This window comes from Nomascus leucogenys, unplaced genomic scaffold, assembly GCF_006542625.1.
Source record: "Nomascus leucogenys isolate Asia unplaced genomic scaffold, Asia_NLE_v1 000184F_51539_qpd_obj, whole genome shotgun sequence".
NCBI lineage: Eukaryota > Metazoa > Chordata > Mammalia > Primates > Hylobatidae > Nomascus > Nomascus leucogenys.
The window spans coordinates 1-51,572 of record NW_022097980.1 but is presented as its reverse complement, the minus strand read 5'-3'; the positions used below and the strand labels follow the sequence as shown (position 1 = coordinate 51,572).

Here is a 51,572-nt window from a genome sequence, read left to right as displayed (position 1 = left end):
TCTCTGATTTGACTTTTCCTAAGACATAATTATGCACTATCAGGATGCCAAGTCCAACCCAAAGTGAGGTACATGTGTTTTTGCTTAATGTGTTCATGAAAGGAAATAAGGCCCTGCGAATCCAAAAACTTATTTTGTGCTTCTAAAGAGATCCAGAAGCAGGACTTTATCTTTCAGGTAAATGTCTTCTTTTTTTTTTTTTTTTTTGAGACCAAGTCTCACTCTGTCACCCAGGCTGTTGCGCAATGGTGCAATCCCAACTCACTGCAACTTCCGCCTCCTGGGTTCAAGTGATTCTCCTGCCTCGGTGTCCCAAGTAGCTGGGATTACAGGTGTGTGCCACCACACCCAGCTAGTTTTTGTATTTTTAGTAAAGACGGGGTTTCACCACGTTGGCCAGGCTGGTCTGAACTCCTGACCTCAAGTGATCCGCCCACCTCAGCCTCCCAAAGTGCTGGGAATACATGCATGAGCCACCGCACCCAGCATGGTAAATGTCTTATAAGTAGAACTAATAGGGCCTTACTTGGATCCCACTGATTTATGATCCATGAGAATTCTAACAAGGACTGTATTAAAAGTTAACCAAAGGAAAGAGAGGGTTGCTGAGAACGTAATAATGCAATTAGAATAAGAGGTTGCATGGGGATGGGGTGTGTGTGTTTTCCTTACTTCAGGAACAAAAATATTTTCTAAAACTTTTGAAGCATGTCTGGATACAATGTGTAAAAAATAATTACCAAGTTTTGTTGTTGTTGTTGTTGTTTTGTTTTTTTTTTTTCTTTGCTAAGGCAGAATCTATATACAGCAACACTGCATTAAGCTAAATCCAATTGCCAAAAGTATTTGGAAATTATGAGGCTAGATTTTTATTTTTTAAGTTTTTACTGACCACTCTGATCTGTCTTCAGGTACTTGATAAATACCACGGAATAAATCGGGAAAGAAAAGCTTACCTTTTAAAAAATCAAGAAGTTTTAAGCTTCAAAGAAGGAAAATGTTATTTAATGCTTTCTTTAATTAGAATTCTGTATTGCTTCATTTTTGGTAGTGACCTGACATAAGCCCCCTGTCTAACTGGACAGTTTGTCTGAGAAGCCTCTTTGTGAGGTACTGATGTCCAGTGAATTTCTAGAATGTCCTAGAGAAGTTGAGGTGCGTGACCATTGGTACATTTTCTCCTTGATCCCAGACAGGTTTTGTTTTGTTTGACTTTTGATTGTTGTTATTTTGTCTTGTTTTTATTATAACACCATGGGATTGAGTTTAGACTGTCCTAGAGAAACCTGGGTAAAGGAGGATAGGGAAGGAGGTTGGATATCGATGGAAATCTCTCCTACTTTATGAAATAAAAATGCCAACGGAGAAATGACCCAAATCACCGGTAGAAAGTGAACCTCCCAAACACCGTCCATAGGAAAAACTATTGTGTCAATGTGGTCCAGGATGCTGTATTCTGTATTTTCAAACCAGATACATGTGGCTGCATTTAGCTCTTGATGACACTGCATGCGCACGTGCACACACACACACACGCACAAAGTGTCCTAATAAGTGAAAGCCCCAGTAATAGCTCCTTAGAGAGAAAAAAGAATTTAAACGTTCAGAACTAGACACTGAGACAGGGCATAGGGACTTTTCAGGGAGATTAAAAGAGGCTACAAGGAAGCAGAATGATCAGGGTTTCCTAAGCTGTGACACTGGGCTTTGCGAGTGTGGGTCGGGGAAGAGTTCAGTGTGGTTGCAGCTTCCTTGTGAATTACTAGGTCACTTTAAGCAGTTTTTTGGAAAAACACACTTCATACTGAGCATTGCCATACATTCCTAGACCAATTAAAACAATCAAACAAACCTTCAGCTTGGCAAGATGAAGAAGAGCATAGGTCAGGAAGATGTCTTTATGAAATGAGTCTACTTTTCAAACATTTCTATGGGAAGCCTTATTTTCTCCTTTCCACTAAAGTAAAGGGTTTGAATAGATTTATTCAATTTTAGCTATTACTTAATTTTTAATAAAAACTACTGGTGTGCAGGAGAATGGCGTGAACCCGGGAGGCGGCACTTGCAGTGAGCCGAGATCGCGCCACTGCACTCCAGCCCGGGCGACAAAGCAAGACTCCGTCTCAAAAAAAAAAAAAAAAAAAACAAAAAAAACCCCTCTCTTGCATGATGGAAACACCAAGGCTGTGGCGGCCCAGCTCTCTCTGACACAGTTCCGGAGGCCAGGAAGTCTAGAATCAAGGTGCTAGCAGATTCAGTGTCTGATGTGGACTGCTTTCTCCTTCCAAGATGATGCTTCTTGCTGCATCCTCATATGGTAGAAGGGTGAAAAAGGGATGAATGCTGTGCCTCACATGGCAGAAGAGAAGGAAGGGCAAAAAAAGTTATCAAGTGGGAATCCTGTATATGAAAAATACTATAGACAGGTTGATACAGGCAATACTGGAAGGATGTTGGCTTCTGATGCTGCTGCTCTTCTGAAAAAATCAGGGCTTCCAGACTTGATACTTGAGAAGATTTGGGATTTAGCCGACACAGATGGCAAAGGTATCCTGAACAAACAAGAATTCTTTGTTGCTTTGTGTCTTGTGGCATGTACCCAGAATGGACTGGAAGTTTCACTAAGTAGTTTGAACCTGGCTGTTCCTCCACCAAGATTTCATGATACCAGTAATCCTTTGCTAATCAGTGGAACCTCTGCAGCTGAGCTCCTATGGGCTGTAAAACCTGAAGATAAGGCCAAATATGATGCAATATTTGATAGTTTAAGCCCAGTGAATGGATTTCTATCTGGTGATAAAGTGAAACCAGTGTTGCTCAACTCTAAGTTACCTGTGGATATCCTTGGAAGAGTTTGGGAGTTGAGTGATATTGACCATGATGGAATGCTTGACAGAGATGAGTTTGCAGTTGCCATGTTTTTGGTATACTGTGCACTGGAGAAAGAACCTGTGCCAACGTCCTTGCCTCCATCCTTGGTGCCACCATCTAAGAGAAAAACGTGGGTTGTATCCCCTGCAGAAAAAGCTAAACATGATGAAATCTTCCTGAAAACTGATAAAGATATGGACGGATTTGTGTCTGGATTGGAGGTCCGTGAAATATTCTTGAAAACAGGTTTACCATCTACCTTACTAGCCCACATATGGTCATTATGCTACACAAAGGACGGTGGGAAGCTTTCAAAGGAACAGTTTGTCTTGGCTTTTCACTTAATCAGTCAGAAGTTAATCAAGGGCATTGATCCTCCTCACGTTCTTACTCCTGAAATGATTCCACCATCAGACAGGTCCAGTTTACAAAAGAACATCATAGGATCAAGTCCTGCTGCAGATTTCTCTGCTATTAAGGAACTAGATACTCTTAACAATGAAATAGTTGACCTACAGAGGGAAAAGAATAATGTGGAACAGGACCTTAAGGAGAACGAAGATACTATTAAACAGAGGACAAATGAGGTTCAGGATCTTCAAGATGAAGTTCAAAGGGAGAATACTAATCTGCAAAAACTACAGGCCCAGAAACAGCAGGTAAAGGAACTCCTTGATGAACTGGATGAGCAGAAAGCCCAGCTGGAGGAGCAACTCAAGGAAGTCAGAAAGAAATGTGCTGAGGAGGCCCAACTGATCTCTTCTCTGAAAGCTGAATTAACCAGTCAGGAATCACAGATCTCCACTTATGAAGAAGAATTGGCAAAAGCTAGAGAAGAGCTGAGCCATCTACAGCAAGAAACAGCAGAATTGGAGGAGAGTGTAGAGTCAGGGAAGGCTCAGTTGGAACCTCTTCAGCAGCACCTACAGGATTCACAACAGGAAATTAGTTCAATGCAAATGAAACTGATGGAAATGAAAATTTGGAAAATCATAATAATCAGTTAAATTGGTGCAGTAGCCCACACAGCATTCTTGTAAGTGGAGCTACAGATTATTGCAGCCTCAGCACCAGCAGCAGTGAAACAGCCAACCTTAATGAACATGCTGAAGGCCAGAGCAACCTAGAGTCTGAGCCCATACACCAGGAATCTCCAGCAAGAAGTAGTCCTGAACTACTGCCTTCTGGTGTGACTGATGCAAATGAGGTGATTACAGCTGTTGCTGAAAAAGTTTGTTCAGAACTCGACAATAATAGACATTCAAAGAGGAAGATCCATTTAATGTAGACTCAAGTTTGCTGACAGGTCCAGTTGCAGATACAAACTTGGATTTTTTCCAGTCTGATCTTTTCGTTGGCAGTGATCCTTTCAAGGATGATCGTTTTGGAAAAATCGATCCATTTTGTGGTGATCTTTTCAAAGGTTCAGATCCATTTGCATCAGACTGTTTCTTTAGGCAATCTACTGATCCTTTTGCCACTTCAAGCACTGACCCTTTCAGTGCAGCCAACAATAGCGGTATTACATCGGTAGAAACGTTGAAGCACAACGATCCTTTTGCTCCTGGTAGAACAGAACAGTTGTTGCAGCAAGCGATTCAGCCACAGACCCCTTTGCTTCTGTTTTTGGGAATGAATCATTTGGAGATGGATTTATCGACTTCAGCACATTGTCAAAGGTCAAAAATGAAGATCCTTTTAGTTCAGCCACATCGAGCTCTGTCAGCAACGTAGTGATTACAAAAAATGTATTTGAGGAAACATCGGTCAAAAGTGAAGATGAACCCCCAGCACTGCCACCAAAGATTGGAACTCCAACAAGACCCAGCCCTCCACCACCTGGGAAAAAATCCATCAACAAATTGGATTCTCCTGATCCCTTTAAACTGAATGATCCATTTCAGCCTTTCCCAGGCAACGATAGCCCCAAAGAAAAAGATCCTGAAATGTTTTGTGATCCATTCACTTCTGCTACTACCACTACCAATAAAGAGGCTGATCCAAGCAATTTTGCCAACTTCAGTGCTTATCCCTCTGAAGAAGATATGATCGAATGGGCCAAGAGGGAAAGTGAGAGAGAGGAAGAGCAGAGGCTTGCCCAACTAAATCAGCAAGAACAAGAAGACTTAGAACTGGCTATTGCACTCAGCAAATCTGAGATATCAGAAGCATGAAGAAATCTCTTGTTCTTTGGCAACAATATAGTACTCTTCTTCCTGAATACTGAAACTATTTACAATGTGTATCAAAACTACTTGTGAGCATGGGAATACAAAAGGTTTGAGATTTCTGTAAATGTGACAAAATTTTAGGATTTTTTTCTTCATTACAGATTCGTCTTTTTTCTTTTTTTCTTATAAAAGCTGTAAGCCAGTCAGACAAATTCACCTTCACTTAGGCCCCTGTTCTGGTGTACATTTACTGTGAGCTTTTGCCTGCCTGTGCTATTTTACTTGTAAGGCTAGAGCACCCAAGCTTCTGCCTTCTGGAATATAGAGAAATAGTTTCGCCCTGCACTACCCTGTTCTGTAGTTATTCTGATGATAGCCAGTGAGGTTCTTAAAGTTTGCAGTATTCTCCCCTGATCGGAATGGTTGAGTCAGGATAAGGGAAAGAATATCTTATTTCTTTTATGATTGGTGCAAATTGGCTAAAGTGCATTTTTAAATTTCCTCTACTTAAGTTGTTTTTTAGAGACAAGGAAAAATATTTTGCACAGATTTACTCCACTACGGAAAAGGGACGCTTTAGGTTGAACCATTACAGCCTCAGATTCGATCTTTTCCTAACTAAAAATATTAAAGCCTCATGTGTGAAATAAATTTTTAAAAAGATTTATCTGGATTTAGAGAATTTTGGATCAACAGATACCTCTCAGTGTGTTTGCTAATTAATAAAAATCAGTTGCTTACAAATAAAGTTTGTAAGAAAATGTTCATTTTAAGTGCTAGATAGTGGAGAAAATTTATCACCTAAAATATACCCATCAGTGTAACGCAAGCAAAAGTCTTAACATGGCAGCCATTCTGCCTTTGCCGTGGCCCTGTCCTGTTTAGTTCTTAGGGGGTTAATTTTTGTACTTTTGCAGAAGAAACTTCAGCAAGCTAGAACTGGAAGGTACTTTAATTTTTCATATATATATATATTTTTTAAAATGAAGGCTCATTTACTTGAAATGTAAAAACTTTCACTGAATACAAATAGAAAACGTGACGTGTTTTATATCATATTGCTTTTTGTCCACCTTTGTGGTTTAGTTTATTTACTCACTTCATGTTTTTCACCTATAAAATTGTCAAGCTAGCAAAAAAACTCTTGTTTTTTTAATTGGGAGAGAAGAGACCTGCCAGATTATCAAACCTCTTCATGTTAAAAGACCATCTTCTGTAAAAGTGACCTAGTGGACAAGCTGAATTTGAAATAGACTGTGAAGTAAGCTGTAACTTGTCATTTTAATTTTGTTTAACATGGTTACTTAATTAGATGATGTATTGAATACCAAGATAAAGAAAAATGCACCTAAAATCTAATTAGAATTCTCTGGGTCACCAAGTCAAGGTGGTATTGATCTGTGTTAATCTGAGTAACTTATTGCCTAGCCTATAAATAAATTCCAAAATATCCAATTCATTTCTTCTTGAAAAAAAAAAAAAAACTACTGGGCTGTGTGTGTGTGTGTGTGTGTGTGTGTGCATGCGCACTTTCAGATGAATGACTCTCGTGGTCGTTTCTCACTTCACAACACTTTTTCTGCTGTCAAGATGAAAGACAGAGAGTTGTTCCAAAGCTAAGTAAAAACTTGGTAACATAAAGCCACTTGTACAACTCTTGTGTCAGCTGAAGCTGATGGGAAAAATTAAATAATATCTTAGTTACGAGCTGAGGGAAATCAGTTCCAACTGAAGAAAATTTTGGATTTTTCTCATCTAAGATTCTTGAAGCTCTAAAATTATCAACAGATCCAACTGCACTCAATGAACGTTTGCTATGATACAATATCATAGACTGAGCTGCTGCTGATAGATGTCTCGGCTCCTTTGCCACAAGAACAGACATATTGCAGAGCTGAGTCCAGATATATGCTCTCACATCCATTTTAGAAAGGGAAATAGAAATACAATCTAGTTATATACAGTGGCCAATTTTATTCATTGTCAGAGGTTTGGTTGAGAACTGATTAGGTTTTTAATAGATAAAGTAAAGATTTTCAATCTATTCCCTGATATAAAGTGACTCAGCATGAGGTTTTGTGAAAACCCACCTCTACGAGACGTTATTCAGAGCTAGACACTTTTCTTCTATGAAAGCCAAACTTCATAGCACTGAGATGTGTTTGTTGCAGCCGTTTCACTTGGGGGAGTTAGGACAACTGGATTACTCGGTGTCACCGGGAAGCTCCTCTTTTAGGACTTTCCCTCCTATTGATGTGCACATGAACAGATGCAGTTTCATCTCATGGTTAGGAACCATCATATCCCCAACCTTGGCCGACTTTGTGGGGACACCAGAAAAGCACACACCACAGACTCCCTACCATAAAAACTGGAAAAAATCCCAGCATTTACATATGAACAGATCAGAATGGGTACCTGAGGAAGCCATACTTCAGCTTTTTAAAAAATAAGAATAAAATTAGAATGTCTTCCAAATGATCTTTTATAGCTCATCTCATGCTCAAACAACATTTTAGAGAAGCTTCTGTTGGTCATTCAATATTGAATTCTGTTTTTCTTCTATTTCTCCACCACTCAATTAGCACCTTACTTTAAATATCCCATTCTAATGTCCTGTAACATGTCAGCTGATACAGTTTGGCTGTGTCTCACCCAAATCTCATTTTGAATTCTCAGATGTTGTGAGAGGGACCCAGTGGGAGGTAATTGAATCTTGGGGCAGGTCTTTCCTGTGTTGTTCTCATACTAGTGAATAAGTTGCATGAGAGCTGATGGCTTTAAAAATGAGAGTTTCCCTGCACAAGCTCTCTTTCTGCCTGCTGCCATCCACATGAGATGTGGCTTGCTCCTCCTTGCCTTCCACCATGATTGTGAGGCATCCTCAGCCACGTGGAACTGTGAGTTCTCCATTAAACCTCTTCCTTTTGTAAATTGCCCAGTCTCAGATATGTCTTTATCAGCAGCATGAAAATGGATTAATATATCAGCACTATATATTTAGCAAGATAATAGAATACTGTATAACATCATGATGGCCAATATAGTGAGCTCTTTGAGGGATCACTGGTGCATGGAATCAAATATGCTTTTATGATCTGGTTCAGAGGTGGGTTTGGAGGAGAAACTCAACATTTCTGGATTTGATGTGTTGAGGTTGGCTTGCATTTTATATATTCAGCTATAAAGATGTCCCTTTCTGACAGTCAAATCATTGAGAAGTTTGTTAAATAAAGCCAGTCTGTTCATGATCAATCTTCTTGCATAATGCTTTTCCAGGTAAGCTATAAGGAATGAACATATTTCAGATTAGTTTAGTTTGTCTTTATTAGGAGCTACATCAGACCCTCTTTGAATTAGTTTTGCAAAGACGGAAAAAATAAACCCCAAATGGAGTTAGGTGTAAAGGAAACAGCCACAGAGAACAATCTCCCGGCTTCTTCCCACAAGAGCTGGGGAGTGGCCAAGTGGGACCTCTGGTAGTCACCCAAGTGCCCTTCTCCGCACAGAAAATCTGAACCCTGGGGCTCTGGGGTGTGAGAAATAAAAACAAATGTCCATGTCTGACCTTTTATGGCATTTTGGGACTTTATATTTCAAACATTTCAGACATGTATCACAACACGAGGGAATAACAGTTCCAGGGATATCTGTAGCTTAAATGAGTAGAGGAAAGTCCCTGAACACTTTCCAAATTGCTCTCTTGGAACTGAGTTTCTAACTCACTGTCCAAGCCCAGGGCTAGTCAGTAAGCACATTCACTTTGACTCGTGTTGATTTTCATTAGCCACATTTTGTGGTGGTCACCCTGGGTCTGCATGTCAGTGGGGGCTACTTCACCTTCAACAGCTCCCCTCCAATTAAAATAGCTTTATTCTCTGTTTTCTACCAGATGCCTACTGTGCTATTATGTAATGTTTCACCTGTAGAAGTCTTATTCCTCATCTAGAGACAGCTCAGTACTATGCAAAGAGCATGGGATTTGGAGGCAGATAGACTGTTTGAGTCAAGTTTGGAACTTTGAAGGGAACCACAACTTCTATAGCTCAGTTCCTTCATGTGTATGATAGTATCATAATTTTTGTGTGTGAAGATTAAATGCAGTAACACATGAACACATGGTAGGTGTCAATAAATAAATATTATCATTATCATTAGTAGGGTCTCACCCAAAGCCTATGAATTGTTATTATTTCATATCCATTCACATTCATTGACTGCTTAAGTGAATTAATAAATAGAAGTAAGAATGATTGCCTCTAGAATCTATTATAGTAGAGGGAAGCAGACTAGATAGAATAAAGCATCAGATTTGGTTTGTAACTGAGAGGTTTACTTTGTTCTAAGTAGCTGGCCTTGGGTTAACCAATACTTAGCCAGACACATCTATGATATTTCTGCTTTTGAAGTTTGAACATAAGGAGAGAGGTATCACCTATAATGCAGGCACCAAATACAGTCGATATGGTTTGGCTCTGTGTCGCCAACCAAATCTCATCTTGAATTGTGGTTTCCATAATCCCCACATGTCACAGAAGGGACCCAGTGGGAAGTAATTTAATCAAGAGGATGGTTACTCTCATGCTGTTCTCATGATTGTGAGTTCTCACGAGATTTGATGGTTTTATAAGGGGCTTTTCCCCCTTTTGCTTGGCATTTTTCCCTGCCATCATGTGAAGGACATGTTTGATTCCCCTTCTGCCATGATTGTAAGTTTCCTGAGGCCTCCCCAGCCCTGTGGAACTATGAGTCAATTAAACCTTTTTCCTTTGTAAATTACCCAGTCTCGGTTATGTCTTTATTAGCAGTGTGAGAACGGACTAACGAAACAGTCATCAGTGGCATCCGCAGGGGATTCATTCCAGGACCCCCATGGATACCAAAATCTGCAGAAACTCAAGTCCTTGATCTAAAATGGTGTAGCATTTGCACATAACCTATGAATATCCTCCTGTTTACTTTAAATCACCTCTGGATTACTTATAATACCTAAGATAATGCAAATGCTATGTGAGTAGTTATTATACTATATGGTTTTGTGTTTGTATCACTTTTTATTGTTGTATTGTTATTTTTATTTTTATTGTTTTTTTCTGAATATTTTTGATTCAAAGTTGGTTGAATTCTTGGATAGGGAACCCCAGATATGGAGTGCCAATTGTACATGTCTACATTTTAAATATGGCACAGTAATTATGAAAACCATTCCAGCAGATGAAAGGGATGATCGATTTTGCTCAAGTTCAGAGAGGCTGCTGTCTGCACAATGAGTGCTATGTACATCAGCAATGGAAGGCAATGGTTTTAGCAGGGCACAGAGCATCTAAACCCAATATAAGTTCCTTTAAATTGTGATATCTACTCCAATTTCCTCAAAACTTAAGTATGTCCATCTCTATAGTATAGCTTCCAGCTTGTACAGAGGACCAGTATGGAAGCTGCTCTTCTTTTTTATTTTTTTATTTTACTTTAAGTTCTAGGGTACATGTGCACAATGTGCAGGTTTGTTACATATGTACACATGTGCCATGTTGGTGTTCTGCACCTGTTAAATAACATTAGGAGATATACCTAATGGAAGCTGCTCTTCTTACCAGGCCTCTGGGAGCTGAATTGCAGGAGGCTGTCTGGGCACAGGTGGCATATGATAGGCACAGCAATGCAGGGCCCTGTGAGATTGTTCCTGTCCCTAAAACAGCATTACAGGAGTGAACAGCAAACATTCCCTATCTTGTATTAACATCTGAACAAAGAGGCTAGGAATTAAAGATTAGCTTTGACTGGGTGCTTTGGGGTGGGAGAGATAAGAATGTTCTAATCAACTGACGTTGTTAACTAGAACTATACAGGAATTTTAAAAAATCACTCTCTGGCTTATGACTTGCACACAGAGAGCTGGGAAGTAGGCAGTGGAGAATGCAAAGTCTGAGAGACAGAATATCAGGGTTGAAGAGAAAAGTAAAGGTCATCTAAATGGATGCATTATTTTATGGTCAAAAGATATTATCCAATGAACCTAACGAAAGGCCATGGGTCTGGAGAAGAGTCATTTAGAAAAGAAAATAATTCACAACCATCAGATCCTGGGACACAGAGTCTCTGCCTGGACAGTAGGCAGTCTGGTGTGCAGCCTGCAGCTGCTGAGCTGTTTGCAGAAGAGAGGTTATGACAAACAATGTCTAAAGGGTTGTGGCAACTTCAGTGACATGTGTTTGTGGTTTGCAGACCACTAGACTAAGAATTAGAAATTTCATATCTAAATAAACATCTATAAAATTCACATATTCATCCAATCCAGTGGAGACCATTTCCTAATGGCATGTCCACATCTATCAGGAATTTGCTTTCTTGCCAGAGTCCAGTGAGGCTGTAATATCCAACGAGAAACTGCACAAGCTGAAATAAGAGCAGCACCTTGGTTCCCACCAAACAAATAAATCCCACACTCATTTGGGAGTTGGTTGGATGATTTGTTTTTTCCAGCCCAGAGTGATGATATTTCTGAATCCCTAAGTGCTTACAAACGCAGGCGCTAGATGCTCACTTTGCTAGTTCATACAGTGTCAGGCTGCGTGCTGAAGAATGCCTTTCAAAGAGGGAAGGGGAAAAATGTCGTTCCCACCCACATGGGTCCAGTTCCCTGGGAGGTAATTCAAGCTAATTAAAGTCATGTAAGGGAAGGTTTCAGATAAGAGGGTTATCAGCATTTCACTGTGGGAAGGTGCAGGAAAATGAGTTCTCACTTCACTCTGTAAGGCTGTTAAAAGGATCAAATAAAATAATGTACATGAAAGAAGTCTTTGTCAACTATAAAACATCATCACATCAATGTCGGGTTTCACCATTGTTACTGTTCCTAGGGGCTTGCAACATTCAGTTATTCATTTGACACATTTATTAAGGTTCTGTTTGTGCTGGGTAATATCCTGGAGATGTTGAAAAAATAAGACCTAATTTATGCCCTGGAGGCATTTAGAAAGACATATAATATAACATCATGACTCAGGCAATTTAAAGATGCCACTAAAATGTCTAGACACACCAGCAGGATAGTGAGTCATACACTGTGTACCATGGTGCATACTTGAATCTTGTTCTGCTGCTTCTCCAATGCTTTCTTTGAAAAAATACCATTTTATTTGGCGACTGTGATAGCTCTCAGCTCTAACACCATGCCTTCAGAAATAGAACCAGCCAGGTGGAACCACACCTTAGTGGGACTTGTTTCAAAGTTGACTTGTCAGGCATTTTGGAGTAATTCTCTGTACTTTCCCCCACCTTTTGGCTCTACAGACCAACAGCCACATGTCTGGATGGTAGGATGGGGTAAGGAAGGGGGCAGGGTGGGGGGGTTGGGGTGGGTGGGGAGTGGTGAAGTCATTGCAGATAAAGGCTTTGGGTAAACCTTGTCAGCAGAGACATGGATATCTCTGGCAACTCAAAATTGCTCATCTTTATCTATCAATCTTTAACGTTGAGACTTTGTTCCGACATATATGTCTATATGATCATTACATTTTTAGCATCTTAGCTGGTGAATTGCATCTAAGGGAGCTTGAGAAGTCATTTCTAAAGTACGTGAGAGGAACGATACCTAGTATCTTTGGGGAAGCAGAAGTATCCTGGAACCAGTCTCCAGGTGACCACTGGAAACCTGGGGCATCATTAAAACAACGGTGGAACTGGAAACACAAAGACCTGTCTTTTTCAGGTCTCAGCATTCAAATAAACAGATAGGAAAAGCTTCAAGAAGCAATGCTCAGAGTGTTAACACAGATCCCAGAGATCCATGGAATATGGGAATTCCAGGAAGATTTAGATGCTTACCCCTTTCTCTCACACATACTTTCATCCACCCCTTATTTCTGCTGTTTGACAACTTTTCTTTCTTTTTTTTTTCTTATTTTTGAGTCAGAGTCTCACTCTGTCACCCAGGCTGGAGTGCAGTGGCGTGATCTCGGCTCACTGTGAGCTCCGCCTCCTGGGTTCACGCCATTCTCCTGCCTCAGCCTCCCGAGTAGCTGGGACTACAGGTGCCTGCCACCACGCCCGGCTAATTTTTTTTTTTTTTTTTGTATTTTTAGTAGAAAATGGCATTTCATCGTGTCAGCCAGGATGGTCTCGATCTCCTGACCTTGTGATCTGCCCACCTCGGCGTCCCAAAGTGCTGGGATTACAAGTGTGAGCCACCACGCCCGGCCTTGACAACTTTTCTAAAACCAGTGAGCCTTAGTTCCTTGCCTGCCTGATCACCCAAAGCCTTGAGGCCCAAGCCCACTCCCTGTTGTTGTTCTGTTTGGGCAGGGGCCAGCCAGCCATGATGGCATGGCCACAGACACAGCAGGCTCTCCCACTCATCTCTGCAGAGACCTCGGGCCTTGCCGTGATGAGGAATGTTGCTGCCTCAGCTTACTCCTCTCTGCCTGGGGAAGAATGAGTTAGTAAATCCAACAACAGACTGTCCAACTGGTCACATGTCTTGCTCCTCTGCATAACCAACCCCTCTCTCAAGTTCTGCTTCCTGCAATGACCTGACACCTGCCAGGTTGTTCCTGGGCAGAGTTTGCCTTTGAATGTCCTGTTAGTTGGTGAGGAGGCTGGGTCTCTCCTGCATCTGGGAGGGTGAAGGGGACTCTGCTTCAAGACAGGTCAGCTCTGTGTGATCATAGACAGTGGCAAGGCCAGAAATATATTACCTTATTTAATGCTCATAACAAAAAGTAGGCTGAAGTCATTCGTTCATCCAAACAAACGCTATGTGCCTGGCATTATTTATAGGGCTTGGCATATGCCAGCACAAAGATCTCTGCTTGTGTAGAGCTTATATTCTAGGCAGAAGTGGAGGGATGGGGGAGAGTACAGAAAATTTTATGTAAGAAAATTATATTTTCTGGGCCACTTCACATTATATACACCCTCCACAATTGTTAATGTGGGTATTTGTTCAACAGTTGTTAAGAAGTCACTATGTTCCAAGCACTATACTGGGCATTGAAAATACAAAGATCAGTGAGTGGCCCCATATCCTCCAGACACTGGCAGTCCAGGTAGAGAGGAGCAACTGTACACAGGTGGTAAAATGCAGAAAGTGCTGTGACAGAGGCATCTACAAAGGGCACAGAGACACAGCCACTGACATCCAGGCTCCAGCTGCCCCTAGGCTGTCCATGTTCCCCTTCCTCCCCACTGCAGCCCGTGCAGGGCTGCCTCCTCACCTCCTCACTCTTTCCCCTGCTCCTGAACCCACTCTTCTTAGCCACCCAGCATACCCCAGCCCTGATGTGTTCCTTTGGAGTCTGATTCAGGGAAAGTTATACTAATGTAGTAAGTAAATTCGCTGACTATTAGGTTTTGCTTGCTCTTTCAGGTAATTTACATACATTTTAACTAGCTTTTAATGCCTTGCAACAAAGGGAGGCTGGTTTCCTTGTGGGAAGTGCCATTCTGTTAATAGACCAGGAATGAGAGATTTGTGGAGGCCAAGCTCCTACCTATTCTCCCCTTTCATTGGGGCACACTCATCTTTGGAACCTCCTTCATCCTCTCAAAACAGTTCTGGCATCTGGATCATCTTTTGCAAAAGTGCCTTTGGAGTTAAGACATTTTTAGGGTTCAGCACAACCTGAAAGATCTTCTAGTCCTTGAAATTTCAACTTATGAGCCAGGGGTTCTTGGCAGTGTGTTCATGAATGGCCTTCAGGTAGTTTAAGGACTCCCGAAATTCTCTGCAAACTTTTGTATTAACATGCTAAGTGCATTTCCCCCACTGAAGACAAGGTCTGTAGTTTTCATCAGAGTCTTAAACATCTTGGAGACTCAAAAAAGGTGGTCATCATTTTAGGTGATGTGCTTGAGCCTGCAGAGTTATGAGAGGGAGGGGAGAAGGGGAAAGGGGAAAGAGGGGAGGGAAGCGAGGAGAGGCCAGCACAGAGACTGAAACTCAAGTTTCTTTTTGCCCAAACTAGTGATCCTTCTACCTCCTCCACTGCAAGAGATCTTTAGGTCTTTGGTTCAGGACCTAACCCAGTTGCATCATAATCCTTTGCCAGGCCTGTTCACCCGCTGTGGAGGAGTAAAAACTGCTTTATGGAAGCAGTTTTGAAGAACTAGAGGAGGTTTCTGCTCCATCATACAGGGACAGGTGACTTTGAGCTCTGAATTTACTATCGGTCCTTACTTTAAAAAGAAAAACGTTAAGCTTTTGGGGCTTTGTATCCCTAGAGATACTGTGTGCCACTGGGCATCTGTGGAGTAAGCTATCTGATTGCAAAGAGTAAGCATGACCTGTGAAGCTGTCCTTGCAAGCATCAAACTGTAGAGAGATCAATCACTTGAGGGAGCCAACCTTCACATGTTGACACTTGTGGATCCCCTTGCCCAAGGCAGAAATGCCTGGCTTGTTTTCAGATTAAAAAAACCTGCGCCAGTTGTGTTATCAACACCCAATGTAAGGCATCAGGGCAAATGACAATATACACATTCTCCTAGTCAGTCGGAAGGCTGGGTCAGGAGATATTCGGCATCAGCCCAGGGATAGGGAAAGAAACAAAATACCAGAGGCTGGAATTCCAAATGGATCCGGAAAACAGCACAATCTTTTTTTTTAATTTTTAATTTTTAATTATTTCTGTGTATAACTATGTACTAGACTATGACCCATGAGAGGTTTGGTTTCTCCCAGAGAGAGACTGCAGGAAACTAGGTTCCCAAATAGTCCCTGCAGCCTTGGATGTGATGAGAAGTTGCCAGAAGTTGGGGAGAAGGAGAACAGCACTGGGATGGGAGTCAGTAGGCTAAGCTTAAGACTTGGCATTCCCACAGAGTAGGTGGGTGACTTTGGGCCAGTCACTGCCGCCTCTATGGTTCTGTTTTCTTTGCTGCCAAAAGAAGGATGTGGGGGGTTGGATAACCCTAAAGATCCCTCTTGGCAGGAACAACCTCCTAAGTCATTCATTCATTCTTGTCTATATGCCAGCGCTGCCTTCCAGGCTTGTGTGTGACCCTCAAGTTTACCTGAAGCTAGAAACAGGGGCCAGAGCACTTCCTAGGTGCCTCTCCTACCCCAGCAGTCATGAGGGTTTGGTCGGCTGCCAGACTCACCAGCAGGAATACGGGCACCTCTTGCTGTAGCGACAACAGTAAAACTGCCACTCCCGATCCAGCACTGACTCGAAGTAGCGGCTCTGGAATCCTGCCACCAGCCCATTGTTGGAGCACGTCTGGTACCTAAAGAGAAGACAACCCCAGGAACCTAAGAACAGTGACACGTACACAGATCCCTCCCCAAGACCCCACTGCCACAGTTACACACTCTTTCTCTGACCTAGATTCCTAACAATTTATTCCATTTTATGCAAATAGTAGTCTTTATTATATTTGTAGAAATAATATAGCCCCACCATTAAAATTTAAGTGACTCAGAATTTTCTAACTGAACAAAATTTAGAGAACACTGCCCCGTCATACCTCTTTCAATATATATTGTTAGATGGAAGCCTGCATAAATGGGTGGATCTAGAATTTTACATTTAGAATTTTACAAATTTGAGATTGTATTATTCATGCCATTTAAAATAAAAGATATTATAATTCATTTTACTGGAATTTAAAATAAAAAGAAGACAAAGAGAAGCACAACGTATTGATGAATTTCAAATAAACATTTCTTCTGCCTAAGAGTAGAGCCCTGGAAATTGAGCACAAGGATGATCATTCGTTCTGCCCCTATGCAGCATGCAAAGCCCAGATGGGCATGGTGAATGTGCCCAGGGCAGCCCAGTAGGAAATCTGGGACCACAACCTGGGTTCTTGCTACTTACGCAGGAATCTTTCTACCACCCACAAGACCATAAGCTCTACAAAGCCAGGGCATGTTTTGCTCAGAATTCTATTCCCGGTGGCCACCAAGAATCCTGGTTGTGGAGGCAGTCCTTACAGAGTTGCAACAGGCCAATTGAATGCCTCAAACTCTCTCTAAAGATCCCTTTCCTGTCCTAGCTGCCTAGTCCTAATTCTTCAAATATATAACCACTCCACTCCCGTCCACAGACCAGAAATAATCCTTGCTCTTTCATTCTACCTGTGCTGCCGCTGGTCTTCACAGCACCTTTCGAACTAAACATTGGCTTAGAATAGTACAATCATTTCTTCCTTTGTTCCATCTCTAGTATGATTTTCTCCCATTCCTGGGCCCAATTCCTATGGTGTCTTCAGGCTTGCCGCTTTTTGCTGTGGGATGAGAACACTATTTTCTACCTGGCCACAGTGGATTTCCACAGTTCTTGCTACTTATCCAGGAATCTTTCTACCGCCCGCAAGACCATAAGCTCTATACAGTCAGGGCATTTCCACTGTTCTTGCTACTTATCCAGGATCTAGAATTTTACATGTAGAATTTTACAAATTCAAGATTGTATTATTCATGTCATTTAAAATAAAAGATACTATAATTCATTTTACTGGAATTTAAAATAAAAAGAAGACAAAGAGAAGCACAATGTATTGATGAATTTCAAATAAAACATTTCTTCTGCTTAACAGCAGAACCCTGGAAATTGAGCACAAGGATGATCATTTGTTCTGCCCCTACACAGCATGCAAAGCCCAGATGGGTATGGTGATCCATGGCCTTTGATGAAATCCAGTGGATTTCCACCTTATAGAATGAACTCTTTCACAAACCCTTCCAAAATAGTTCTTCAGCTACCTCTCTTTCTTTGCATTTCCCACCATCCCAGCCATTGGTCTGTCCCCTCTTATGAGTGGGCAGAGTCAGAGCAGGCAGTTGTCTATGTGCATGGCCAGACAGCTGCTGGATTGCAATCTTGTATTTCATGGGAAGATAAGTTTCTAGAAAATATAATGCATAAAATAAGTACCGTGTGCTGACTGGTGAGAGAGGCCTTGCTGACACACAAATTGTAACATTATCAACAACTAGATTTCATTTATTCTTTTCCATTGCTGAAAATAAACTTGCAGATCTAACAAAATTAGATATTAAATATATTACTTAGGTATGGTCTGGTGGAGCCAAGATGGCCGAATAGGAACAGCTCTGGTCTACAGCTCCCAGCCTGAGCGGCACAGAAGACGGGTGATTTCTGCATTTCTGTTTGAGGTACCAGGTTCATCTCACTAGGGAGTGCCAAACAGTGGGTGCAGGACAGTTGGTGCAGCGCACTGTGCATGAGCCAAAGCAGGGCGAGGCATTGCCTCACTCGGGAAGCGCAAGGGGTCAGGGAGTTCCCTTTCCTAGTCAAAGAAAGGGGTAACAGACAGCACTTGGAAAATCGGGTCAGTCCCAACCTAATACTGCGCTTTTCCAATGGGTCTGGAAAACGGCACACCAGGAGATTGTGTCCCGCACCTGGCTCGGAGGGTCCTATGCCCACAGAGTCTCGCTGATTGCTAGCACAGCAGTCTGAGATCAAACTGCAAGGCAGCAGTGAGGCTGGGGGAGGGGCGCCCGCCATTGCCCAGGCTTGCTTAGGTAAACAAAGCAGCCAGGAAGCTCGAACTGGGTGGAGCCCACCACAGCTCAAGGAGGCCTGCCTGCCTCTGTAGGCTCCACCTCTGGGGCAGGGCACAGACAAACAAAAATTCAGCAGGAACCTCGCAGACTTAAATGTCCCTGTCTGACTGACAGCTTTGAAGAGAGTAGTGGTTCTCCAGCACGCAGCTGGAGATCTGAGAATGGACAGACTGCCTCCTAAAGTGGGTCCCTGACCCCCAAGCAGCCTAACTGGGAGGCACCCCCCAGTAGGGACAGACTGACATCTCACTCAGCCGGGTACTCCTCTGAGACAAAACTTCCAGAGGAACTATCAGACAGCTGAATTTGTGGTCTCACAAAATTCCACTGTTCTGCAGCCACCGCTGCTGACACCCAGCCAAACAGGGTCTGGAGTGGACCTCTAGCAAACTCCAACAGACCTGCAGCTGAGGGTCCTGTCTGGTAGAAGGAAAACTAACAAACAGAAAGGACATCCACACCAAAAACCCATCTGTATATCACCATCATCAAAGACCAAAAGTAGATTAAACCACAAAGATGGGGAAAAAACAGAGCAGAAAAACTGGAAATCTAAAAAGCAGAGCACCTCTCCTCCTCCAAAGGAATGCAGTTCCTCACCAGCAACGGAACAAAGCTGGACGGAGAATGACTTTGACGAGTTGAGAGAAGAAGGCTTCAGATGATCAAACTACTCCGAGCTACGGGAGGAAATTCAAACAATAGCAAAGAAGTTAAAAACTTTGAAAAAAAAATTAGATGAATGGATAACTAGAATAATTAATGGAGAGAAGGGCTTAAAGGAGCTGATGGAGCTGAAAGCCAAGTATTGAGAACTATACGAAGATTGCAGAAGCCTCGGTAGCCGATGCGATCAACTGGAAGAAAGGGTATCCTGATGGAAGATGAAATGAATGAAATGAAGCAAGAAGGGAAGTTTAGAGAAAAAAGAATAAAAAGAAATGAACAAAGCCTCCAAGAAATTTGGGACTATGTGAAAAGACCAAACCTACGTCTGATTGGTGTACCTGAAAATGACAGGGAGAATGGAACCAACTTGGAAAACACTCTGCAAGATATTATCCAGGAGAACTTCCCCAATCTAGCAAGGCAGGCCAACATTCAGATTCAGGAAATACAGAGAATGCCCCAAAGATACTCCTCGAGAAGAGCAACCCCAAGACACATAATTGTCAGATTCACCAAAGTTGAAATGAAGGAAAAAATGTTAAGGGCAGCTAGAGAGAAAGGTTGGGTTACCCACAAAGGGAAGCCCATCAGACTAACAGCTGATCTCTTGGCAGAAACCCTACAAGCCAGAAGAGAGTGGGGACCGATATTCAACATTCTTAAAGAAAAGAATTTTCAACCCAGGATTTCATATCCAGCCAAACTAAGCTTCATAAGTGAAGGAGAAATAAAATACTTTACAGACAAGCAAACGCTGAGTGATTTTATCACCACCAGGCCTGCCCTAAAGAGCTCCTGAAGGAAGCACTAAACATGGAAAGGAACAACCGGTACCAGCCCCTGCAAAGACATGCCAAATTGTAAAGACATTGAGGCTAGGAAGAAACTGCATCGACTAACGAGAAAAATAACCAACTAACATCATAATGACAGGATCAGATTCACACATAACAATATTAACTTTAAATGTAAATGGGCTAAATGCTCCAATTAAAAGACACAGACTGGCAAACTGGATAAGGAGTCTGGACCCATCAGTGTGCTGTATTCAGGAAACCCATCTCACGTGCAGAGACACACATAGACTCAAAATAAAGGGATGGAGGAAGATCTATCAAGCAAATGGAAAACAAAAAAAGGCAGGGGTTGCAATCCTAGTCTCTGATAAAATAGACTTTAAACTAACGAAGATAAAAAGAGACAAAGAAGGCCATTACATAATGGTAAAGGGATCAATTCAACAAGAAGAGCTAACTAGCCTAAATATATATGCACCCAACACAGGAGCACCCAGATTCATAAAGCAAGTCCTGAGTGACCTACAAAGGGACTTAAACTCGCACACAATAATAATGGGAGATTTTAACACCCCACTGTCAACATTAGACAGATCGACGAGACAGAAAGTTAACAAGGATATCCAGGAATTGAACTCAGCTCTGCACAAAGTGGACCTAAGAGACATCTACAGAACTCTCCACCCCAAATCAACAGAATATACATTTTTTCAGCACCACACCACACCTATTCCAAAATTGACCACATAGTTGGAAGTAAAGCTCTCCTCAGCAAATGTAAAAGAACAGAAATTATAACAAACTGTCTCTCAGACCATAGTGCAATCAAACTAGAACTCAGGATTAAGAAACTCACTCAAACCGCTCAACTACATGGAAACTGAACAACCTGCTCCTGAATGACTATTGGGTACATAATGAAATGAAGGCAAAATAAAGATGTTCTTTGAAACCAATGAGAACAAAGACACAACATAGCAGAATCTCTGGGACACATTCAAAGCAGTGTGTAGAGGGAAATTTATAGCACTAAATGCCCACAAGAGAAAGCAGGAAAGATCCAAAATTGATACCCTAACATCACAATTAAAGGAACTAGAGAAGCAAGAGCAAACACATTCAAAAGCTAGCAGAAGGCTAGAAATAACTAAAATCAGAGCAGAACTGAAGGAAATAGAGACACAAAAAACCCTTCAAAAAATTAATGAATCCAGGAACTGGTTTTTTGAAAAGATCAACAAAATTGATAGACAGCTAGCAAGACTAATAAAGAAGAAAAGAGAGAAGAATCAAATAGATGCAATAAAAAATGAAAAAGGGGATATCACCACCGATCCCACAGAAATACAATCTACCATCAGAGAATACTACAAACACCTCTATGCAAATAAACTAGAAAATCTAGAAGAAATGGATAAATTCCTCGACAAATACGCCCTCCCAAGACTAAACCAGGAAGAAGTTGAATCTCTGAATAGACCAATAACAGGCTCTGAAATTGTGGCAATAATCAATAGCTTACCAACCAAAAAGAGTCCAGGACCTGATGGATTGACAGCCGAATTCTACCAGAGGTACAAGGAGGAACTGGTACCATTCCTTCTGAAACTATTCCAATCCATAGAAAAAGAGGGATTCCTCCCTAACACATTTTATGAGGCCAGCATCATCCTGATACCAAAGCCTGACAGAGACATAACCTAAAAAGAGAATATCAGACCAATATCCTTGATGAATATTGATGCAAAATCCTCAATAAAATACTGGCAAACCAAATCCAGCAGCACATCAAAAAGCTTATACACCATGATCAAGTGGGCTTCGTCCCTGGGATGCAAGGCTGGTTCAACATACGCAAATCAATAAATGTAATCCAGCATATAAACAGAAACAAAGACAAAAACCACATGATTATCTCAATAGATGCAGAAAAGGCCTTTGACAAAATTCAACAACCCTTCATGCTAAAAACTCTCAATAAATTAGGTATTGATGAGAAGTATCTCAAAATAATAAGAGCTATCTATGACAAACCCACAGCCAATATCATACTGAATGGGCAAAAACTGGAAGCATTCCCTTTCAAATCTGGCACAAGACAGGGATGCCCTCTCTCACCACTCCTATTCAACATAGTGCTGGAAGTTCTGGCCAGGGCAATCAGGCAGGAGAAGGAAATAAAGGGTATTCAATTAGGAAAAGAGGAAGTCAAATTGTCCCTGTTTGCAGATGACATGATTGTATATCTAGAAAGCCCCATCGTCTCAGCCCAAAATCTCCTTAAGCTGATTAGCAACTTCAGCAAAGTCTCAGGATACAAAATCAATATACAAAAATCACAAGCATTCTTGTACAACAATCACAGACAAACAGAGAGCCAAATCAGGAGTGAACTCCCATTCACAATTGCTTCAAAGAGAATAAAATACCTAGGAATCCAACTTACAAGGGATGTGAAGGACCTCTTCAAGGAGAACTACAAACACTGCTCAATGAAATAAAAGAGGATACAAACAAATGGAAGAACATTCCATGCTCATGGGTTGGAAGAATCAATATCGTGAAAATGGCCATACTGCCCAAGGTAATTTATAGATTCAATGCCATCCCCATCAAGCTACCAATGACTTTCTTCACAGAATTGGAAAAAACTACTTTGAAGTTCATATGGAACTAAAAAAGAGCCCACATCGCCAAGTCAATCCTAAGCCAAAAGAACAAAGCTGGAGGCATCACACTACCTGACTTCAAACTATACTACAAGGCTACAGCAACCAAAACAGCATGGTACTGGCACCACAACAGAGACATAGATCAATGGAACAGAAGAGAGCCCTCAGAAATGATGCCGCATATCTACAACTATCTGATCTTTGACAAACCTGACAAAAACCAGAAATGGGGAAAGGATTCCCTATTTAATAAATGGTGCTGGGAAAACTGGCTAGCCATATGTAGAAAGCTGAAACTGGATCCCTTCCTTACACCTTATACAAAAATTAATTCAAGATGGATTAAAGACTTACATGTTAGACCTAAAACCATTAAAATCCTACAAGAAAACCTAGGCAATACCATTCAGGACATAGGCGTGGGCAAGGACTTCATGTCTAAAACACCAAAAGCAATGGCAACAAAAGGCAAAATTGACAAATGGGATCTCATTAAACTAAAGAGCTTCTGCACAGCAAAAGAAACTACCATCAGAGTGAACAGGCAACCTACAGAATGGGAGAAAATTTTTGCAATCTACTCATCTGACAAAGGGCTAATATCCAGAATCTACAATGAACTCAAACAAATTTACAAGAAAAAAACAACCCCATCAAAAAGTGGGTGAAGGACATGAACAGACACTTCTCAAAAGAAGACATTTATGCAGCCCAAAAACACATGAAAAGATGCTCATCATCACTGGCCATCAGAGAAATGCAAATCAAAACCACAGTGAGATATCATCTCACACCAGTTAGAATGGCCATCATTAAAAAGTCAGGAAACAACAGGTGCTGGAGAGGCTGTGGAGAAATAGGAACAATTTTACACTGTTGGTGGGACTGTAAACTAGTTCAACCATCGTGGAAGTCAGTGTGGCGATTCCTCAGGGATCTAGAACTAGAAATACCATTTGACCCAGCCATCCCATTACTGGGTATATACCCAAAGGACTATAAATCATGCTGCTATAAAGACACATGCACACGTATGTTTATTGCGGCACTATTCACAATAGCAAAGACTTGGAACCAACCCAAATGTCCAACAACGATAGACTGGATTAAGAAAATGTGGCACATATACACCATGGAATACTATGCAGCCATAAAAAACGACGAGCTCATGTCCTTTGTAGGGACATGGATGAAACTGGAAAACATCATTCTCAGTAAACTATCGCAAGGACAAAAACCAAACACCGCATGTTCTCACTCATAGGTGGGAATTGAACAGTGAGAACTCATGGACACAGGAAGGGGAACATCATACTCCAGGGACTGTTGTGGGGTGGGGGGAGGGGGGAGGGACAGCATTAGGAGATATACCTAATGCTAAATGACAAGTTAATGGGTGTAGCAAACCAACATGGCACATGGATACATATCTAACAATCCTGCACATTGTGCACATGTACCCTAAAACCTAAAGTATAATTAAAAAAAATAAAAATAAATAAATAAATAAATAAATAAATACATTACTTGTCCGTCATCAGAAATCATGTCCTTTTAAATTTATTATTTATTACTTGTTATTCATTTATTCACCTAATATATATAATTCAAATATGCATTTATTCATTCATTCATTCATTAAACATCTCATACTCTACTACTGTTCTGTATCAATCACTTTGCTATTGTGTTGCGAGAAGAATCGAGAGATGGGCTCGGTATTCAGTCAACCATTTAAATTAGCTTGAATTCCCTGTTCCCAGCATTGTAAGAAGTTCTGGCAGACTAGAAAACTCAGCTATAGGGGCTCAATAATGCAGGTTAAGGTGTAAATTGAGACCTATGGCTCTTTGATGATCTAGCCTTTTTTTTTTTTTGGTATTTGTAACTGTGTAGTTTATTATACATGTATCTAGGTTTTAAAATTTTCTTTTATTTTACTTTAAGTTCCAGGATACAAGTGCAGAATGTACAGGTTTATTATATAGGTATATGTGTGCCATTGTAGTTTGCTGCACCTATCAACCTGTCATCTAGGTTTTAAGCCCCGCATGCATTAGCTATTTGTCCTAATGCTCTCCCCCTCCTCACACTCCACCCCCTGACTGGTGCCAGTGTGTGTTGTTCCCCTCCCTGTGTCAATGTGTTCTCATTGTTCAACTTCCACTTATGAGTGAGAACATTCACTGTTTGATTTTCTGTTCCTGTGTTAGTTTGCTGAGGATGATGGCTTCTAGCTTCATCCATGTCCCTGCAAAGGACATGATCTCATTCCTTTTTATGGCTGCATAGTATTCCATGGTGTATATGTACCACATTTGCTTTATCCAGTCTATCATGGATGGGCATTTAGGTTGGTTCCATGTCTTTGTTATTGCAAATAGTGCTGAAATAAACATACCTGTGCATGTGTCTTTACAGTAGAATAATTTATAGTCCTTTGGGTATATACCCAGTAATGGGATTATTGGGTCAAATGGTATTTCTGGTTCTAGATCCTTGAGGAATCACCACATTGTCTTCTACAATGGTTGAACTAACTTACATTCCCACCAACAGTGTAAAAGCATTCCTATTTCTCCACAGCCTTGCCAGCATCTGTTGGTTCTTGGCTTTTTAATAAACACCATTTTGACTGGCATGAGATGGTATCTTATTGTGGTTTTGATCAGCATTTCTCTAATGATCAGTGAGGTTGAGCTTTTTTTCATATGTTTGTTGGCCACATAAATGTCTTCTTTTGAGAAGTGTCTGGTCATACACTTTCCCTACTTTTTGATGGGATTGTTTCTTCTTTTCTTGTAAATTTGTTTAATGTCCTTGTAGATTCTGGATGTTAGACATTTGTCAGATGGGTAGTTTGCAAAAATATTCTCCCATTCAGTAGGTTGCCTGTTCACTCTGATGATAGTTTCTTTTGGTATGCAGGTGCTCTTTAGTTGAATTAGATCCCATTTGTCAATTTTAGCTTTTGTTGCAATTGCTTTTGGTGTTTTTTGTTATGAAGTCTTTGCCCATGCCTGTGTCCTCAATGGTATCGTCTAGGTTTTCTTCTGGGGTTTTTATGGTTTTGGGTTCTACATTTAAGTCTTTAATTCATCTTGAGTTAATTTTTGTATAAGGTGTAAGGAAGGGGTCCAGTTTCAATTTTCTGCATATGGCTGATGTAGCCTTCTTTACTCTACCATTGCTCGCATCTCATCAGGAGTATACTAATCACTTGTAAATGCCTGGCATATTTCAGCAAGCTCTATGAGTGGGATGGACTAGACTCATGATATGGTGGAAAGGTAGCTTTAGGGGCTGATCTACCAGGGTGGTCTATTCTATCCTAATTCTTAGTAAAGTAGGTGAGAGGTAATTTCAATATGAAGCTCTAAGAATCATAAGCAAAACTCATATGTGTCCAAAAAGAGAAGGTTGCCACAAGCTAGTGCTCTCTGTGACCTGTTCTCCTACCATCACTAAAATGCTGCCTTCCTCTAAAACGAAGCCCTTTCAGAACTGAGCTGGGCTGTGGTTTCCACGGAGCTGTTGTTCCATTGTTTTGGTTTGTCTTGTGTACTCAGACCCCTATAGGGGACAGAGCTCCCATGGGGGTAAGTTCCCCTAAGTAAAAATAAATGTAGGAAGATAAGCTGAACTGTTTCATGGAGTACCAGTTCTGAAGGCAATCCAAGTTCCACAAATTCCCCGCCAGCTGTTGGCCAGGCTGCTGGCCCCAGTGCCTGTACGGGAAGTGTGTGTCACTTTCTCACACACCACCTCAGATAACTCTGCCCTGTGAAGATTATTTGGACCCTACAGGCTCAGAGCCTAAGAACATATAGTGAAAGTTAGATAACCAAACATAACCCTCCTCCTCCAGCTTTGGTTTGATTGCCTTCACATTTTGGTAGAGTGAGCCTGTTCAGGAGTTTGGTATATGAAAGCATTCCTTCCAGAGCCGGATCTTTGTGGGGGTACCTTTTCACACTGTGGGGAGCAGATAGTAGAGTGGCTAAGAGCATTGGCTATGCAGCTGGATGGCTCCACTGTTCTTAGCTGTGTCATCTGGGCGGGCTTCATGCCCTCTAATAGCCTCAGTTTCCTCATCTGTAAAATGGGCGTAATAATAGCACATATGTATTAAAGTTATTGTGAAGATCAAATAAGACAATGCATGTAAAATTCCTGGGATTAATAAATTGCTTATTAGTGTCATTATATTTACATTTAGTCTACACAGTAATTATGAGCCTGCTTTGTAAAAGCTGTCCCTTGGCTCCCCTGTCTCTAATCAGTGAAACACTGGTGGATTCATAGGCCCTCCCTGAGCTGCTGTTTCCCTAAAACAAAGCTCAATGAGGTTGGATGCCTTAGCCACCCACTTTGGAGAACAGGTATTTTAGTATGCCTTACCACTCTCAGGAAGTAGTATTCCATGCAGTGTCTGACACTGTTGTCCAGCAAATGTTTAATAGAAGAATGAGGGACCGAATGAGTGACCCGACTATGTCCCATTATTGGAGGCAGAATTGACTTTTAAGAGCTCATCACTCAATTCCATTAAGGGCCCTGAAACTCCCTCCAAGTAGTTTACATGGATCTTGGGTGAGCAATCCCTTTTCTTGCTTCCATCTTCTCCCTACAGCTCCATGATGAGGGGGCAAAATACATATAGCTTTGGGCATTCCTCTCCTCCATTCCTATCATTTTCACTTTTAACAAAGCTCCTTATTTAACAAGACTCACCTAAACACTGGCCATAGCTGCAGGATTACAAACACAGAGCTAGGTGAGAAGAGAGGCAACTTTTAAATGGAACAGAACTGGGGGAACTGGCAGGGATTGCATTGCTAAAGTTACCCAAACTCAACATGCACATTGTGCACATGTATCCTAAAACTTAAAGTATATTAAAAAAAAAAACAACTGAAAAAGAAAAAAAAAAAAAGAGATGGGGTAGCGGTCAAATGACTAATGCTCTGACTCACTTCACAGCACCTGGTTGTTGCCCCTGAATGGCCTGGAGAACAGAGCAGTGGCTCAATGCTCTATTCTGCTTGGAGGGAAACTACTTGGAGGGAGTTTCAGGCCCCTTCATGGATGTGAGTGAGGAGTTCCTAAAAGTCGCCAATACAATGGCTAATATCCTGGTGAATTGTATGACATGACTGCAGCTCTAAGGAAATAAGACTATTTCCTTAGAGCAGGAGGGCACTTGTACCTTACTTAAAGACTCTCCTTCCCGTCTGAGAAGACATACTTTTTTTTTCTTACCACCTCTTTGAAGGCTGAGGTTCAATTTCAGTTTCAGAAACAGGAGCATTGTTAGCCCTGCTCCATCTGACACTGGAAACTTTCTAGAAGGAAAGTCACAAGGTAATTACTCCTCCTCTGAAAACACATTTGTGAACCTATTCTGAGAAAGGGACTTTCTTAAGATGATTTATCTCAGGGCCATCACCCTGAAAGCTAAAATGGAAGACTTCCTCCTATATCTGCAATAGTAAAACATAAAAGCAGTGGGGTGCAGGGGCAACAGCCCTTGTTGAGGAATCAGCAGACGTGAGTTCTAGTCCTAGGCCTGACCTTTACATGCTTTGTGGAGCCTCACCTAAGGCACTGTGTGGAGTCAGCAATAATGCTTACAAAACTCTCGGCCAAGATAGTAACTGGAAGAGCCAGGACCCAAACTCAGATTCATTTGAGGTCAAAGGTCATGTTCATGAGCTCTCAAGGAATACAATACATCTCTTCGTGATGGTCCCACAGCTCTGATTGGTATGCTGGACAGGACTTCTTGTTGGCTGCATTCTTTACCAAGTCCAAAGCCATTGGACAGGCAGAATTACAGAGCATTTGCAAGGTGTGTGAGTGTCTGGTTTTGTTGGTGAACCCCTCTGTACTATTTTAGAAGTTGGACTTGCTAAGAAGTTTGGACTTTAGGTGGTGTAGGGTTGAGTCAAGTGAGGAACAAGGTAAAAGGAAGCAGCACCATCTTGGTCAAGAACTCTCAAAATTCCATTAGATAATAGATGGGCTGGTTGTGCTGGTCTTTTTCTTCCCAGCTTCACAGACACACACGTGTTTCAAGGGCTGTTAGCCAGTTTCCAACCCCACTGCAGAGATGGACTATGAGAAGTTTTGCCTATGATCTAGACCAGTGGCTCACTCCCTGTGGCACAGCATCCTTAACACTCCCAAATTTCTTCCCCGCCCCAAAGGTGGATGAGGTCTTAAATAATACCAAAAGAGTTTCTTTCTTTTAAAGTAAAGCTTTGATTTTTGCTAATTCTATTTTCCCCAGAATAATTCTTTGAGTTGCTATCAGGCATTTATAAAAAGGCCCACAGAATTTTAGAATGTTCATTAAGTCTTTTGACAAATATTCATTAGAACTTACTCTATACCTGATGCTGCACTTGGTCTGAAATCTCTTCAGAATACTGGTACTGATAAGTAAACACTATGACATTGGACAGGCAGAATTACCAGACACTGGTACTGATAAGTAGACACTATGATAATACAGATACTGGAAATAAGTAGACTGGTACCAAAGACAGAGGAGCAGAGAAATAGGAGAGTGGGTGGGGACGGTGGAGCAGTGAAGTGGCAAGGGACAGAGACAAATCCAGTTGGGGGCAAGTTTGCCCAGTAAAAGAAGCCTTTAAAGTTCTGGATTTCTCTGCTAATTCCAAACAGAATTGTTCCGCGACCCATCTCTCCCCTTCTGCTGATATTTATACCTACTTCTGTAAAACTAGGATGACAGTTCTTAACCTGACAGTATTACATGAAAAGTAAAGAGATGCTATATGTCAAGTGTAGCATAGAACCTGGCACAACGTATATAATTGAAAGGCAGGAGAAGTCATAGTTATTACTACTATGATGATAAAAATACCTTTAATTTAATAGAAAGACAGGCTACATCCTAGGCACGAAACATCACTTTCAGTAAATATCAGAGCCTACATTAGAAATTGTCAGGATTGAACTTCTCCAATTGGACACTGAGAGGAGCCTCAGAAAGCACATATCAGAGCACAAAAGACAACACCAAGCCTCTCCTCCTTCAAAGAGTCTTCCTTTCTTGACAATTCCAAATCATACTAACTTTCCTTCCTTGTGACATGTTGATATCACCATCACACATTTCACCTAACACATACTGTCACTGAGTAGCCTCATGGGGCTACAATGCAAAGTTTTTGAACACTGCACCATTTACTGCTCATCCTCCTGCCACCATGGTGGGGATATGAACAGTCTCTTTAAATACTGTTAAGTTGCACACATTCTGCTCTCTTCCTGCCTGCATCTGGGTAAGAGTTCTGCCGTCTTTTCCATGTCCAGGTTTTAAGTCTACTAGTCTGTCTACAAGGTTTTAACACAGTGAAGCAGAAATGACCTGCAGAACAGCATCTCTGGATAGAAAGACCTAGCACAGGACAGAGCGAGAATGCCTCCCAAAACACAAATTCCTCAGTTTTTTTTTTGGAAAAATACAGGCAGGACAGGCTTCCCCTAAGGCCTCTGAGAAGATCTAGATTATCTTGTGAGATGCATTTATGTCCTGAGAGCAATTCCAGGTCACGCAGGGATTGCATGAGTTACGTTAGCATCACAGTAAATTTGATGTGAATTTATGAATATCAATTATAATATTTTTAACTGAGAGATCTAATGCTATCTCCGTGTCTATTAAAAGGTAATAAATATTCAAGACACTTATAATGTACACATAATATTTATAGACTGTGATTAAATTATACGTTCCAAAAGCAAAATGATGTATTTCAGAGGCTCTGCAATCTAGCAATTTGGTTTTCAACTCCAGCTTTGTAATTTACCAGCTGTGTGTTATTTGTCTCCATGAGTCTCAGTTTCCACAGAGTAGTCATGATAAAGCAATAATAAATAACCTTTATCAAGGACTTGCAATGTGCCAGGCATTGTGCCTAGCACTATGCATGCATTAATTATTTTAGTTATCAAAACAATCCTATAAAATGGGCTCAAATAATGAGCTTCTCACCGCCATCACCATTTTACGTATAAGGAAACTCAGGTTTAGAGAAGATAAGTAATTCCCGTAAGGACACACGTTAATGTACATATATTATCTTATTTAATTCTCACAACAACAGTTCTAGGGAGGTGTGTTTTAGATGTGAAAGCTGAGTATTTCAGAGTTGAGATGACTTGAGTAAAGGTAGTAGTGGGGTTGCATTTTGAGAATTGTTCTGACTCCAAACTTCGTTAACTTTTCAATACTTCAAGATACCTCAAAGAAACACACACACACACACACACACACACACCATCTTAACTCTGCAGAAATCGCTTATTGATTAAGAAGATTGTGTCCTGCAGGTTCCCAGACAGAAGCAAATCCCCTCCTGGGAGGAGGGGGCTTTTGCCATCCTTACAAGAGCAGCCAACAATCATTTTTGCAGAGCTCAAGTTCCCCCAGATAATTGATTCCTAGCACTTAGGAGAGTGACCTAGATGGAAAGTTGACAAGAATCCTAGATCTGTCATAACCCTGTTCTCCCACACTCAGCCTTCTTGCCCTCAGAAGTCATCCTTACGTGGATTTGATATCTTTTTTAGGTCAGCACTCACTATGGCTTTATCCAGGAACAAAAATAACATCAGCATTTCATATCACCCACAGCACTGTGGAATCAGGCTGGCTGGCTCAGGTCCTCCCTCTGCCATCTGCTAGCCATGCAAGGGCAACCTCCTCATGTGTGAAACACCTGGATTCCAATACTGTTGTGAAGATCAAACGATATTAGATTTTGAATAACTCATGGGCATAGACTGTATTTTATTCATCTCCATCTTCCTGGCGCCTGGCAAAGTTTGTGCTAATAACCATTTGGTAGTGAATGAATAAACAAATGAACATATAAATGAAGAATACTCTATAAATCATAACTCACCATGTAGATCAGGGTTAGGGCCACAGAACCTATACTTACGTAAAGTTATGGATTTCTCTCCTAATTCCAAACAGAATTGCTCCATGACCCATCTCTCCCCTTCTGCTGATATTTATATCTACTTTTGTAAAACGAGAATGACGTTCCCAACCTGACAGCAATGTTTTTATTCAGTTTTTAATTGCTTCAGTCTCACGGCCTTTATTCCTATTCTGTGAGGTAAGGAGGTTGCTCTAGATTGTGCCCAAGGCCCCCTCAAGTGCTGGGATTCCATGACTCTGTTGTACTATGTTTGTGCCACATCCTTATATTTATTTTTTAAATTTTATTTTGAAGTAATTTTAGACTTACAGAATGCTTGTAAAGACAACACACAAAATTCACGTATACTCTTCACCCAGGTTCCTCTAATGTTAATTTTCATAACTCTAGAGTGTCTAGGAATGCTAAGAAATGCTAAGAAATTTACCCTGGTATAACACCAAACTCCAGAATTTGGATTTCATCAGTTCTTCCACAAATGTCAAACCAGGATAGGTTACTGTGCAGCATTTAGTCCTTATGGCTTTTGAAATAAAGAATTTACTTTCAATTTTTGAAGTTGATCGAGACCTTAAGATTATTGACAGAATGAAAACCTGATGAAAACTTCATTCTGCGGTGGCAAAGTGTGTCAGCCATCCTCTGTGCACGTTTTAGCGATCCTTAAGAAATCTTGAAAGACCATCTTGCATGTTGGTAAATGCAATAAATCAAAATGAGATGTGAACAATACAGTTGGAACCCCTACTATAGACACTGGAATATTGGGAATCAAAGACATAAGCAAAATAGTTCCCCTGTGGGAAAACCTGCAGGCCTCCTTGTGGAGAGCCGTGGGGACACTGGCTGGGGTTTGGACCGCTGATTTGGTCTTTCACTGCGTATGTATTGAGGGCCTGTTATGCACCAGCACTCTTCTAGGCACTGGGGATACAGTGGTGAATGAGACAAAGCCCCTGTGTTCATGAAGCTTATATTTTAGTGAGGGAGACAAAACAAGAAACAAATGCCAATCAGGCAGTGACAAGCGCATTGTAGGAAACAAAGCAGGCTGAGGGAGTGGAGACAGCAAGATGTGTGGGGAGAGGAGGTGGTCTTGGAAAGCATCCCCGAGGAAGTGGGCGCTGTGAGTACTCAATACTCAGAACCATGACTCAGGACGACTGCCCTGCACTACACTGAGGCTTGGTCTTGCTTAGATTAGGGAAATAGTCCGACCGTGGAAAACGGAGTTCCCACACGACCTATCCACCTTCAAATGCACCTCGATGCTGCCATAGCCCTGTTGCATAGATGCCTTTCTCCTCTTCTCCAGTCTGTGGCTTGTCATTGAATTCATAAACTCAGCTCTAACATAAACTGCCACTCCAAAACTTCTCCTTGAGATTATTTGAAGCCCGGGGTAAAAAGTAGATGCCAATAAATGGAATACTTTTCCTCTGAACTCAGACTCTGTGGAAAGCTGGCTTGCCCAACATCAGCCACATCAATTTCAGATTCTCTAAACTTTTACTACCTGCCCATGATGTGCTAGGCATTTGTTTTAGACGTCAATTTGCTTTAGAGTTTTCTTATACTTTATCCTACAAGTATCACAGTAACACAAGTAACAGCTTGTGAGGTGGGAGTCACACCTTCCTTTTTCTTCCTTTCCTTTCCTTTCTTTTCCTTTCCTTTCCTTTCTCTTTCCCTCCCTTCCTTCCTTCTTTCCTTCCTTCCTCCCTCCCTCCCTTCCTTTCTTCCTTCCTTCCCCCCTCCCTCCTTTCTCTCTCTTTCTCTCTTTCTTCTTTCTTTCTTTCTTTTCTTTCTTTTTTGCCAGAATGAGATACCGAATGTCACAGATAAGAGCAGGAGCTGTGAATCCAGGTTTCCTGCATCCAAGCCCAGGGCTCCTTCCACCACACAGTAGCTCAATCTCACCAGAAAATTTCACCTTCATCTTATTCTACACAGGACCCAGTGCCCTACAGCCTGTGCTGACCCAAGTTAGAGCAGATTCCCTGAGACCAACCTAGGCATGCCCTGGGATGGTGACATACCACTCATGAGGACCCAGGTAAGGCCTCCTGGCAGTTGTTAGTGCCAGAGACCAGCATCCACACTTCAGAAGCCGACACCTGAAGAGGTGGTTTTCAACAGAGAAACTGTGATCAATGGCAGCACCACAGACCACTCAGCTATGATAGCAACACCTTTTAAAGATGGCACTTTGATTAGAAAGATTTTCTTTTTAGCAGATCCTATGTGCTATTGTCAAGCCTATGTTCGAGACTCCTCCCCTCTTTTAAAATAAACCTGAAAGCTAATTTGGTTATACAAGGCAGCCCAATTGCACAAAACCATCAACAACTGTTCCCTGAGAACAGACTAAGCCTGTAGCCAATGTGAAGATGTAATTGCTCCCCAGCCCATAAGCAATTTCTTTCCTTCCAGATTTTTCACTGAGACTGGAGCCTGAACTCAAAGGCATAATCATTTTTAAAAGTGCTTCCAGGGTAATTCGTGTCAGTCCTGGGGCAGCTGGATCTTATTGTAAAGAAGTTATTTTGCATGTTTGTGAGTTTTCAACCCTGTGATTAGTAGAGGGGGAGAAGGAGGCAACAGAGGGTGGAAGGAGGAAAGGAAACCAAAATTACTAGACACTGCACACCCAAAAATGCCGAGGAAGAGGAGGTGGAAGAGGTATCTCGCCTGTCAGCTTTTCCCTTGACTCCCATGAGCCAAATAAAATCATGTTATTTCACCTTCTTCCTCTTTTGCTTTTCTTCAAATAGTTGGGGAGTTCATGACAAACCAGTCACAGTTGGCAAGTTTAAAACTAAACATCATTTGGCTTCTCTCTCTATCAGGGATGAACACAAAGATCAACAGAATGCAAGAAAAAGCCAAGAGTGTTTTCAGGTGTGAGCCACAGCTCTGTGGAGCCTTCAGAGATCATGCAGCCTGACTGCTCACTTTCCAAATGAGGCGGGAGACTGGAGGGCTGAGCGTCTGGGCCAAGGTCACACCACAAGTCATTAGAACCAGGATCCAGACCCAGGCCTCCTGACTCAGAGCCTAGGGCTCTTCCTCTACGGCTTGGGGAAACATGGCTGAGTGCTGCTTGACTGTGGCTCTAAAAAGGGCTGTTAGAAAGGAGTCGCGCCCATGTGATGGTGCTCCTGAGAGGTGAGGACTGGAGGGACAGTTGTAATTAGGTCATTGCCATGCTCCACATTAGGCAGTGGGCCTGGCTGTGAGGAGTCATGGAGACTACAATCAAGGCAAGCCAGGTCTCTGAATCAGCATCTGTCAGAAGGGGTTTTGAATAACTAAATCTGCTTACCAGAGGCCATGGGGGTGGATGAGAATGGCCCACAAAGGCTGTCCAAGCAGCCTCCACAGCCCCGGCACCCTCAGCTGCTGCTGACTGTGTGAGTCCTCTCCCCACCCCTTCTACAGTCCGGCTGAGCCCCTCCACAGTCCTGGTAACCAAGTAGGGCTCATCCCTCTGGGGCTGGGCTTCTGCTATGGTCTTGCAGGTCCCCACCCTCTCCAGGAGGAAGAACTGCCCTGAATCTGGTCCAGTGGCACTGGCTCTGCTGACAGAGTCAGCTGTCGGGTGGGAGCCCACGCTGGGTGGAGGCAGCAGCCTCTCAGGAGCCCATCACTGTGGCAAAGCACAAACTCTTTGAAGCAAAGACTCTGTGGATCCAAACCCCAGCTTTCTAGCCTAGGAAATACTGGATCTCTAGACTGCAATTTGTCTACCTATAAATGGCATATACATTTGTTTTGAGCATTACATGAGATGATCCACGTAAAGCACTTAGCATGGAGCCTGCTCAGAGTAAGCACTCAATAAATGGTAGCTGTTGTTATTACTCAAAGGCCCGCACTCTTGCCTGGCTCCCCCACCCATCAGTGTTTCTTCCTCTTGGATTTCCCATCATCACCTCTCTACTGGTTATGTCCCCCAGGGTTCTATGCTTTTTCTTTTTTCTATTTTTTTTTTTTTTAAAACAGGGTCTTGCTCTGCCACCCAGGAGGGAATACAGTGGCGCGAACATGGCTCACTGCAGCCTCGACTCCCTGGGCTCAAGTGATCCTCCTACCTTAGCCTCCTGAGTAGCTAGGACCACAGGCTGCATGCAACTACACCAGGCTAATTTTTTTTTTTTTTTTCTGTAGAGATAGGGTCTGGCTATGTTGCCTAGGCTGGTCTCGAACTCTTGATCTCGAGTGATCCTCCCTCCCCAGCCTCTCAAAGTGCTTGGGATTACAGGCGTGAGCTGCCACACCTGGCCAGATTTTGTGCTTGACCCCTCCAAGCCCCACTACATTAAGTACTCATTGCCACGCATCTGCGTTGCTCTACAGATAGCACATGCAGCAGCCCTCCAGGTGGGCTTCCTCCTCCCTGGACTGCCTCCTCCATTCTCTCCTTCAAGCCTCCTAGAGTGCTGGTTCCATCTAGGCTGTTGTAAACAATCAGCCTAGCAGTCAATGCCTGCTAAGATGAGCTCCTGACCAAGCACCTGGGCTGAGACCCAGCTGAGACAATCACACCCCACAAAAAAGTACAAACTCAAAAATGTTCCATGCCACTGCTTAGGGCAGAATGCAGTAAGGGGAAGACAGCACCTCTCTCCAAAACCCTTTAGTAAACTATTTTCCAGCAATAAAACCCACTTTAAATTCAGGCAGAGAGAAGGACCTCAGTACTCATAATTGAGAGAGCACATTTAATCAAGGCAGTAGACAGCTATTTAATTCCACTTTTCTTTGCCTAAATGTCTTTGTCCCCTCTTTTCCATTCACTTGCTCTAAATCAATAGTTCTCAAACCCTCTGTGCTGAGAGATCAATTGTTTATTTTTCTTGTTCCCAAACTACTGTGGGCCAGTACTTTTGTAAAATGGTAAAAATAAATTGCTAAAAAAGAAAAATTCCATTCCGATGGCATAGCAAGTTTAAATTGCTATAAAGTTTCTTACTTTTAGTTTCTGTACATATCTTTTGGTAGTCTGGTAAGCAAGTTTCTCGTAGACCTACACCAGCCCCTTGCCCAAACTGAGAGTAGGTAGAACAGCTTCTGGAAGGAACAGAGCCACAGAGGAGTCTATCTCCCACAGACACTCTCCATCCCAGGTTTTTGTCCTATAATGTAGTCTGCTCAGCAGCAGCCCTGCTCCACCCAGAGTATGCAGTGGTGAGGTTTGGGGTGGGATTTGCCCAAGCTTTGGTTACTGATATTCCTTGAGAGTCTAGCAGCCCCCAGGAGGAGGGATATGCAGAGATGCTCCCAGCCCCAGTGCAGTGCAGTGACTGGCCCTTACCATTCCATGCCAGCCCTGTTGATCTCCTCCCACCAGCACTCCGTGGGTTCCCCGAGGCTCTGTGGTGTGGGCATGCAGGCGTAGTTCCATTGTCTGTCAGAACCTTCCTTCTTGCTGAAGATGCTCCTCACGGCCACTATCACCTGCCCCTGGGGACACTGGTAGCTGAAGCCTTGCCGGTTCAGATTCACCCACCCATCATCGCTGTAGTCATGATACTGCTGGTATGGGTACCCATAATCGCCATACTGGCCCCAGGCCATGGTGACTAGGGGCAGAAGCACCCAGAGAAGACTGAGGTCCATGCTGCCTGGGATTTTGGCAAACAATGTCACTCTAAGATTGCTGGTCTGACTGTTTTATATAGCTGCTGCTGACATGTGGCTTCCAGATGTGGGTGAGAAGGATCCAACTGCAGTGTGTCATCGCTTAAGCAAAACTTTTCCATGCTGAGATGTCAGCCATAAGGACATTCAGCTTGTTTTAAGGTGGAATTCTAGGAATATACCAGCAGCATGTAAGTCTAAGAAGCTCCCCGGAGAAAGAACAACTTTGTATGTAGATTATAAAAGCCAACTGCCGCACCACCCTGTAGAAATGTTCACTTGAAAAACACTGATTAGTAGCATATTTGTCCCTCACCTTTCAGCACCTCACCCCTTTCTGTCCTACCCTACCTGCTGCTAGCAAACCCCTGTATTTGTTCTCCAAACTAGCCTTCCGGGCCACACAAATACCCAGACAGTGATTTCAAAATACTGAAATCATAGACTGAAGTAACAGAGCCATCTAAGATTTCTGTAAACCTGAATGCCTGTTTTTTTTTTTTTTTTTTAAGTTTTCAGTCCAACACTTTTTAACCCTTAGTATAAGCGTGGGTATACCAGTTTGCAGGGCTACTCTGAGAACTCATAAGTTGCATAAGGAAGTACTATGGGCCCATGGGGAGATAAGTTGGATATGATTTCCACACTTAAGCATTCTACCATGCTGCTGAAATTGGACCCTCCCTGGGTCCAATTTCAGTTGGACAAGTCTAGAATTGGACAAGTCTAGAAACTGTGCTCTGCTCTCAAAAATGTAATGGGTTTAATCTAAATAAACCCACTATTTATCCTTCAGTATTTTTGCCCTCACATTGAATTTTCTTTTCATTGAGTTATAATTTACATATAATTAATTCACCTTTTAAAACACTTAGTGTACAGTAATATAGCCAGTACCATAATCAAGACTTAGAACAGTTCCATCAATCTAAAACATCCCCTTATATCCCTTTGTAGTCAAATCTTCCCAAACACCCAGCCCTTGGTAACCACTGATTTACTTTCTGTCTCTATAGTTTTGCCTTTTCCAGAATGTCAAATAAATGGAATCATACCACACGTAGCCTTTCATGTCCATCTTTCACTTAGCATAATGCTTTTAAGATTCATCCATTTTAAAATTCAACATCTCGTTGTATGTGTCAGTATTTTGTTTCTTGTTATTGTTGAGTAATATTCCATAGCATGGATGTACCACAGATTCTTTATACATTTACCAGTTGAAAGACATTTGGGTTGTTTCCAGTTTTTGAAAATTCATTACTTTTTATATAATGAATTTTATATTCATTACATTTTATATTATGAATTTTATATTCATTATATCTTATATAATGAATTACATAAAAGTAATTATAAATAAAGTTGATATAAACATCTATGTATAGGTTTTTGTGTGAACAAATTTTTATTTCATTTGGGTCAATACCTGGGAGTGGGATTGCTGGTTCAGAAGGTAATGTATGTTTAACTTTAAAAGAAACTACCAAGGCCGGGCGTGGTGGCTCATGCCTGTAATCCCAGCACTTTGGGAGGCCGAGGCGGGTGGATCATGAGGTCAGGAGATTGAGACCATCCTGGCTAACACGGTGAAACCCCGTCTCTACTAAAAATACAAAAAATTAGCCAGGCTTAGTGGCAGGCGTCTGTAGTCCCAGCTACTCGGGAGGCTGAGACAGGAGAATGGCGTGAACCCGGGAAACAGAGCTTGCAGTGAGCCAAGATTGCGCCACTGCACTCCAGCTTGGGCTACAGAGCAAGACTCAGTCTCAAAAAAAAAAAAAAAAAGAAACTACCTAGCTGATTTCCAAAGTGGTGATACCATTGCCCACCACTACCAGAAAATTGCCATTAAAAAAATTTAGCTATTCAAATAGGTTTGTAGTGATATTTCAGTGTGGTTGTGATTTTCATTTCTCTAATGATCCATGATTTTGAGCATCTTTTCATGTGCTCATTACCCATTCCATGCATTCGTTGATGATTTGGCTTTTCAAATTTTTTGAAACCTTTGGGCATCTCTTAAGCACATAGTATTTCCCATTTCTCATCAGTGTTGTTCTTAAAGTTTCTTAGAATTGTGATCATTGACCAATTCTACTTACAGCCTCTGTGAAGTTTGTTAAAATGCGGACTCTGGCTCTTCTCCAGGCCTGCTAAATCATAACCTCACAAGGGGTGCTCAGGTATTTATAGTTTTAAAAAAAAATTCCAGGTGATTCTTATTCACATGAATTGCTAAGAGTCACTTTCCTAAAGGAATGTGGAGCCAGAGAAAAATCACACTATTAATCCCACCATCTGCCTAGCCTATGGCACATTTACCAGATGGTATTCAGTCTAGATCAAACACCAAGGTAGTCTTGAAAGGGAAAGACAGTCATACATGAGAATAAAGCAACAAGTAACTCGTGTGTGTGTGTGTGTGTGTGTGTGTGTGTGTGTGTGTGTGTTGGGCATGCAGTTTTCTCTGATGATCATGGTTACTGAAGCGAGGGGGAGAGGCTCTGGGCTGAACAGCTATGTGAGGCTTAGTTTTGTTTTTAGCACCATCTTTTCCCACCACTTCCATCCCTAAGTAACTGCCCAGTGCTGGCATCGGAATTCTTCCTAGCTTAGAATGATCTCTCTGATTCATGATATGCAGAAGCAATCATTCTCAACCTTATCAGCATTTAAGGATTACCTGGAAAGCTTTTGGAAACCTCCAGAGTCTGAGCAATTTCTGGACCAATCAGATCAAAAGCTTCTGAGCAGGGTCCCGACAATGACGTCCTTTGAAACCTCCCTATAGGCTTCTCACCAGAAGCCAGGGTTGAGAACCTCTATGCTAGAGGGTTTTTTTTTTAAATTTTTTCAGTTTATCATCCTGATGCTCATGTGTTGTATCTTGCATTCTGGACATGACATGAGCTATTTTGAACCTTAAAGAGCTCTAAGAGACAAAGCAAATTATCATAACACTCATCTTTATTATACATTTGTTTTCCAACAATTTCCAGGGCCTCTGCCTGATCTCCATTCTCCGCAGATTTCTTTCAACTACAGCTAGAACTACCTCAACTGGATTCCCTGTAATGTGCAAAAATAAATATCTTCATGCTATAGTCCAGTTTGAATATAGATTTCTGTTACTTAAAGCTGAAAGCAACCTAACTCATCCAGTGTCTCAGGAGATTCCAGAAACTGCTGACGCCTTTGAGAGAGATTCCGGTGGCCGCATAGAGAATGATTTCCATATGCAGACATTGAGAACATAAGATTAATGCATTTACAGTTGACCATGTGTTTTCAACTAGGTTACTATGTTATCTTCCTCGTAACTTTGTATGTTAGTGAGGCATTATTGGAATTAGTTTCTCACAGATGAGGAAACTGTGGTGAGAGAATATTTTGGGCCAAATTTCTAGAACTGGAAGGATATGACCCCATGTCTTCCGATTCCCATTCTGCAATTCCTTCCATCATTTCATCAAAGTTACAGTTACTAATTATAACGTTTAGGAATAATTGTCAAATGATGCACTTATAAAGTATGTATATTAACATACACATGTAACTAATTTGCACCACGCATTTCTGCTGTTATTTGAAAAGTCTACTCAATAGACCCTGGGGACTTTAAAGAACTAAATGTTCAATCAGTAGTTTTGGGGGTGTTGCTCTAAAACCAGCAGCATCAGCATCACCTGGGAACTTGTTAGAAATGCAAATCTTCCAGCCCCTCTCAGACCTACTGAATCAGACACTCTAGGAGTAGAGCCCAGCAATGTGTGTTTGAACAAGCCCTTTAGGTAACCTGATACTCACTAAAGTGAGAATTACTGTATAGAAGATAATGCAGAACACTCTACCCAAATTCCAGGTGTCACTTCTCAAGAAGTTATGTAGTGAGGCTGAAGCCTATATGACTCAGTTCACTAATTTTGATTCTGGCGCCCACACGATTCACCACTGGGCTATCTTACCTCCTAGTAGATAATGGACTTGAGATATTTTGGAGATTCTGACAAAGAGCATTCAAAAGTCTGCATGATTCTTCTTTTTCTTCTTTCTTTTATTCTTCTTTTCTTTCTCCTTATCCTCCTCCTTCTTCGGCTGTATTGAGATATAATTAACATACCATACAATTCACCACTTAAGGTATATAATTCAATATATCCCTTAAATTAGTATGTTCACAGAGTTTATGCAACCACCACCGCAAGCAATTTTAGAATATTTTAACCACCCAACAAAAAACCCTGAACACATCAGTAGTTGCTCTCCATTTCCCTTCATCCTTTAGCCCTAGGCAACAATTAATCTACTTTGTGTCTCTATGGATTTGTCTGTTCTGGACATTTCATATGAATAGAATCATTCAATATGTGGTCTTTCGTGAATAGGTTCTTTCACTTAGCATAATGTTTTATGTTAGTGGTTCAAAAGGTTCATCCATTTTGCAGCGTGTATCACTAGTTCATTTCTTTATAATGCCCGATAGTATTCTACAGTATAGGTCTACCATATATTATTTATCCGTTTATAAGTTGATGGACATTTGGGTTGTTTCCACCTTTTGGCTATTATGAACAGTGTTGCTACAAACATGTATGTAGAAGCATATGTGTGGACATATGTTTTCATTTCTCTTGGGTATATACTCAGGAATGGAATTTCTGGGTTATATGGTAATTTTGTGTTTAATCTTTTAATGACCTGCCAAACTGTTTTCCAAAGCAATCGCGCCATTTTACATTCTTACCAGCAGTGTATGAGAGCTCCAATTTCTTCTCCACATCCTCACTGATGCTTATTAAGTCTGGGTTCTTCCGAAAGGTACAGGAACTCATAGCCACTCTGGTGACACTTTTTGGGACCTGGATCCACTCCTGTCTGGCAGCTTTCTCAAACATATAATCCCTTTTTGAAAGATTCTGAATATAATACTTTGCCCAATCTTAATTGGGAGCCCCTAGAATGGCCCTAGAATCAACTCATTCCTGAGTTACTTTTACACTTTCTGGATTGGGGTAGCTGCTATTGTACATTGGGAGGGAATGATGTAGACTTACAGAGGTCACCCTGGAGCAGACCTGATCCACTGGAGCATTCTGGATGTGACCTGCTGGCCTCGAGGAGGGCTGCTCAGACAGGAGAAGGCAAGGCTCATGCTAGTGCCTGGGCGAAGCTGGTAGCCCCAGATGAATGGGTGCTTAACCCGAAATATTGACTGTGAGTTATTGGAGGATTCCATTTTGCCTGTTGTCTTTTTTCCCTTTTAACTCCTGTGTATAATCAGGACTTGGCTGCAGCTCTAGGTGGCCAGAGTACTATTACAAACTTCCCGGCAAGTGTATGCTGAGCCATCCGTGGCTTTCCTCCAAAATGAGTCTGTGCCAGTTTCATGGTTTAGCTGAGGAAGGCATTCAATAGCCTTAGTACACCCAGGCTGTCCTCACCTTCAGCAAACTTGCCACCCTTGCATGACCCATTGCTTTTTAAGATCATCTGTGGAACCCACTGTCATATCATTTGGGGTTAGCCCTGAGGGCCACCAATGAGGTTAAAAATGCTCGTATTGGAAGCAGCAGGAGAAAAAGTGACAATCCAAGTTGAGGGAATAGAGAAGATTGGGAGGAGTAGAATAAGGTGCACCTACTATGTGCTAAATACTCTACTATGTGCTTTACATATGATAGACCAATTGACCTTCCAGCAATTCTAGGAAAATTAGGTTCAGAGATCACTGGTAGCTCACCCCAATTTTCACAGCTAGTACAGAAATGGGACTTGAATTTATTAGTAACTATACTACCAAAAGTGCCAAATGGTCACAGCAGGGCCTCAGAGCAGTGGCAGATGGTTGTGAGAAGAGCAGAGACTCCTAAAATCCAAATATCTAAGTGAAAGTTCTGGTTCTGCAAGTAATCAAAATGACCTTCTGATTTGGGTAGATAGTTCTTTGTTGTGGAGGCTTGCTGCCCTGTGTATTATAGGATGTTGGACAGCATCCCTGGCCTCTATCCACTAGATGCCAGTAGCATCTTCTCTTCCACCACTGTGACAATCAAAAATGTTCCAGACATTGCTAAATGTCTCCTGGAGGGAAAAATCATCTCTGGTTGAGAACCACTGACTCAGACAAAACCCACAACCTTTGTTTATCATCTGTAAAATGGAGGATAATCACAACACCAGCCACTCACCACAAGATTATTATGACAGTCGTATCAAATAGTGGTCTTGCAAAGACTGTCAAGTGTAAAGCTTGAAACAAATGTACGTTGTTAGTCTGACCTCAGGGTAACACTAGAAGCTGGAGTTGAGGGACAATCATGCATATTAGTGTAATGAACAACCCCAGTACTATGCAGGGCAGAAGAGTGTTCTTGTGCAGATGATGACTGGAGGGGTTTGGGAATGAGTAAAGCTGGGGGAATATGGCTTCATCACTCTCTGGAGTTCCATTAATATGTGGATGAATGTCAATTGCAGAGATTCCTGAGAGTGAGTTTGCAGGGAGAGGTGTCAGGATAACAGGGCTGAGCACTAAAGGCAGAGAGTGAGGGTAGAGAATTCAAGAGGCTTGGGAACAGTAGGCAGATGGAGGAGCTATCGTGGTGGAGACGAAGCTTGGGAACTTGTGAGCTTGGGAACCAGGACTGTGTCTTGAGGTAAGAGTAGGGATGGGGATGGGGATGGGGTGGTGCTAAGCCAAGTTAGCTCTGAGACACTCACAGAAGGAAGCTTCAGGGCCCAAGTGCCTAATTAGTGTTCTGGGGTCTGTGAGGATGAATGAAGCACAGAGATGTATGTGTAGGTGCTGAAAATATTGCTTTAGTAAATATATTATATGCTAGTAAGTGGAGCAACAGAGATCAGGATACTGGTTACAACCTCTGAGCTCATGACCCACTAGAGACCATGGTTAAAAAAAAGGGGTGGGGGGAGGTTCATTGGAGAGATTTGGATACAAACGGGGGAAAAGAAAGAAAACAATTTAAACAGAAAGTACTTAAGTGATGTCATTTTAAGCCAAATTTTCTAATTTGAAATTGGGTTTTTAAGTGTGTAAACCTAAGGTTTATAAAATAAATAACAGCCCCTTTCATTTGTGTAGCATTTTGCATAATGTATATAAACCACACAATCCAGCACTCAATAAATATTTATTATTTTCCATGTGCAGGGATTTAACAGATCTCAGTTCATCTTTGCATTGGTGAAGGCAGTAAAGTTGGCTTTCTTATTTCCATTTTATCAGTTTGGAAATAGAGGCTTTGAGAGGTACAGTGATGTCCAAAGTTACAGAAATATTGGGTGACAGGGCTTGGGCATAAGCCAATGTTCCCTAGTCTGAGCCCTGCCAGTTCTCCGGGAGGACACGCATTGAGGAATTTGGTGACACATCCTTTAGGGAAGCAAGGTGGCCAATTCTAGAGCACTTTGCCAGTTCACACAGTTCGTCCAAGCCTTTCCCTCCTACCATCCTGAAGGCAGGTGGTAGGAGCAGGGCTTTAGCAGGAGGAGCACCCTACCTGAAAATAACATCCTGCCATACAGGTCATCTCTGCTGGTGCCGTCCTCCAGTGCGTTTTCTGTGTGCTGCTTCCTCTGATCAAGCTCGGCTTGCTCTTTAACCAAGATTCACATATTCTTGCTCCCATTCCTGAAGCTACAGATTGGCACCTCTTTTCAGCATTGTACAATCACGGTACATCAACTTCAGATAATGGACCTGGTCACCTAAGAAGCATACTGTCTCTCCCAGCTCTAAAAACACACACCCACCCCAAAGTATTGATACATGTGAGGTCCACAGACCACCTGCATCACAGCCATGGAGGCGTGTTAGAGGAAGATTCCTGAGTTTTTGACAGTCTTGCTTCAGTGGAATCCTGGAGGTGGGGCCCTGGAAGCTGCCTTTTTTTTTTTTTTTTTTTTTTTTAGACGGAGTCTTGCCCTGTCACCAGGCTGGAGTGCAGTGGCGTGATCTCGGCTCACTGCAACCTCTACCTCCCAGTTCAGGCAATTCTCCTGCCTCAGCCTCCCGAGTAGCGGGGACTACAGGCGTGCCACCACGCCCAGCTAATTTTTGCATTTTTAGTAGAGACGAGGTTTCACCATGTTGGCCAGGATGGTCTTCATCTCTTGACCTCGTCATCTGCCCGCCTTGGCCTCCCAAAATGCTGGGATTACAGGCATGAGCCACTGCTCCCAGCCGGAATCTGCCTTTTTAACGAGCTTTCCCACATGACTTTTATGCATCCCAAATTGTAAAACCACAGGCCAAGGTGCATAAGGATGTTTATGATTTTGTAAGCTTCCCAAGTATGAGGCAGAACCAGGCAGGGCTCCTCTGCCAACTACCCTTTCGTTGGTTGCAGTAGAAATACTCCCCTGGCTCTGTGGCCTGTGGGCTCTGCTGAGGGCTTTGCACCCTAATCCTGCTTTCAGGGAGCCCACCACTTGCCTCCTGCCACACACCGCCCACACAGGCAGTGACAGAGCAGAACTGAGAACTGCAGGAAAGGCAGCAGCTCAGCCTTCTTCTCATGCCTGTCAACAGCCTGGAGCTGAGCACGCTGCACACTAATGAGTACTATTTTCTACCCCAGCTTTTTAAAATGCTGCAATATTAACAACTACCAAAATAATTCAACTCTCTACAGCAGTGGGTTGGCTTAGCAGAAAAAGACACCAACAGGGGCTGTGGCATCTTTGCTGTGTTGCTAAAGCCCTGCAGAGTATATGCACATGCACATGCACTCAAATAGAAATGCACATACTTTGTCATGAAAACTAAATGAGACAATACCTGTAAATGTACCATGCTTGGAACAGAGCCTGGTACTGCTGGTACAAAAAACAACGAGATGTCATTTTGCAAGGGGATGTACTGAATATTCCCTATTTACTTTTCAGATCTTTCTCTTCCCTGCACTGTGTTCTAGGAGGCTTTATGTGCTACCTTAAGGTGCTCTCTTGCCCTCTGGTTCCTGCTGGGGCTTGGCCAATGAGAGGCACCAGCAGAATATGGAAGGATCAGGAGAGGGGTCAAAATATGAATTCCCCTGGCTCCCTGCCACTAAGGCCTGGTTTGCAGTGGCCAGGTTTCTCTCCATGCAGCCTTAGCTTTTGCTGGCTGGCCCCCTTTCCAAGGTAAATGATTCTGCTAGGTTCCAGCAACCTCACTCCCTCACCCTGCAGCTTTAGGACTATAGGGGTGGTCTTACCGTGGTTTATAGCTGCAGCCGGCCCTGGGATGTTCACAATTAACCCTGCTCACATCTCTATACATAGTTATTTCATTAATTCTCTCCAGTCACTACTGTTGAATGTGGACCTGTTTCCTGCCAGGACCTGACTGATACAAGGAACAACTGTCTGGATTTGATCCAATGAAGATCCTTAAACAATGTGACTGTCTCCAGCACTGGGCATCTGTCTCCAGTTTCTTGTGGTCCTTAGGTGCTCATGGGGAGAAGAAAGTCCTCCCCAGCTGTGTGATATTGGGAAGCATCCATGTGCTTCCTTCTTCAATGCAAAGCCAGCACAGCTTCCCCCATTTTTCTACCCTTAACTCTAATATCATTCCGTCCAAACACCTTTGTAACCATTTCCCTTCAGGAAGTCAAAGGTAAACCTTCCCCTGAAAATCAACTGGGAATCCCTCTGATTTGTCATTATGTGTGTGTCAGGCTTCCCACTAGGCCATGCTGTCCCTGGGCCTGGAGATTGAGCAAAGGAAAGTGAGATCTTGCCAACGTGCATGCTTACATCAGTAGGTCTAACTGTGGTACACACTTTTATATCCATCATATTGAATGTCATCTCCATACTCTTTGAAAGACACATCCTCCCGATTTTACAAGTGAGGGCGCTGATGCTTAGAGAGAAAATTGCCCAGGGTTACCCAGCTTGTGGAGAAGATTTGTTTTGAAGCCTGTTATAAAACAAAGCTCGTGCTCTCAGAAGGAAGAACCTCTCAGGGTTGTATCAGATCAGAAAATTCCCCACACTCTCACAGGGCTGCATAAACCCCCTCGGAGCCCTTATTCCAATCACAATTTTATATGTATTTGTATAATTATTTGATAACATCTGATTCCCCATACTAGACTATATGTTCCAAGAGGGCCAGTGGTGTGCCTGATTTTACATACTATTGTTTCTTCAGGGTATTAGTACTGTGTCTGCTGCATTGCAGACATTCAATAAATATTTGTCATATGTCTGTTCACTGAAATCAGGAGACTGGAACAAATGACCTGTGAGGTCACATGCAGTCTTTTGACCTCATAAGGATCTACCTTAAGGATCAAGAGGTGAATTCTGTTTATCTGATGTCTCCCAAGATATGCAATTTAGATCAGGAGGTAGCTCAGAAAGTACAGTTTTTGGCCAGGCATGGTGGCTTATGTTTGTAGTCCCAGCACTTTGGGAGACTGAGGCAGGAGTATCTCTTGAGGTCAGGAGTTCAAGAGGAGGCTGGATAACACAGCAAGATCCTGTCTCTACAAAATTTTTATTAAAAATTAGCTGGGCGGCCGAGCGTGGTGGCTCACACCTATAAATCCCAGCACTTTTGGGAGGCTGAGGCGGGCAGATCATGAGGTCAGGAGATCGAGACCATCCTGGCTAACACGGTGAAACCCCGTCTCTACTAAAAATACAAAAAATTAGCAGGGCATAGTGGCAGATGGCTGTAGTCCCAGCTACTCGGGAGGCTGAGGCAGGAGAATGGCGTGAACCTGGGAGGTGGAGCTTGCAGTGAGCCAAGATTGGGCCGTTGTACTCCAGCCTGTGCAACAGAGCGAGACTCCGTCTCCAAAAAAAAAAAAAAAAAATTAGCTGGGCATGGTGCATGGCTTTTGTCCTACCTACTTGGGAGGCTGATGGAGGAGGATCTCTTGGGCCCAAGAGTGCAAGAGTGCAAGGCTACAGTGAGCTATGATCACACCACTGCATTCCAATCTAGGTGACAGAGCAAGACCCGGTCTCTAAAAACAAAAACAACAAAAAAGAAAGTACACTTTTTCTGACTTTTCATTGATTGACAGATGATCCCAGTATATCTGAGCAGCTGCTGTTTGGTAAGCCACACAACAAGCCATCTGAAAGCAGGAAAGACGCCCTTGCATTCACCACTGTGTCCCCAGAGCCCAACTCGGACTGGTGTATTGATTGGGGATATTGACTCAGTGTTGTCTTGCACGGATGAGTTGAAATAGACCCACATCAATGAAGTAAAGGCACTCTCTGCTCCTCTTTTCTCAATTTGTACCCTTTATCCTAAAAAATGCTTTCAGGAGTCACTGAAGCAAGACTTGAAATAATGTGACCTTCTGGCTACTCATATTACAGAGAAAATAATAATGAAAAGCACATCACATGGCAATATCCAAAATGAGATGGCTTTAGAGAAAAAAAATAATTCAAAAAACAAAGAGGAAAAACTGCAAAAAGTGTCATGTTTAGTATACCAAAATAACCCATAGCTTCAACTAAAAGAAAAGTCTCCAAATGCACAAAATGCAAAGAACTTTTGTTTTTTTCAGCTGTATGAAAATAATGGTATCATAAGTAGTGTCATGTAAAACTTATTCTCCCTTTTTCTATTTACCTATGTGTGTGTGTGTGTGTGTGTGTATAGATGTGTCCATTCCTACTTAGATGGCTTCTGCATCAAGATAACTATTTTTTGTAACAGTATGGCTAGATCAGATGGCTCATCTCAGTTGACCATCCCAAAGAAAATGCATTATAACCCACAATCCTTAGTAGCTATCAAGTAACTTTATCAATGATCAATACTTCCTGAGATATTCTGATGTTAAGAACTTTGACCTGATGCCTTACAAAGGCACTAAATGGTCCTTGTTCTCTCTCAGGCAAGGGCGTACTGGCTCAGTTTATTTTACCACAGCCAACAGCACTTATGGCTTTCTAAGACCTGGTGTAGTGGGTTACATAGTGTCCTCCCAAAATGTCTGCCTATCCCAAAACTGAGAATGTGACTTAGTTTGGAGCAAAGATCTTTGCAGATGTAATTAGTTAAAAACTCAAGATGAAGTCATACTGCAGTTAGAGGGAGGCTATGGGCCAATGAGTGGCGTCCTTATAAGATGAGAGGACATAGAGGGACACAGAGGAAGGGATGATACAAAGATGGAGGCAGAGATTGGAGAGATGCGTCTACAAGCCAAGGGGCTCCAAGGATTGCTGGAAGCCACCATGAGCTAGGATGAGTCTAGGAAGGATTCTTGCTTAGAGCCTTTGGAAGGAACACGGTCTTGATGACATCTTGAGTTTTGACTTCTGGCCTCCAGAATGGTAAGAGTAAATTTCTCTTATTTTAAGCCATCAGATTGGTGGTACTTGTGATGGTATCTCTAGGAAATTAAATCATCTGGGCTCAAGGGAGTTCCATCGTTGGGGTGATACAGTCATCCTTCTAGTTACACCTGAGTGAATACCACGCAATAGTGGCAGGCCTTCTCAGCTTCTCTTTTCTCTCTTACAGACCTTCCTTTTCTCTCTGACAGATGCTACTTGCACCAGAAAGTGCACCAGGAAGACGCCACTTGCACCAGGAAGAACCACCTTCCTTTTCTCTCTGACAGACGCCACTTGCACCAGGTTGGCCCTCCACATTTTAACTTGGATGGAACATCAGTGTCTGCTTCCTGAGCAGCTGCTAAGCTGAGGTACTGCATGACAAACCCTGGCGGTGAGGGGCAGGGAGCTCTTGGGGAGGAGAGGAGGGAACCTCAAGCAAAGGGGAATGAGAGACGGAGGGAAATGTGTGAAGAAACATCTCTCCTTCCTTTCTTCCTTCCACAGCCTGCTCTGAGGCACACTTTCTCCTTGCAAACATTCTAGAGAAGTCCAGGTGCCCAGGGGCCACATCTGCTGAATATCATCTCACACACCCCCTCTTTCCTCACCTCATCTTCACTGGGATTTGCAGATCCCAAATACAGCTTCCTTCACATTTAGTCCTCGCCACAGACTCCAACATTTAGTAGACCCGGGGAAGACAAGGTGGCATAACTTCATCAAATTAATTAATGTTTCTGTGCCTCTGTTTTTCCCTCTGAAAAATGGAAAAATTAGCAGTTTCTATCTCATACAATTGTGAGAAATTAAATAAATCAACATATGTAAAACACTTGAAAGGTGTCAGGCACCTAATAAATGGTAAATGATATGCACTGTTATCTGGCTTATGGAGGTTTTCATTTTGATACCAAATGTTAATGAGAATTCTTCATCAAACCCTAATCCTCTAGAAACAATCCGATAATCATATAAATATCTTCTTTTAATGAGATCAGCAGAAGAAAAAGAAATGCAAAAGCAACATGTTGGGGGAAGGATTATTAGGAGGAAAAGGGCCTGAGAGAGTAAATATTGTTTTTTCCAGGTCTCAGTTTGTAAGTTAAAAAAAAATTCTGAGAAAACAGAGAAAAAAAATTTCATTCCATTTTACAAAGGCAAGGAAGTACTTGGCTTAACTCAGTAAGCAAGTGCAGCAGCAGCAACCACTGTATGACATAAGAGCCACCATCTGCACGGGATGTGCTGACACCACGCTAAGCTCTTTATGTTCATTGTCATATTTAATCCCACAACTATCTTTTGAGACAGGATTATACACATTTAGACATGAGAAAACTGATAAGAAAAGGTTAACTAATTGCCAAGGTCACACTGCCAAATAGTGGAGCACCTGGGATTTGTACCCAAGAATTCTGACTTTAAGATTCACCAGCTCATCTTTCCCTATAGCGTGTGGCAGTCTGAGTCTAGCTCTAAAGCTAGACCCTTATTACAATGCTGGAAGAGTCCTAAAGGAGTAGAGTATAAAATGCTAATTTTCCCTTCAAAGCAATCATTGTCTCTAACTACTTGGACACCCTACAAGTGATATTGCATAGTTCTAAATGGAGGTGTCCCAGACTCTACGATTTTGTCTCCTGACTGTCTTGTTAATTAGGAGCTAAACACACACACGTGTAAACACACACCACGTGTAAACACACACACACACAACCGTTAGCAACTGAAATAGACTCATGAAACATCAATAGGTGGCTTATAGGCAGCTCGTGATTTCAAATCATGATACTTAAAGTACCCTGCAGCACGCCAGAGACAGCAGCCTGGTGGATGAGGCTCCTGGAACATGCATCACTTCCACAGCAGCGAGCGCCCCAGAGTCAGAGCCTCCAGAAACACTGCCA

At 42.2% G+C, this 51,572-nt stretch overlaps 1 protein-coding gene and 1 pseudogene across 2 annotated transcripts; one reads left to right on the top strand and one right to left on the bottom strand.

Annotated features, from left to right (window-relative positions):
- Positions 1–1,085: 1,085 nt before the first annotated feature.
- Positions 1,086–5,046, top strand: LOC101176233 (annotated as a pseudogene).
- An 11,092-nt stretch (positions 5,047–16,138) lies between these two features.
- On the bottom strand, positions 16,139–41,432 carry LOC100607772 (dermatopontin). Of its 2 annotated transcripts, none has more exons than XM_030809164.1 (2): positions 37,013–37,317; positions 16,139–16,268 (listed from the first exon to the last, which is right to left on the bottom strand). In XM_030809164.1, the coding sequence occupies exons 1-2, from the start codon at positions 37,315–37,317 to the stop codon at positions 16,139–16,141; spliced, it is 435 nt and encodes a 144-aa protein (XP_030665024.1). The 2 variants fall into 2 exon arrangements, 1 of the variants encoding a protein (XP_030665024.1); XR_004029290.1 differs by lacking the exon at positions 37,013–37,317 and adding an exon at positions 41,307–41,432 and having other exon boundaries at positions 16,192–16,268.
- Positions 41,433–51,572: the final 10,140 nt, after the last annotated feature.

Bases quoted from the DNA above. Each gene is read 5' to 3' on its own strand.
- LOC100607772 (XM_030809164.1), bottom strand. From the start codon at position 37,317: ATGGACCTCAGTCTTCTCTGGGTGCTTCTGCCCCTAGTCACCATGGCC. The intron at 16,269-37,012 runs GTAAGGGCCAGT...TCTTCTCTTTAG, and splicing joins AACAGGGCTGGCATGGAATG to GTACCAGACGTGCTCCAACA.